We start from the raw sequence: 72,089 nt of genomic DNA on the forward strand, positions 1-72,089 counted from the left end.
CCCACTTAAACGTAGACAGAAATTAAGTTTCAAGTGCTGAAAATATCCAATTAATAGAGATTGCTGAGCAACTCTTTTGCAAGACTCCTAATCTGCAAACACTTTTCTAATCAATAGCTACTTCTGTTCAATATAACCCCAAGGTGACTGTATTCTGTCAGCAGAGAGTGCGACATGGAGCTCTTGAAAATCTGGAAAGATTCAAGTCTTTGGGAAAAAATTAATTTTTTTTGGTTTTACAATACATCCTACAGAGTAGCATGAAATTCAGCATTCCTCATCCCCTTCACTTATTGGTATAATCATCTCTTAGTTGCACAAGGTTTCCAAAGCACTCTTTTTCTAATGTTTATGCTATGATTCAAGGGTCACTCCCTGATGGGACATCTGTTGGTGGGTAAATCAAAAAATCCTTACTAATCCTTTGTGTCCTCTCCTTCAGTCATTAACTAAGTCCAAGCCAAGAAGTGACATGTCTTGAGGAATTCTAGTGGCGCTGTGAGTGGATTGGCAAAATTCAGCAATGTGCACTACAATGTATTTTTGCTGTAGTAAGTTTTAACCTGCATTTCATGATGAGGAAAGCCTCTATGAACTCACCTGCAGTGTATAGTGGTCTGATTAATGAATATTCATGCAGAGAAAATGGTGTCTGCTCTGACGGACAGAAGAACAGTAATTGTTTCAGGACTGATGAACATTTATGCTGCAGTCTACCCCAGATAGTGCATGCTGGAAACATTAGCACCCTGCTTCCCTTGTCAAAGCTCAAAATGAGTGGAAACAATTTTTTTTTTCTATGCAAATTGTTAATTGCTAATTTTACACTGTTTTTCTGCCAAGTCTCTCTCTAGGTGGCAGAAGATTATTGTATGTAGTGAATTTCTTAGTGTTGCCTGGGAAAAAGTGTCACTGGTCCAGACGATGCTCCTGACTAGCATGGAATTGCTTTTATTTCAGGGTGCATCAGAAGTATCTGGTTTTCCTCTCTGACCATGATCAGAAAGACATCTGTGCTCAGTACCTGTCACTCAGGCAGCAAGAGCAATAAAACTTGTTCAGCACATTGCTCCAAAAGGAGCCACAATCACACCAAGTCCCCTGAAATCTCTATGCCCATAAGATAAAGATAATCAAACAGAAAAGGAGCATCAAGGAAACAGCCAAATTCACAGATCCTTGAGAGGGAAAAAAGAGATGGATAAATTTCATGCATCCAAATAGCTTCTCTATTACATCATTCATTTATTGAAGGGAGGTATCTGTTCAAAAGGTATTGTAGAGAAAGGAGTATATATTCAGGAGACAACAATATGCTACAACCTGAAAGACAGACATATCTGTCACAGGAATGCAGTGGAATTCCAGATTGAAAGGATTAATTCTTGCATTCAAAACTGAAATGCTCTATATGAAACTTGTTTATTTGCAACACATTTTTCCCCAAATATATTAGTATTTCAAAGGCACTTACTAAGAAAACCAGATGGATTTACAGATGGAACAGGGTTGTTATGGATTTGATATTATATTCCTGTTGTTTGAGAGAAAGTAGGAAAAATTGCCCTGATATGTAAAATTGCTGATTAATATCTAAGCACTTACACATGACAATCATTGGGCAAATCTCTTTATTTTATTGCAGGGATTACAGAGAAAATGTAACACACAGAAAAATTTCTGGTAATTTAGCCACATAACAGTGGAGATATAAAATCTTTAAAAGGGTGAAGGTAGACTGCATAAGACTGTCCTTAGTCAGCTTATTTTAAAATAATCACATTTAAAACCAATTTTAGCCCATTGATCAGGTGGAGGTTGAGAGATGAATAGATTTTTTTTTAATCATTAGAGTAGCAGTCCTTTGTACCTGGCACATATCCAATGGCCTGCCGTGTGCCTTGTGAACATGATTTCATCAGTTCTTGCAGGGCAGCAAAGCTGTATTATAAGATGCTGTTTCTGATGGGCCATAAAAAAAACCAAACCTTCAACAAAATCATGTTTTGCAAGTTTACATGCAACACAGCCTTTCTGAACATGCTTACTTGGCCCAAGTCTAGAATTGAAATATTTTTCTGAAACTTGGGGATATACATGCAAGAATACATAGCTTAGGAGTAGACTGTACTGTGTATGTAGGTCTGCCTGGGTCTCTTATTGTAGGAAAAACCCTTTTTCTTTTTCATGGCTCCTGAGATTTATGCAGTTGGCAAACATTTCAAGTTGTAATTGTGAGTCGCTGGATGTTATCCCAAACACTCTCTTTCTTTGCAGGCATGGAATAAACAGTTGGGGGGGGGGGTGAAAACAAAGGCACAAAACAGCTTGTTCGGTTATATAAACAAATCAAGTGACTAATGCTGCCCATCAAGTTTTTCACTGCAATAGGGACTCACTTCTCCTGGTGAGTTGCTGGTGCCAAGACTAATACATGTTGTACTTATTATCAAATCAGCTTTCTATACTAATTAAATCTCTTTGAGTTCTCTCTTGGCATCTCTTGTGCAGACTGGCTGTAGCTTTGGACATAGGAATAAATATGTGGTTGTGTCTGTGTAAATTCTCAGTACCATTTATTTTGATTCCTGGAATGTGAAAGAATAGAGCTTAATATATTCAGCTTCTTTCTGCTACTTTAATTAAAATCAATATGTGTCACTGTGAAAATGGATGGTCTTCCTGGACAAGAGCTATTGGCCTGTTCAGGGAGAATGGAGTGAAGGGAAAGGTGTTGTAAGACTGTGAATTCTTACCCATTAGATATAATGTTGAGATCTTTCAAAAACTAGTTTTTTGCATCTCCTATTGAGAGAAAAGGCTATATGGGAGTGACTAGTATTTAAAAATATAAAACTGATCAGGAGCTTTTTAATACAGTCTCAGAGCTGAATATGGAGATTTTAAGCATTGACCCTTGACTTTTGCTGACACTGTATTTTCAATCTGAAGGGGTTTTCAGAATAAATGGGAATCATACAGAGAACTCTATCACTGCTTAGGCTCCATTTTGATAAAAAGTCTTCATTCTTGATACTGACCAGTGTATCTCCACAACTCAGTTAAAGATTAAATTTTAAAAACTGTGTTTGAACTACAGGTCTCATTTGGGAATAAATGGCATTTATATTTTAACGTATCGTTTATATTGTTTTTTTCTACACCAGGTAAATGCAGAGAGTCTTCCTGCATGTGGAATTGTTTAACGTGCAGAAGACATCCCCAGTACAATGTACGTAAGAAATGAATATATAAAATACATCCTGTAAATAAAGCAATATACTCTATTTGGCTGTGTCTTTCAGAAAGATAAAAAACAGTTTGACAGTGTCAGAAAAAAAATTCATTTCTTCTCTTATACTATTCCTTTTTAGTTAGGCCAATCTTTTTTCTATTTAATTTTCCCCACAAAACTCAGCTTATCAGAGTAACTTTTATGGCCACTTTCTTTAAGGTAGCAGAACTTCCACAAGTGAAGATTATTTGCTCTAGGATTTGTGGCTGTAATGCAGGAATGGTCTAAAACTGTAAAGTAATATAAATGGGTCTTGGAAGGGTACTAGTTTGCACTCATGGAAAAGCAGAACAGTGAAGTTCCCAGTAAGGCTGCCACAAAGCAACACAGCTTTTAACTTAGAAAAGGATGCAGAAGACAGGGAGCATAATTTGGATGCCAATTAAGAAAAGTCTACTTAGCTTTGTCTGAAGTTCATTTAAACTTTATATTAGCCACAAAAAGGAAGTTACTGATTAAAAATTGAGTTGTTATCAAGCAGTTCTTAAGCAGGACACTTGATTTCTCTTTCTGGCTTTCCTGTCATCATCTGTCTTCTCTGTATTCCACAAAACTGTTTTTGGTTTTTTTTCTGCTAAGCCAGTTGGACCATTTAGTAAGTAAAAGCTAAGATTCAGGGTGTTCACACCACCATGTCTATCTTAATATTTGCTTGACAAGTAGGGCAGCTTCTGAGGATAGTGCTATTGACAGAACAATAAATACAACGAGCATGGAAATAAGGAAAAAACAAAGTGGGAGTGATGGAATTAGAGATGTCTGGAAACCCTGGTAGCATAATCATTGGTTTTCCTTCTTTGTTTCTTAAAACCCTGCTTGACACCTTTGTCTTTGCACATATGCAAAGCTGCAGGCAGGTTGCTGTACCCAAATGGCTGGAAACGCTGTTTTTTTCTGTTCAGACTGGCCTCTCTAATGAAACAGAAATGAAACAGCATGAGTGAGTTCCTTTTTGTTACTAAGACAGCGAGGCTTGAAATAACATTACTGATTCTCACTGGGCATGTGTTGGTGGACGAGACAGAAAATTCAGACTTATTTCAGAAACAATGTGAATGTGTAAAGAAACTTAAATTGAATATGACAGATCTATGCCCCCATTTGTAAAAATACAATGGTTTTTGCAATCAAATGTTATATCCGGTAGCATTTAGTTCATTAGGACATAGGCTAGTGAAATCTAGACTAGCAATGAGTAGATTGGTGTTAACATGCAGAAATTGCATGTGGCAGCTACCAAAAGCTGAATCAAAACTGTTCCATTCTATATATGTTTTTATAGTTTTAAAAATTTTAGCTTCTGCTTGACTATGTCTTGTGTCAGAATATCAATATTTCTTGGACTGGTATTTAGTTAGATATAGTCTCAGAATTAACTGTTACCTCAAGAAGGAGGTAAGAGAAGTGTTTATTATTAATTATCATCCCCTAAAACATTGGAGATAAGTGAGCAGAAAATGGAGTCTGAGATTCATTCTGGGGTTTTTTTTGCTTAAAAATATGCAACTGCATTTCAAAAATTATCCATAATTTTGAATAAAACCAATTTTCTCTTTTAACTGAACACAACATGGTGCAGCTAAATCATGTATTACTGGATCATGACATGTGGACAAAGCATCTTGCCATTGTGTTTTGGATCTTGATTTTGTATTCATGCTGAACTCCTGTGCCTGTGATTTTAGCTAGGTTCTGGTTGCAAGCTAGGAACCTGTTTGATTTTTGTGCTTTGTGTGACTGTGATTGAGGTCACGCGGATTTCAGCTGTGATTTCAGTTTAGAGCTCCACGGTTTGCTTGAGCCCCGACTCTCTGGTCACTCAAACAGCAGAATTGTCTTTCTCCAATCAGAAGTTGTCCAACAGTCTCATCTTGTCCTGTAGAAACTGAGTGCTTGAACTTTTATAGTTACCTTTAGCACAAGAATCTGGGACCTCTCTGCATGTTTTTTTACAACGTACATGTGAGGCCAAATGACGGGAAACTGGGATTAAGAGAATTGTTCACATTTTTGCTATTAGAAATGGAGAAACTGCAAAGGGTCTTGGCACTTCCCTGACTCTATTCAGACTTGTCCAGCACAGATTTCTTATGTTATGTTGTATCTACAGTGTTATTCAAGTGCTGCTTTAAGAAGCTGCCCTGAAACTGGTAGGGATTGAGGTGGGCGCAATCATTGGGTAGGATTAGCATTGCAGGCCATGTTAAATGTTATTTTTCTGTCTAGTATGGTGATTTGCATTTTATCCATACAATATGTTAGTTATTTATAAACATTCTGTATTCTTGCTAGAGAATATGAAGAACAATGGAGATGATTTCATGCATCAGAGTGTCTGTGCACACAATAAATTCTCAGGAGAGGGATTAAATTTGGGGAGTATGGGAAGACTGCAGCAGAATCAGATGTGTAACTAGGGCTTACTTTATGAAAAAAGTCCCCAACAAATCAAACAAATATCTGAAGACGAAAGAATGAAATACCCTTTTGATTACACAGAAAGAAGGAATTTTCACTGAGACTGGATGCTTGCTGGCTTGGCCAAATACATATAGAACATAATTTTAAAAATTATTACAAGTGTTTTGTTTTCCATGTATTATTTTTCTGCCCTGAATGCCATTTTGTCTACTGTTAAGGAGATGCGGGGCAAAAACTGAGTTATTGCAGCCATGCAAATGGGATGGCTCATACTTCTTAGCTGGTCTAAAAGGAGTAAATGATAATTGCTTGACAGATTGAGCAATAGGTGTTTTATTTCTTAGTCTCTCTAATTTCATTATTACAGAACATTCTCTTATAATGCAATGAACAATGGCATTCATTGGTTTTTGTTAGAAATGTAGAAAAAAAGCCTGAAGAATTTAGCAAAACCTATGTTTTGTGCCTTTATGTGCTCTGGATGCTGGAATTTTTCAAGGGTTTTCTGATAGGGCTTCTTTTCACTTTGTTATTTTGCACAGTTTTTCCTGAATGAATCTTTGTGTTATATAGACCTTCACTGACTGCATTGTGACCTTCTCTGTTTGGAACTGCTGTAAAAAAAGGCACACGGTCTATGCTGGAAGGATTGGACCAAATGTCCACTCTGCCTGGAAGTGAGAACCTAAATAGTTTTAGGGCTGTTTTACAAGCACATAGTAATTATTATTTGTCAGCTCCCCATGAATTGGATTAGAATTCTGGTTGCATATAAGTTTGCAAGGTCTCTTTTTGTTGACCCTAAAAGCAACATGTTGCACCTTTCACAAGAAAGAGTAAACAGAATGCAAGGCTCTTACGAATTTCAACAAATCCACGTGCAATGTACTGCACCTGCATCAGGGAAATCCCAGACATAAGACAAGACTAAGAGATGAAATCATTTGAGAGCAGCCCTGCAGAGGAGAACCTGGGGGCTCTCATGGATGAAAAGCTGGACCTGCGCCAGCACTGTGCGCTTGAAGCCCAGAAGACCAAACACTCCTGGGCTTCATCCAAAGCACTGTGGACAGCAGGGCAAGGGAAAGGATTCTACCCCTCTGCTCTGTCCTTGTGAGACCACCTGGAGAATTGCATCCAACTATGAGGTCACCAGCACAGGAAGGACATGGACCTGCTGGAGAAAGTCCAGAGGAGGGCCATGAAGATGATGAAAAGGCTGGAACATCTCTCCTATTCAGACAGGCTGAGAAAGTTGTGACTGTTCAGTCGTGGAGAAGAGAAGATTCTGGGGAGAGCTTAGAGCAGCCTTTGGGTACATTAAGAGCTTTTACAAAAAAGAGTGACAGCAATATTTTAATGGGCAGACAATAATAGGACATAAGGGAATGGTTTTAAATGTAAAGACAAGATTTAGGTTAGATATTAGAAAGAAGGTCTTAACTGTGAGGGAGGTGAGAAAGTAGAACCTGTTGCCCAGAGAAGTTGTGGATGTCCTGTTCCTGGAAACATTCAAGAACAGACTGGATGAGGCCCTGAGCAACCTGGTCTAGTAGGTGGCATCCCTTCCTATGACAGAGAAATGGGAACTAGATGAATTTAAGGTCCCTTCAAACCCAAACCTTTCTATGAAATGACTCTATGACTTCCTAAATTCACAATTCTAGCTGAAAAATGTTTAGCCTCAAACTAATAGTTTTTATGGGTCTAATCAGCAATAGCTATAATGTTTTCACAGGATGTTCCTGAGTGCATCTAGTTATGGAGGTTTGACAAAACTTCTTTGGATACAGCAATTTCTGAAGCATTGTGATTCCACCTTCTAAATGAATAGCTTTAATGTGTCATAGCTGTCTTTCCCAGGCATCAGCTGCTTTGTAAATCATTGCAGTTGATAGCATATCGGGTTCCCGGAAAGCAATTAGACAAGACTTTTTTGTATTTTCCCCCTCATCTCTTATTCTATCTGAACATTTCTCTTTTTCTTGTTAATTTTAATGTAAACCCTTTTTGTTTGGGTTGTTTTAAGGCTACGTAGTGTCTGCAGCTCGATGCATTAGTGGTGCCCTGCAATCTAGGGCAGACAAGTTCCATATCAGTAATTTAATAAGTCATACATTAAAAAAAAAATCATAGATTTATTTTAAAATTTAATAGGGTCAGCTGTGTGAGCAATGTATCTGCCAACTACAGACATTGTCCTGCCTAGGCAAGCTCATTTATCTTTGTTAGTAAACAACTTAAAAGGCAAAGAAGTTGGATGACTTAAGGGAATGTTGTTAGGACACAAAATCTCTGATGTCTTGCTTAAATCCAGGCTGAATAACTTATTAGACATCTACCACCAGTATGCAGTTAGGAGATGCAGCTAAATATATGACTGTTATTAGCAGATGACAGTAGAACAGGCAGTTGTCACAGCTGGAAGGTCAGCACAGTTAAATCAATCACAGTCAGGGTGTCTGCAGAGAAAACAATAAAGGTGCAAGCTTGTAAATTCTGACAATCACCAGCATTTAAGGTCCATGCATTCAGTTGCAAAGTCTTAAAAATTAAGGGCCACTGACTGGAAATCTTAGGCATAGCTGATGAATCTAATTTTTTTTTGTTCCTTTTTAAACCAAAATTCTTTGTCATTTGGAATGCTTTATGTTCTCTGGTGGGAAACTATTATTTGTGATATATAAAGCAGTTCAAATAAGCAGTTTATAGCAGTAAAAATTAGTGAACAAGTTGTTTAGTTTTCCAGTCACTTAATTTCCCATACCATCAATTCAGTAGTCCTATGGCAACTAATATCACACCAATTTGAAAATGTAGTTTAAGCATGGGTACACAAACATGCTGGATGGTGGGTGTCATGGTTTGACACTGGCACGATGCCAGCGCCCCCATGAAAATATACTTTTTTAAATAATTGCTGTGAGATGTGATCAGGAACAGAGCAGAGCAGGCCCATCTTAGTAACAAAAAAAGAACTTTATTAAACTACTACTACTAGAAAAAAACTACAAACACTAAATCCTGGATGAAGACTTTCCAAAACACCCCTCCTCCTCCCACCTAATTTCTAAACAAACCTAACAGTGAGACACCACCCAGGATCCTGATCAAGTTGCTCCCCTTCAGATATTCAAATACTCAGTCTTTCAAGGGAGACAGGAGTCTCTCCTGTGCCACAGACCCCCCCCCAGGAAACACAATTGCCACCCTTGTGTTTCCATGTCACACATGGCAACTGCCCGGAGGAAATTTGCCATGGTGACACTCTCCTTTCCATGTCACAGTGCTCTCACCACCGTGCATGGACAGACTGCTCACAGGGCTCTTTTAAGGATGCTTTGCCATGGACCAAAAGAGACAACAGTTCAGTTTCTCATTTTGGGACTACAGTCCCCCCCATTTTCCCCTGGGGCTGAGGGTCCAAGAGCAGAGATCTTCTTCTCCTCTTCTTCTTCCTTGAAGATAGAGGGCTTCTCCACACCTTCTCTCTACTCCTCTGCTGGTAATCACTGAAACAGGTCTCCTGGCACACCAACGCACCACCCTAATTGCAGCTTCTGTTAGGAGAATTTGGTTCAGTCTATGGCTAACAAGAGAAGTCCAGCCACAAGCCACTCCATCATCTCCTTCCAACTCGAGAATTTCTTCTTCCATCATTTCGGATCCCAGACTGTCTCTCTTCTACTTCAAATCAAGGAGGAGTAATATTTTACAAAGCCTTCGTTTCTCAGGAAAGGGTTAAAAGCTCAGACTCCTTGGACGGCTGATATCTCTGCCCAGCAGCCGATCCCCAAGGCCAAGGCTGGGCGCCTTCCCCCCCCTCCTTCTCCTCCGCGCCGGCAAAGTTACAGGTGCCGTCCGGACTCTCTGTCTCTTCCCTCTGGGGGGGGGGAATGACAAAGACATCTCCGCTTCTCTCCACCCTTCCGTCCACAGGAGCTGGCTCGGTTCCAGTCCTTCTACCCCTCGGCTCACCTCGACCAGGCCTCATGGCTTCCCCTCCCCCACCCAGCCCCATGGCTGGGCAGGGGAGGTCCGCACAGCACCTTGACCGGAACCAAAAAAAAGCGAGCTCTTGGGAGTTCTTGCTTTTAACCCCCTGTGTTCTCAGAGGCGTATCCCTATCTTCAGTGGTCACTTCAGGTGCCAATATCCAAACTTGACCACTGATTGGTTTGACCCAACTTCCTGAAAAAAAAAAAATCACTTCCATGTCAAACCACGACAGTGGGGAAGGGCATTCTCTGCTGAAGAACCACAGTAAAACCATTATAAATTAAAAACATATAATCTGCCTTCATAAAAGCCAGCATGAACTTGCAAAGCTTTCTGGGACCATTAAAATGTCTGTATTTCCCAGCAGAACTCATTACCCTAAGTGCATCCCTGTGGACTCAAAGAACTCCAGATACATTTGAGAAGTATCTCAAGGGCAACTGCTTCCTCTGTGTCTGAAAACAGCATTGTTTTGCTCTTTTTGTGAAGACAGCACATACTTGAAAGGATGTGTTAAGAGGAGAAAAAGAAGTTATAGAATATACCAGGTGTAATGTCAACACCCGCAAAGCTACTTGTCGAGTCAACTGTAGAACTGGGACAATTCTATTGTAAAGAAGTTTGAAACACTTGAATGATAAAAATTGTTAATAGAAAACTACTGGAGTGATGTAGGCTTCTCAGTATTCAGACTGCAATAAATCTTTCTAGTGCTATTGTCCTTTTTTTCACTGAAGTAGAATGTTTCCAACATTCTTCTCTCTTTTGCTCCAGAAGACTGTTTCACAGTACACTATACCTTACTCTTTTCCTAACTTCTGAAACTTTTTACTTTGTTGCATAGAGGACCAGAGATTAATTTGTTTGGTTTTATTTTTTTTTTCTTCTGTGAAATTGGCAATGATGGGAATATGCATTTCTTAGATGAATTTAAGTACCTGAAGTTGCTGAATCAGGCCTCAAGTCTGTTCTGTAGAAATGTCCTTCAGCTTTGCACATAAAAAAATGCAGCAAGTTATAATGCTTCTGCTTTCTTCTTACTTACTCTTTGCAACATGGACCACAACGTATGGTAAAAAGTTGATGAAATAGAGGTCAGCAAAGAAGTCTGGGAAGGCAGTGAGAGGTTTTCCTAAAAAGCTGTCAAAGCAAGGAGTACAAAGTGTAGTAAGGGCAGATGATACTTGTTTGCTGTCTTGCTAAAGCTGCAGATATTTCATAAGCAGAATTTTTTTCTCAGTGTTCAAGGCGTCAGAGTGCAGCCCCTTTGCTGGAATTTGGCACATATGAATGTATAAAGGCTACTTGCAGAAAACACTAGGAAACTGTTGAAGATGCACTTATTGGGCATTTGGAAAATCAGAAGTAGCTGAATAGTTGTTTTGACTCTGTGAAGTTGACAACACAGTACTGCTTTGACCCTTTCTTAAACTTCCCAAGATTCTCTCTCTCACACACCTCAAAAAAGGATAAGAAACAGTGCTGGCCTGAGGTTGTTCTGTTCACATTAAAGCATTGGGGTTTTTTGAAAGATAAGTGTGGTGACAATTTTAAGAACTGTGCTCTTGGCCTACCAAAGGAGCAGAGTAATGCAACCAAGTCTCTGCATGAAGAGACTGGGAACAAATTAATATCAAAATTCTGGGGTTTATATTACACAAGACTTAAGCAACTAGGTAAAAACAATTTGACAAGAATTTCCCTTATTAGAGAAAACAAGGATAAGTGCACTTGCACAAACAGGAAGAAAATAAAAGTAAAAATATAGTTTGATAAATTTTTTCCATGAGTTTCACCTTGTTTAACATTACATTTTACTTAGTTACTTAAGAAGACTATTTCTATTGAAGCAATGAAGATTAAAGACCAAAGATCAAATGTGGTGTAATATTTTTTAAACAAAATTTTAAAAATACAAAAATATTTATGAAAGATTGAAATTATTCAAAGATTGTAAGTATTGCTTCAGTACATATTTCTGAGATTACTATTAGCAATACTAGTTTTGACTTTATTATTGGATGAAGAACTATATTAACAATATCATCATTATTCTAAGACGAAAAAGTAGAGACCTCAGTTCTTTTAGCAGTTCTGCTGCTGTTTCAGTATTTCTCATTTTGCTGCTCTGACTTCTTTGTATGAAAACCAAAGGAATATGAAAGAACTGAAACAACAGGATGTTTCTGTTTCAGTGGCTGATGGCATATGTTAGTAACTACTGTATCAGTGATAACACTGCCAATTTATGAAAGAAGAAGCAAACAACAGAGAAAAGTGAAAGTCTTTCTTAGGTAAGGGTTTATCTGCCAAATTAATAGGCAACTGTTGATGTTGCTGTAGATTTAAAATAAATGTATCAAATATTGAAGCCATTGGTTGATGAAGTAGGAAGCTGCGTGAATGAAGAAAAAAAATACAGGCTTTTTTTATGTTACCTGTTATCTCAAAACAAACAGTAAGTGCAATCAAATTTATGAAGGATTGATTAATACTGTTCTCTAAATTCTTTCCTTTAGTGTTTTCCTGATAAGCAGTCACTCAAGGAGATCAAATTGTTTAGCCTGGAGAAAAGGAGACTCAGATGTGATCTTATCACTCTCTGCAACTTCCTGAAAGGTGGTTGTAGTGAGGCACGGGTTGATTGCTCTCTCCAGGCAGCAACCAACAGAACCAGAGGACACAGTCTCAAGCTATGTCAGGGGAAATACAGGTTGGCTATTAGGAGAAAGTTTTTTACAAAAAGAGTGATAAAGTACTGGAATGGTCTGCCGGGGGAGGTGGTGGAGTCACCATCCCTGATGTGTTTAAAAAAGACTGGCTATGGCATTTGGTGCCATGGTTTAGTTGAGATGTTAGGGCATGGGTTGGACTCGATGATTTTGAAGGTCTCTTCCAACCTTGTGATTCTGTGAATGTATCCACGGTCTGACTTTGTTACCAGGTGGAAATATGTAAGAAAAAGGGACCAAAATTTCCTAGCTATACATTATTTTCCTCAGCGATTTTTTGTTTTCTTGTTTGTTTGTTTGTTTGTTTAGGTTTTGGGTTTTGTTTGGTTTTGTTAGTTGGTTAGGTGTTTGGCTGTTTTATTGTTTTGGTTTTTTTTTTCTGGTGGTGTGTGGTAGGCTTTTTAATTGTGAAAACCAGTTGATGGGAAAAGCTGGCTAGAGTTAATAAATTGTCTGACTATTGTGCTCTTTGAGAACTTAAGGTATTCACTGAGAAAATTGTGCCTTGGCATTTTATTAGCATAGTTCTTAAGAAAGCACTTAAAAAAGAAGAAAAATCTAGGCCTATCCAAGATAATTTTGTTATCTGTGAATACCTCACTGGAGTGAGCCATGCAGTCAGAGCAATTCATAGTTCTTAATACCAATATAATTCTGTAATGCTTGTACATTCAGAGTGCAAGTAGCAAGGTACCATCCACTTTGAAACATTCTGCAGGTGCGACTAATAACCTGAGCTAATTAGTTAATTAATTACAGTTAATTTAGTGTTAGAAGTTTGATGATAACCTCAGAGCCAGCTCTGAATCTTATCTGTTTTAGTTCTTGTGGGGTGTGGAAAAGACAGGAGACAAGCACATCCAATGATGATCGACAAGTCTCGTTTATTCAAAGTATGCGAATACATTTATAACCATAATAATGAAGCTCATGCATATTGCAAAAGCTAAGCTCCTTATTGGTTTATGCTGCAAAGGCCATCTCCACCCCCTCGGGACTTTCCACTCTGCATGCTCCTCATTCCTGTGGTTAATGTAGCTTTGTTTTTCTACCCTTACATTCTGGTTGCACATCTTATTATTGCCTAAAAGCTGCATAATGTCAGCACAGCAACCTTCAAGGGCACAATAGCCTTGAGGCCTCAGCCCCTCTTAACTAACTGAACTGCATCGTGTCCTTTATCCCTTAGCCAGTCGTCTACAAAACTCTCCACACTTCCCCCGTTTTCTTTTTGAACCAACAAATTGGTTTGCCACATACTATTCATAGCACGCTCCGCTACTCGTTGAAAGCAAGTGAATAAACATGGCAATATCAGCAAAAGCAGCAAAATTACGGCAAAAACCCCTATTGCATACAAAATCACAGTTCTCAACCAGGGCCCAATTCCTAATCCGGATTTCCCACGATAGGCCTTGTCAAATACCGCCCTATTGGCACCTTCACTTGACCTTGGCATCTGGTTGACAAAATCTTTGATTTCGCTTGTCCTAATAACCTACAGTAAGCAAAGGCTATTTTCCACCTATAATAGGCTATTATCTTCTGTTCCAGTGCTTCAAAAACCTGTAAAGCTAAGGTAAGTGTTAATCCAGTATCTCTCTGCAAGTCTCTTTGCCAACTCTCTCTCTGTGATTTAAAAGCACATCCTCTGCACCAAAAGTGGCATTTTAAATATGCCTGTTCTTCCCAGTACTTCTTACCACAACCCCCACAAGCAAAAGCAATCCAAGCAGTACAATTAGAATTCCCACAGCCCAAACATTCGCGATTTTGTGGCCCCTTTATATGAACAGTCTGTAATGCTTCTATAGTAGTTACAAGTGCTGGAAAGGTCACTTCCGCAGGCAAAAGGCGGTCAGTGTCCAGAGAGAGACCACTGATCTTCTGAAGAAAGGGCTCCAAAGTGAGTACCAGCTTTTCCTCAATCCTCCTCTGATCCTGTTCCGTCAATCGTGCTGGTCCGCGCATCATTCAGCACTGCCTTTGTCCACCGGGCTGGCACCCAGAGCGATCCTGTGAGCCCTCCGAACCCTGTTACTGCAGTGGTGGCTGGTTACAGGGGCCATTGGTGTGGCCAGCATTGCGGCGTTATGATACTAGAGTCCGCTCCAGTGTCAAAGAGGCCTATGAGCTCATCACACTGCTGACCCTTGTATTCTATCACAACTTTCCTTCTGGGCCTATCACTCAAACCTAGGGTCAATAGCACGAGGCCTCCAGTGGATCCAAATCCACTGTCTCCTCGGGTTTGCTCTTTTGCAGGGGAGATTCCTTTAGTATTTGGTTCTAAAGGAACTAATTGAGCAATTCTCTGTCCTTTATTAATCTTGATGGGGGGGAAAAGGGTATAAGCCATAATCATAATTTCTCTAGTAAAACTGGCATCAATTACTCCAGGTATGACAAATAGTCCAAGCATGGAAGCTGATGACCTTCCCAATAGCAGGGCTCCCATTACTCGACCTTGAACAACAATAGGTCCCTTGATTCCTGTGGGGATCTTCTGAGGACGTGATGTCATCAACAGTTTCTACTGCGGCTGCCAAGTCCATCCCGAGGCTCCCTCATGTGGCTGGTTAGACGCCCGTCACGGTACACTCCCGCCGAAAATGTCCCATTCCTCCGCATCGGAAGCATCTTGCTCGGCCACCTGGGGGGAGCTTTTGGCTTGCTGCTGCAGAGGCTTGGATGGGGGCAAGGGCAGCTAACACCTGAGTCTGTGATGCTTGTGCCTGTTCTTTCAGTCCCACCCCAAGCTCTCTGATAGCTTCCACTAAAAGTGCTTGTGTCCCTGATGGCATAGAAGCCATTCTCTCTAGAGCCTCCACTATAGACCAATTAGCTCCCAATGTGTTAAGCACACTTCTTGTGGATGGATTACAATTCTGCAGGGCACACTGCTTCAATAAAGCACCTTGCATATATTCAGGTACCCCTGCCCTATCAATTGCTGCTGCAGCCTTGTCGATAAAAGCTCCAAAGGTTTCATCTCTGCCTTGCTTAATGCCCATATAGGCTGGCAAACCTCCTGGCTCTTTAACCTTCTCTATAGCCTGACGGGCTACCCTCATCCCTTTTCAAATCTTATCAGGTCTTATTAAAGCCTGTGCCTCCGTACGAAAGTATGGTCCTAATCCAAATAATTCCTCCAATGTAACCCCATGCAATGGGTCCCCTGGCTGTCTTTGCATAGCTACAGATTCATTAGCTTCTGCCTGCCAATGTGCATTAAACAAGAGCCGCTGATGTGGAGAAAAAATAAGCTTAGAAATCCCTCTACAATCTCCTGGTAGTAACATACTAGCACTCCAAATATAATCCAGCATTTGTCTAGCTGGCTCACTAGTCACGCCAAATTGACTCACTGTAGCCCGCAATTGCACCAACAACTTCCAATCTAATGGAGTAATCTGAGCCACTAACCCTCCCCTGCCACTTGCTGAAAGGTCACGGGGCAAGCCAGTTCTGCTGCTAGCTGTAAATCTTGCCCATCCCCTCTGGCCATTTCTTCCTTTACCAGAGCCGCCCAAGCCTCCCGCCGTTCCTTAGCCAGGGCCTCCGCTAGGTCAGATTCTGCCCCAGGGATCGGCTCGCTGACAAATGGATTACTGGAAGTCTGCAGCCTCTGGTCATAAGGGGCCAGAGGAGCCATGGGCTCACAGCGAGGCTCTGCTTCCGTACCCATTTGAGTCGGAGGCTCACCGCCAAGCTCTGCCTCCGTACCCACTGAAGTGGGACGTAATGGAGGTAGCATCACTGTAGTCACAGCAGGCGGCATGGAAACATCAGGCAACCGTTCCCCATTATAGGTCTTATTCTTTTCCTGCGCAGCAGTTGCTTGCGCAGCAGCTTTCTTTTCTAATTGACACTGTAACAACTCATTTTGCACTATCTTCCACAGTTTGCCCATCTTTTTAGCTGTCTTATCCTCTAAAACTGCCTCCCACAACTTGTCCCCAAACTTTCGCCATTCTGACAACTCATGAACTGTATGGGGATTCACAAAGATTCCTATAGCATACCCATAAGCTAACAACCCAGGTAATTCCTTTTGCAGGTCTATTCCCTTAACCTGCCTTCTCTGCAAAAATGCAGTAAATAAATCATATGCTGCTTGCCTTTCCATACCTATTTCGTCAGCGCTGTTGCAGCCCTCCAAGGTCTCGGCAGCACGTATCGGCCAGGCCAGGCGGTCACCCAGGGCATGGTGCTCTCAATTGTAGCACTTATTTGCCGTCCTTGCTGCGACAGGACCCGAACCCCTTTTCCATCCTCCACCATGGTGTACCAAGGATCACGTCGGGGTCACCATTTGTGGAAAAGACAGGAGACAAGCACATCCAATGATGATCGACAAGTCTCGTTTATTCAAAGTATGCGAATACATTTATAACCATAATAATGAAGCTCATGCATATTGCAAAAGCTAAGCTCCTTATTGGTTTATGCTGCAAAGGCCATCTCCACCCCCTCGGGACTTTCCACTCTGCATGCTCCTCATTCCTGTGGTTAATGTAGCTTTGTTTTTCTACCCTTACATTCTGGTTGCACATCTTATTATTGCCTAAAAGCTGCATAATGTCAGCACAGCAACCTTCAAGGGCACAATAGCCTTGAGGCCTCAGCCCCTCTTAACTAACTGAACTGCATCGTGTCCTTTATCCCTTAGCCAGTCGTCTACAAAACTCTCCACAGTGGGGGGCTGTTCTGAGCCCACCAGAATCTTGTTAATGCATACCCTGCCACTGGGTTTCTGATGAGCAGAAACCAGGTAATTTTTTTACTAGGAAAGTTCAGAGTTTTTCCAGGATTTCTACACACAAAGTATGTTTTAATGAAAAGTACTATGGCAAAAGCTATGGCTTTTTAAATGAGAGGCTTTTCTTCTGCTTTAGCTTTATGATTTAGTAAACTTCAAGAATGCAGGAAAGCAAAAGGGTTCTCCGGTGTCTGGGATAGCAACTGGGCTTGCTTGTTTGAAAAAACAAAAAGCAAGAAATGAGTAGTGCTGCCTTCTCACTAAAGGACTTGCAGAGGGGTCCAGCTGAGAAAAGCTAAGGATGGCAGCATGCTGGAGATAGACAGAAGACATGGGATTTCTGAGAGCTTTCTTTACCTAGCCAGGGGATGTGAAGAAGCAGTAAATTTGGTCCGAAGAAGGACTTACAGTTTCTTTGCTTAATTATATGGGACTCTCCCTGCTCTCTTGGCATACCTAAAATAAACCAGCTTGAGACAGCAGTTAACCACAGCAATTGCAGTGCTTGTTTGCCTGACCTAGAAAACAGGGAAACGATAGCACTCTTTTACTCCCATTCCTGACCAAAACCAAAACAATCTTCCCCAGTCCCAATTGCAAGACCTAGAAGATCTGATCACCCTCAGATTAAAGATGAGAATTGTTTAAACAAAATAGTGGACAATTTTCTTGTGTTGAGTTGTCAAATGACACTGTATTTTTTCTCAAATATTTGTAGATGTGTGTGTGGGAGCAAAAGGAATCACAAGGATGCCACTGGGGAGTCAAGAAAGTCATTCCAGGGCTGTTAGGAGATCATGACTGTCTTCCTGGGATACTAAGACCTGAACAGAAGAGCAACATCTGTCTTCCTTTAGGTATTTTACCGCAAGGGGAGAAAGGTACAACTGATCCCAAACCTTGAATTCTTAGGGCTTGTGAGCTTTTGTTTTTCTGCCTTATTGGAAGGTGTCCAGATCTGCAGATATTTGTTAGTTAATTTATAGTTTAATTTCATTTTCACTTGTAAGGGTGACGTAGAAAAGACCCTGCTGCAAATGACAACTTTGTGAATACATAACATTTTTCAAACCATATATGTTAGCTTACCTGACCTTTTTTTTTTTCTCAGAAATAGCAACTTTGGATACAGAATCCAACTGTGGAGCAAGTCAGCAAGACCTTAAGAGGTAAAAAGATATTCTCCATACCATGTTTATGGGGAAATTTTTTAGAAGTTGTCTAAAGGTTGATCATTGCTAGCTTTTCTCCCTCAGCTTCTACTCATTCAATATCCAATCATCAGGAAAACTAGAAGTTTTGAGCTATTGATGCTTCTTGATTCTACGGACTATATGATTCACTAAGGTTTATAGTTTTGTTACTCAGTAATCATGTTTTTTCATTTATAATAACCAGCTTATTTTTTGGAGGGGCGTGTGAGGAGGAGTAAGGAGGAGGCTCATTACAATTTTTGATAATAATAAACCAAGTCGTGTTGCATAAGCATTAGCTGGAGTAAAACTAGTTGCTAAATGTACATGTACTTGTATGCAAATGTCCTTGGCACCAGGCTCAATACCACCTTTCACACACTTGGATCACCATCATGATGCTATTTGTACAAAGCACCTAAAATCAAGAGTAGGATACAAAAGAGACTGCTAATGCAGCTGTTGAAGATAAAAACTCATTTAATTTCCTAACTATAGCACAGCTTCCTACTCCATTTGCTGCAACACTCAGCTCCTGGGGTCGCTCCTGTGAAGGCATTTTCTGTTGTGCCAAGACAAAATCACACATAAAGCACGTGGAGGATACAACAATTATCTCTTATAAATATGTACAGCAACAAGCTGGGACTATCTTTTTGGGTAGAGATTTTATGTTCACTGTTCTGGTGTTTTCTCCCAATGAATCTGTACTGGCCAAACATCTTCCAGTCAGATGTGAAAGAGTAAAACTCAGTAGCATCTTGGGATGGAATGAGCCGTCTTTGTTTCTCACAGGTTTTTTTATTTTGTCACAATGCTGTCACAGTCTTACTTGAAAACTGCTAGTAAAGTTTCACCTCACTCCTTTTTTATGTTCTTTCTTTATTTTTACTTTTTCTCTTCCAGGACTTCATAACTTCAATTAAAGTCTTGCTAACCTCTTGCTTTCTGACTGAGGTTAGAGTATAGCTATGGTTTCATCATTAAGTTTTTTCATTAAAACCCGCCCAAGTCATTCATTTCCCCTCCTCCACTACATATTTAAGAAAAATCCATTAGAAGCACTACTTATACTCATTATGTACATACAAATTGTGTTTGATACTAAGCAGAAACTTCTGATTTCTGAAATTTTAATTGGCAGCTGTGATAGCAACAGGGTTTTGCTTACATTTTTGCATTGCAACTGAGATTTCAGTCAAAATTTAGCAATAATGGGCTGTATAGAGCTAGGAAATTCCTTCATCTTTTTTCATCAGACTGAATTAATTTCTTCTTTAAAAACTATCTGGATTCAACAGCGTTGGCTAATTTAGCAAATGCAGTTTGTCAGTGCCCTGTAAAAATGGTGATTCTGCTCCCCAGCTGTGATTTTTGCTAGGTTGTGGAACCATGTGCATTTCAGTTGTGACATGCAAAACTTAATACCTTTTCATTTAATATCTATTGAGCTTGTGGAGATTTTTTTCTTTTTTGGCTTGGGTTTATTATTGTTGTAAATAACAAAATGAAAGAATATAATATCACACTAGGGCAACAAAAAAGAGGTTTGCAGAAAAAGGGAAAAAAATCTTCCACTTGTGCTCACTGTTGGTTTTACAAAGGACTAATCCTTATAAATGAAGGAAGAAAAAAAATCTTAAAACTTCTGCTCTTGTGATGTCTTCATCTATGGTTTCCAATTGCCTGTATTTTAATATTAAAAAGCATAAAGTTGTTACATGGGCCCTAGAACCCTGAGCTCAATTTAAAGAAGGTATGGCTAATTTCAATGCTGTCTTCTCAGGCCATAAATTTCACAGACTATGAGTGTGAATAGTTGGAAGCAATGTTCTCTTTCTCTTTAGATTTAAATCCCACTGCTGTTCTTTTCATGGTGACATTCTTGCACTTCTAAAAGGGAAAAAAGGAATATTGGCTGTCGCAGGAAAATTCTCTAATGCTTCACAAAGGAAACATACCTATTTATCTTGTTCTTAGGATAACTACTTTGAGGGCTTTAAACCATCTTTTGCATGCTGTTCTCATCTATTTATAATTTTATGAGCATCTTTGTGGTTGCCTTCCTTAAAATATTATTTTCTTCTGATGATAGCATAAAACCTTTTCAAAACAGAGCACAGTACATTTGATTGCTGGTTATCTATCAGCTGTCTAATGTAAAGTTCAAAGCACAAAAAACAGAACCATGGTGTGCAGTGTGGTGTTATATTTTAATTGAATGGTATGCTCTGTCTCACCCCTGGAAAATGTATGGTTTATTCCAAGCCTGTGATCCTCCCCTGCAGTATCCTGTGTCTGTAATCCCACTGGCCCAATCTGTTCCACACCCACTTTGAATCTCCCTGTTAAATGTGCCGGGGGGATGTTTTGCTCTCTTTGCTCTCTTTGCCAGCTCTCCTGGCCGGTGCCCGCTCAGCCCCTCTCTCCCCCTCCCCTTTGCCCCCTCACTCCCCTTTCCCCCCTCTCCCTCAGAAGCCATGCTGCCTACTGGGGGTGGGACCCCCAATAAACCCTCATCTAATTAGCACCCTCAGGCCGTGTGGAGTCTCCTTGCCTGCCTGCTGCTACCAGCAAACTCACAGCCTTGGGGGGCTTCCCCGGGGATACCCCCGGGGGGTTCCCCCCTCCCCCCCGAAACGGGCTGCTACAGTGCAGCACCTTACTTAGTAGTGTGGTGGAAGTCTTATTTTCCCTGTATGCTTTGCACAAGGAAGTAGTGGAAAAATCATCTGTTAATTTGAGCAACTTTTTGGAACCATTTTGTTTTTCAGTCTCTACATTCTGAATGCTACTTAAGAACATGGCAAAAAAAAAAAATCTCTTTCCTTAAAAAGGGGATGGTTTCAGATTTGTCCATTATGCTCATATTCTTCCTCAGTCTGAAAGTCTTATCAGTGATAGTGCTAAAGGGAGTAGCTTGGCAGCATGATGTTGTTTTGTAGGGTGTTCATGAACAGGGAAATATTCCTTTAGTTTTTGTTAAGGATAAAATAATGTGATTTGCTATGAAAAGGGCAGGAGGTCGTTCTCCTTAAAAATGCCTTTATTAGAATGATCAGCTCAGGTGGGGGCCCGACGGGTCCCGCACACGCCGCCGCTGCTTCCCGGAGTGGCACGGAGGAGAAGGAGGAGGAGCACAGCTTTGTCCGCTTGACACACAGTCAGAGCTGGGGATTCTGTCCTCACGGGAGCGGCAGGATTCCGAAGTTGGAGTTCTGGTCAGGAGTCCTCATACTAGCATGTATCTCTGTTGGTTAGAGCGAGACATTAGAAGGGTTCCCGCGGACACTAAGACTGATTGCTCACCCTTTGTTGTAGTTTGAATCCTTCCATCCCATTGCGGCTCACTGTTTTAGGGGTTTTTAGTGCTGTATTCGGTGTATTTCTGCATTTGCATGTTGCTCCTGATGTCACTTCCTCCTCACGGTCCGGGCGCCATTTTCTAGGAAGCAGCAGGGGTGAGACCCGACCCGACCAGAAAAAAAAAGGATTTCTAACAAGAGATGAACCATAGGTAGTTAACAGGGAATGAACGTGGGGTAATTACCAAGGGCTGACCATGAGGCAGTTAACTGGGGTGAACGATGGGTGATTAAAAGCCACTTAACACTGGCCGATAAATATACACTTTGTAACTTCTGAGTAGTTTCTTATTCATAACATGATTCATTAACAAATTCTCTGAAATTACTCTTTGCTGTGTTGATCACATCTGTACAAAACAGTAGTCATGAAGAGCTGATCCCACAGACACACCTGTGCCAGCCCTGAGGTCTCTGGTCACTTAACTCTGTCTCCCAGCTCACTTCAACATCTGTGTCACCTTCATCTACAGCATGATCTCCAAATTGTAAGCATTTAATTATTCCAAGTTGTTATAACATGCTGGTTTGACTCCTCAGGAAGCCTGAACCAAAAGTATGACAATGTGACCATATCAAACCCTGTGTTTGTGCCATACCCTAAAACATCTATCAGGCTTTGTGGTAAAGCTTTCATATTCTTACTAAGTTATTCTGGACTTCATGATAAGAAATGAATGTTATGTTGCAGGCTTTACATAGTCAGAAATGTCTGTGGTTTGGTGCTTTGTCTTCACTTCATTTTCTGTTTCATGCCTTTTTTTCATTCAGACCAGACACGTGAATAAATACTTTTCTAATTTAGCAGTTTAGTATGCTTGAGTTTCTCAGCTTGTTTTTTGTCTTCTTCCTGCAGAAGGATGAATCTTTGTGAATCCTTGGCTCCCTCCTAGGAGTTGTTTGCAACTAATATCTTCTCTAGTTGTCTTTTCCTTGATGTGCATTGAAAGGGGACTTTATTTTTAAGACTACTGTCATTTCTTCCTGTGTTCCTCAGTGGATTATGTCTCTTTCCCTCTCCCCTGAATATGGTGGTTTGAAATATTTATTTTCTGGCAGTTCTTTACCCAAGTTTTTTTCCAAAATATGAAAGTATTCCTTTTAAATACTCCCCAAATTACTATTCAAAATGTACAAAATGTAGTATGTCTCCCTTTTGATAATTTTCTGATTGCTTTTCCTAATTTTATTTCCTTCTAGGGAGAAGTTGTGTAAAGAGTGTATTTCCTGAGCAGCTGCCTTTGTTTCCCTCATGCCTTGGAAAAACTTGCTAATTATCTGTGCAAATAAAGAAGTCTTGGTCCAGATGGAATCAGATATCTGATACCTGGCATTTGAACCATCATGTGGACTACCATCAGGTGTGGACTTGCAGAAAAATGTACCAGGGATATAGCTCAGGGTAAAGTTTGTATCTGCTATTTAGGTATTAATCTTTATCCCTGGTGACTTTCATACCACGACTATAGAAATGCATGTCCTATTTAATTTGTATACTTATCTTTCTATTCTGCTGGGTATATTTTGTAGTTTAAATAGTAGGGAATACTAAATTGTTATTCTTATTCTTGCTATCTTTGTACTTTTATAAAATACACACACCTAATTTCTCTCTCTCCTTGTAAATCTGAATGATAGATCTGTAGCAACTCAACTAATCGGGGCAAAAATAAACAGCTTTGGTTCATGAATTGAAATGGAAAACTTGTAAAACTGCTTGTAATAGACTCTTCTGGTCTCCATCCCCTTGCCAGACCTCTGAAAATTCCTTTAATAATCATGTTACCTTCATCTGATATTTTCAGTTGTTTGGGGAAAAAGAAGAAAAAATTTTTTTTTGGGGATTCAGTGTCCCCTTCTCCAGCAATGGAAAGCAGAGTTATGGGATGCCATAACAAACCTCTTTGTTTAAATATCCTTAATAGCCACCAGTAACACATTTAGTGATCTGAAACTGTCATTGTTAGTGATGGTTCTTGTAAGTCTTAGGTAATCATTTGTGCTTTTCACATTTAAGAGTTAGATGAAGCTGCCAGACCAGATGGGATTCTGAAGAGAGCACAGATCAGACTCCTCCAGAAAACAGAAGGTGGTAGGACTAATTCCTCTTTTCCTGATAATAAAGGATGTCATGGGAAATTATCCTTATAATTTGAGTATCAAAATTAGATATCTAAAGCCAGAGGAACATTCCCAATTTTGTATTCATATCCTCATTTTTTTCCTTTCCCCATCATTGTGTACTTAATTCCTAGTATGTCAGATTTGGGGATGTATATATTGGCTTCTTAATTCAAGCATAGCTGGAAGATTTTAATGGTTATTTTTGGGCCATCTGGAACATGAACCTTAATCTTCCTAAGCTGTATTTTAAAAGGGCTGATGGACTCATTTGCCAGAGTTTAATTTAACAGAAGAGTAGTTTTATCTGTTCTATCAATTAAAGCATAGTCTGTTTGTTATCAGTCAACAATATCATTTAGGATAAGTACTGTAACTATTAAATGCATTATGTAGCCCATACGGTGGCTGTCCTGTTGTTGTCTCTCTTTTCAAACAGACTTTTTTTTTTTTTAATTGGACAACCTATTGCTTCTGCTTAAAGCATGTTAATCAGGAATATAACACTGAAATATAACCAGGAACTCAGCCCACAGAACTCTGATGAGTGTGGAGGCTTAATGCAGCAGAACAGAAAGCAAAATGGAATTACTGTCAGAATCACTAAAAATTTATTCTTTTCAAATTTAACTAAAGAGAAAGAGTTCTTACTGCTATTTTTAATCAATAAAAACATTGTCACCAGTACATGGTCACTTATCCTGAAAAAATCATTTCCAGAGACCAAGATCCTACTTTGTATAACTGTATACCTCAAAAAAAATTTTGAAAGAAATGTATGTACTCTTTTGCATCTTTCATGGTAGGGGGAATATTGTTTTAAGGTATATTTTATAGCTGAAAGCTTTACACAAACATATTGTGGAAGTTTATTTTGGTGCCAGTCCTACAGAAATGCTTTGAAGTGAGCTTCCCAGCATTACATATAAGTAAAAAGTAGTGCTGGGAACAGTAACATACTTTTTTCTCTCATTCTTCTGAGTTTTTCCTGAGCCTTAACAATGACTATTGATGACAGTAGCTATGCAGTCTCTGCAGGTACTGTATTTTTCCTTTTCTACTGGGCTATCAGTACCTGCTCTGTACTGATCATTCCTAACTACCAGGAGATTCAGCCAAGAGTGACTGAGACTTCGCCACTGAAGAACATGTCCGCATTACAGGTCTCACAATTTCTTTCTGTGAAGGTAGTGCTGATGAAGATTTATCAAAAGGGAGAAGAGTGCAATTAGATGACTCCTCCCCTCTTTGAATGACTCTGGTTTTTAATAGGTTTTATGAGCTGTGCAGCACACTTACTCTGTGTTCAGGAAAATATGTGAATATTCAGAGGAAAATAGAATATGCAGTACTGAGCCTTGCAAAGGGATATGGGTAACTTGGAGGCTCTCAGGAATATTTTAGCCTTTTAATTTAACTCCTATGTTTTCTGAAATTTGATCAGTATCAGGGAAATCGCATTGGGCTTTCGTGTGCCAAGCCCTGTGATTTGTAGTCACAATGTCTCACAGAAAACTGTTAGTTGAGTGTACTCAGAAGTCCTAAATATTTGAAGGAGTAAGCTGCAGACAAGTTAAAATGAAACAGTAATTGTGATGTTACCTTGATAGCAATTTCTGTACTTTTTTTGCTCATGATATTGTTCCAAGGCATTTTGAGAAAAGGAAGGCTATGTCAAGTTAACGTTCGTTTCAGGCCATGTGCCTGATTCTCCATCTGGAATCCTATTTTCAGGCAGTCTGTCTGGACTTTCTAAGTTATTCAAGGAATGAGGTACAAAGATTTGCATGCACAGCTCCTGTAGAAGTGGAAAGCTGATAGTCCTGTCTGAGGTCAGACATGCTGTAAGTGGGCAAAGACCTCCAGAGAGTTCTGTCACTGTACCTTATATTTGAGCTGTGTTCTGCCTTGGCAGTCGTTCAGAGTCATATACTGGATTTTGCATATACCAGGCCATTTGCACCATCTGCAGCATGAGACTCTGTTGAGCAGAAGGAGGATGGGCACTTGGATAATTGATGTCAGTCTATTTGGAGCAGGAACTATTACTGAGGCAGAAAACTTAGGAAACTAAGATTTTGGCATGTCAACAAGAACAGTCACAAGTGGTGCTGTGTCCTGATCTTTAGTAACTAGCATTTAAATGCATGTACAAGGTGTAGAGTTTATAGGTAATTCCTCTAGAATAGTGATGATGTCTGTATGGGCACTGCAAGGGGACCTCCCACCCTGAGATAAGAAAAAACTATATGAAATAAAGTATGTGCTGTATTGTCTCAGCTGCTTGGTGCTGGAATGAGTGGCTTATCTTTGCAGACTGAGTACTTTATATAAGCATTTGTCAAAATTAATCTTGTGGCTACCACACATCTTAGGGTGTTGCTTTTTGGAACCTGATAGAGGCAGTCCCCATGGCTGACTGTGGTTGTGCTGCAATGACCAACTGCAGTGCTTATCATCATGACACAATAGCAAATATTTCAGTCTGGCAGCTGTCATTTCCTTTAACTCTTTTGCCAGCAAGTGTAAAATTCAGTCAAAAATAAAAAAAATAAAATAAAATGAAAAGAATAAAACAGAAAATGAAACAGCTCTGTGACAGTTGTTTTGTTATTGCTTGACTCTAGACCCTAAACCTCTATCTCATAGTGCAAAGCATTCCCTTACAGATCCAGGTGTAGTCCAGGCAACAAAGCAAAGTCTCAGACAAATAGACAATGTTCAAAATATTCTAGTGTTGACACAGAGGATCTGATTGGACACTGCAAAGCAAATTAAGGCAAAAAATTGTGGGTTTGGTACCAATCAGAAGCAGCAGGGCTGTAGAGTGCTAGTCCACAGCTCATTTCACAGTGAGCCTAACATTGTAAAATTTGAGAATTGCCATGTACCATGTTCTTCATGGATTAGGTCCAAGCATAAGCTGAATTAGACCACAACCAACAGTGGTTGTGATACTCACTGTGAAGATTTTGTTTTACTTTTGGGTTTTGTGTCGGCCATAAGCTGTTTGCAGAAACTTGCCAATTTAGGCTCACATAGAAAGTTGTCTTTCAATTACAGTATCGCGGCCTGGCGGCAGCTGCCGCCGTAGGTGTCCTGGATAGCACTATGCTGATGAGGCACAACCTCTCTGGGTCCCTCGGGCTAGCTCGCAGCTGCAGGCAACCTAAGCGAGCGCTCTTGAGTGATTTCAGCTCTGTGAGTTCAGCTCTAAAGTGATTTCAGCTCTGAGCTCGCAAAGGTGCCTCGGCAGACGGAGGGATTGAGACAGGAGAAGCCTGTGTAGAGTTCCGCAGTGGTGTCTTTATTATCAGGGTCCTGCGAAGGGTTCCAGTGACAGCTCTTCCACCGAACTGGGCAGAGATGGGGGTTTAAGTAGGCTACTGGGGTGTTGGAAATTGTCCAATGGCCAGGGCTGAGGAGAATACAACCTATAGCCCTACAGAGAGATTACAAGGGTCCGAGGACGGAAGAGGGGCTACTTTGGTCCACTCATCATGACACGCGGAGCCAGACTTTAAAACTCAGAGACAGAGTGAGTTTTAAAGTAGGTATGTTTATTCGGCCGGACGCATGTGGGACATTTCCCCAAATACATGCGTGCCCCTTGCTTAACACACGTGTTCTTTTTATCCCCTGGAATGTTACATATGCATTAAGTTTCCTCATGGGTCATTTCCTGGCTCCCCTCCCTCTTTGCTCTGTATGCTAATCAGCTTGTCGGTCCTCTGTGCCTGCGCAGCTGTCTCTGGTGGTCGTCCCAGGCTTCGGGGGTCATAAAAGGGATGAAGTAAGAATGGTCTTCTTCAGGCTGACTTTTCGACCCCACTGCTTTGCACATGCCCATTGATTCCTTGGCCACGGTCCAAGCCAGGGGCCAGGATCCATCTGTTTCTAGAACATAAGGGGCCCCATTTTCAGTTGTCTTTACACCCTGTATCCTGTTTTCCATATACATTCCTTCTCCTTATCAGGTCTCTCCTTGCTGCTCTGCACGTAGTCTCTTCCTTTCCCATAGGCCAGGATACGGTATATTCTCACGTAACATAAGGATGTGGCCCTAAGCAATATCCATTATTTTATATGCCTATTACTATTCAATACCTTCTAATTTCTATGATTAATATCTTCTAGTTCTAACCCCATGTTTCAATCATGACTCTGCATTTCTTGTCTTAGGCGGGTAACCGCCAGGGAGGCCTTGCAGGGCCTCTGACTGCTACATTACAGTTTGGGAGGAGGGTGATGGTGGTATACCATCCAAAAATTTTAGAAATACCTAATACTTTTTTGGATTATGCCATTAAAATGTTACTAACTCTACACTGCTTGCAGAGTTAAATTACCTCTTTTGAAGTATAAAAAAAAAGTATGTGGTTACTGAAGAGCCAGATTAATAAAATCTCTCATCTTACTGTGATTTTTTTGTAGTTTCTTTCATAGATGAGCAAACCAGAAGCCTTTGCATAACACCTGCCACCACCCAGCAGGCCAAAAGGCAGAGGGTGAGCAGATGGGTCTGGAGCCCCGACTGAGGGCATGGATGTGAGTTCTCAAGCCTCAGTCATGCATCACACAGGCCTCTTAAGTGGTGGGTCCCAAACAGAAACAGGCTCCAGCTGTGGCTGTGTTGTCCTAACATCAGCAAGAAAACTGTATGTGATTCTGTAGTGCTTTGACTTACCAACTTCTCCAGTTTGCACTTCACCTAAACTGAAAAGCACAGATATATGTACACAAACACAGAGATGCAGTTGTACATTTGTCTGTATGTATATGCACATCTATTCATGTATATGTATGTACAAACACATTGCACACATAAATCTGCATCATCAGAAAGCATAGATACTTTATATTGTGATGAGAATACACTACTTAAAATTTTCATCCACACTGTTTTGGAGGAAAGAAAATTAAACTCAGAAAGAGGTGAAGAGTTTGTGTTCAAATGAAGGAGCCTGGTATGATGGCAATTTTCTGCATCATACTGCTAGTCTAAGAACCTCTGTAAAATATCTTTCTATAGAATACCCAAAGATTACGTTAGCGTGTTTAAAATATCCCTTAATGACTCCTGATTCTTTCTGTATGAAACCCAAGAGCATTTACAGATAGTTCTATCATATTGCATCCTATGTTTTGGAAAGAAAAAGCTGAAATTCAGCTGGCTGCCTTCTCGTGAGCTTGCTAAATTATCAATAATTTTGAGCATTTAGTTTGTTGGTGAGTTTGGATAATTAAAGCATATTCCATTAGCTGAAATGTATAAGCATTGCTACCTGCACAGTTTTGTTCCAGGAGAAATGGTTTTTCACTTTTGTGGGGAGCTTTTCCTTTCATAGAGAGAGTTTTGTAGAAACAACATCACTAGAAGAATATGAATATTTGAGTATCCCTATAAATTGTTCTTTACCAATTGCAACATTTTTTTTCAAATACTTCATAACTTTTCTGTGTTTTTAGTTACACTTGCTTTCTGCCTTTATATGACTTTTTTTTTTCCAGGAGTCCCTGTTTGAGGAGATAAGAACTTGAGAAGATGAGAAGAGGCACTCTGGCTTTGTGTTATAAACTGTTAATATTTTACCTCTTTTCCATTATTCTAATCAATATTGGAAAGCTGTCTTGTACCACTTATAACATGAAAACTTCAATAGTTCCTTTAGCAGGTGTTTCTCAAAAGACCAAGCTGGAAACCCTGTCCCTGTTATCTCCTAATGTGGATCAATCTATGGCCCCAACAAGAGCTGGTAATGTGCTATGTATCATTGCTTCCACCCTGAATTAGCAAGCTGTGGAGCTATACAGGAGGAGGTGAAAGAAATTTGCCCTGGAACATTTCTCATTTCAGAAGGTAAGAATGATTATCCTTGGAGCTGGTTAACACCTTGTGGAAGTGTAAACGAAGTAGGGTTCACCAATCTGAGAAAGTGCAAAATGTTTGAACTATATTGGCTCTTTTTCCCAAGCTACTCCTACATTTTTCCTGCTTTGTTTAGACACAGCGTTTTAACAGCAGAGATAGAAAGACTTTCTTTGCTCCTCAGTGTTTTACTCTCATTTCTTGTGCTGCTGCTTCAGTCCTTTAAAAGACTATAAAGTGCAGTCATGTTCTTTCAATACTGTCCTGTGAGAATTAAAAAAAAAAAAAAAAAACCAAAAAAAACCAACAAACTCAAACAAAAAGCCAGGAAATTTGATAATCAGTGGCTCCTTCTATGGCTTTTTAATGATCCCTGGGCATTCAACAACAGGTGAATGGTAACACTGATGGTCTCAGAAAACTTCCCCAGTCCAAGCAGATGAAACTAGGGTATTTTAAAGGTTTCTGCTGGGAGATGGAAGCTATACCAGAAGACTTAACAGTTTAGTGGCTGGGTTACTCACCTGGGATGTGGGGGCTGAATTGCTATTAGACACTGGGCTTACCTCCTCCCAGGCAGCTACCCTAATGTGATTATCAGGGTCTTCTTATCCATGTTCAGGCCTTTGAGGCCTGAACAATTTTCTAAAGAAAACTTTGTTCTGGAAAGCTGTTGTGTTCCCATATGTGTTTAGGTTTGACGGAATGTTATCAAAAATAAAATCTTTCCCTCCCCTGATTTTTCACTTAAAAAAAAGAATATAAGGGTTGAATATTTCCACTAAGCATACCAAATACTTGGAGGATCACACAGTTTAGCTCAACCTTCAGGAGAACTAAAATCGTTGGAGTAGCTCAGGCCAGTGGGCAGCACTGAGTGTATCTTTTCCCTGCACAGGGCAAGAAGGAGAAGCAACACAGCCAGTGCAACTGGCCAGTTCAATGTCACTGCATTTGGGCTGCTTGGTACAGCTCAGTCAATGCACCCCGGGGCTCTGCTCTGGGGGAACTCCTGCATCATCTGCACCCTCTTGGGGCATCTCTAACATCTCACCATATTGGTCATAAAAGAGAGGCCCACAACTGTTAGTTGAGTCAGTAAAACACTTGAGCCTGGACATTACTTGGGCATCAGGGCAGAACTGAGCAAAGTATACTGAGGTGCTTACAGATCTCCCAGTTGTCATAAACTTTCCCTTGGCCAAAATAACTTGTTCTACCCTTTTGTGATATTCAAAGCAGGTTAAAAAGTGAGTATTTATAACACCATGGACTGGCCGCTAACTCTTCTTTCCCTGCCTCAAAATTTATGGTAACATATTTTCTAACTGCAGGAATTTGCCACCAACCTCTACAAGGGTGTAGAATATAAAGCACATATTAAAAAGTGAGGCTATATCAATCTCAGATGATTAAAAATTATTATTATAACTGTGTAAAAGTGGACATTAATTTGAGAAATTTAAACTGGAAATGTGTAGCAAATTATGCAGGTAGGAGAAATGTCTGAACTCAAGTGGCAGTGCAAGTAAAGGGAGCTTCCTCCCTGCGCAGACTTGGTTTTGAAAAGGACTTGTATTTTTGAGGGTAGTTGCTATTTACTAGCCCATGGTAAACATAATTACCCCTGCTGTTTGCCAAGAGGCAAATTCTGAAGCAAATCCTAACCAGTGTGTTGGGACAAAGAAGTACTTTCCATTTGCCCTGGTGCAGCTGCAGCAGGATCTCTTCTGACAGCTGCCCTGTTGCGTTCTCAAATGTAGCCTGGCCACTGTCTGTGTCTCCCCAGTAGCTGCTGGGCTAGAGACATGACTTTTTTTGTGCATGATGAGCGTGTTTAGCTTGGTGCTGCTCTGAACAGGGATTTGCTGCCTCAGTGACCAGTATTTTGGGACCTGTCTGAGCTCCTGCTGCCACCACAGAAAAATTTGCTGCCATGTATTACTTACTGTCACTGTGACTGTTTGTCCAGTGGCTTGAAGGAGTCCATAACCTCTTCTGCTTTCCTGTGTTTGTCAACAGTGCTCTGACTTCTTTCCTTTACTGTAGGACACAAGGATGTTTTGATGTTATACTTTCAAATAGTTGAAATTCTGATGCAAATGCCTTGGTCATTTGCACTTCTCACACGAGTTTAATTCTCATGAAAAGGAATCAAAGAAAATGCTGTGTGAAAAATACATCATAAAGAATAGGCAAGGGACACAGTTAATATATATTTGGTTATATTTGTTAATATAATATTTGGTTAATAACAGCAAATAAAATAAATACTATCTTCCTGACACTACAAGGTGAAATTTTCTCCCCCCCTTCTCCAGTTTCCTTTCTAGAGATGTATTGTGCTTTGACATTTAAAATTTTGTTTTATCCTACTTTTGGTCAAGGCTATTAGTGAGACATAGTGATGTCCTGCACCCAAAAACCAAAATTAGGCTTAGGAAAGGTAGGTGAGGAATGCATATGTGCTCACATGCACCCAAAGACATTCCAACTCTGCTGTTACCTTAACAGTAAAATACAAATCTCTCAGCTGTGTTTATTTATTTATTTTCTTCCTCTTTAAGTTAATAAATAATTATTTTTTTTAGATTAGCTCAGGAATCAAGGCACTCTAATATTGTAGACAGCAATTATTTAATGGTGAGCAGTGCTTGGTGTGAGAATCTTAGTTTCTTATGAAAATATCCACATTTATAGATATCTACCATTAATAAGAGGTGGTTTAGGAAGGTATTTATTTTAAGTTCATAGGATTTAGTGTGGACTTGGCGAGCCAGTATCTACTTTGGATTTATTTGAAGCAGATGTTAAGCAGATAAAAGAGACTGATGTGTCTGTAGTGGTTCCATAGCTGTCTGAATTATTGTTAGAATCCCAGCACTGGCATATCTCTAATTTAATACACATTTCAGCAGTGACTCTGGTAATAAAATCTGAAATGCCTCATTCTCCTTTCATTAAATACAGGAGAAAAAAATAGATCTATATCAATATGAACAGAGGTGCTCCTGACCAACATGAAAGCATCCTTTTATGTAACAAAAAAAGACTAAATCTTGTTGTTCTATCTATTGTTCTATCTTGTTATTCTACAAGCTATCTATTGCAGGCCTGTGTATCTTTTCAATCACATGTTATGCTGTGACATGATTCTTCATGCCCTCAAATAGTTAATTGCAAAGTTGAGTTTCCAAAGGACCACTCCTCACTTCTGAACTGAACAGGTGAACTCACTAGAGAGAGACATAAGATGAAAATGGCTTGTAATTGGAATTTAGGAAATAAATAAAAACAGGATCAAAATCAGGAGTTACAGACTGCAAAACCTATCTGGGTTTCAAGGACATAGAGGCCTGCCCTGCACTTCAGTGAACCACGATAGGCATCCTGTCTGGTTGGGGCAGGTAGCATCAAGGGGTGGGGCACAGAAAGCCTCCAGCATGGATTCTGTCTCAAGCAGGGGCTAGGTCTGCTCAGCATCTTGGTCTCTGAGATGGCGTTTCCTTCCCAAAGTTGACTTGCAGTAATAAAAGGGGCTAATGCCACTTCCCTGTGCTACCTTCTTTTAACAGGTATCTCAGATTGTTTCAGCTGCTTGCCAGACAAGCATTCTCATTTAGTTTAAAGGTACCTCCAAAAGAGTGGGGTTGAGCTGACTTCCACAGAAGACAGATTTGAAATCAGTGGGAGATAGAGGTCGTTTGTAAATCTGCAGAAGCTAAAAGTTAATTTTCTTCCCAGTATCTGAACAGGGATTATACCATTGTGTTTTATAGTAGAACCTTCTGCAGGGGGTCAAACATCTGCTCAATAGAGCAGCCCACCACCAAGAGTGTGTCTGATTAATCCTGCTGTTCTGTGAAGGGGCATCAATCCTATCAACCCTTTTGGACAGACTTGCACTTGTTTCAACATTTATCTTTGCAGCCTAAGTTAATGTAGTAAGAGTTGATAAAAAAATAGGGTTGAAAATAAACAGGGGGGTTTAGGACATATATATTTGTGAATTTGCTACCTTAGCATCTAGGTAGCAAAGATGAGCTTTAATTACACTGGTAATGTTGGTACAGTTATCCATTTATGAATGCTTTGATCACTTGACACACAATAATTCTCTCATTTAATGCTTTATGCAGTACAATATAACTCCCTCTCTTGATTTAAGAATATACACCTCAGGAAGGAAGTTAATTGCTTTCAGTAACAAAAGAAAATTTAAACTTTGGGGCTAATTAAATTCTCATCTGCAGTTGTAAATTATTTTAACTACACTATACAGAATGTAAGTAGGGTTTATCTCCTTTTCATTAGAAAATAGTATCATATAAGCACAGTAAAATCTTCCAATGAGACACTTTTCTATTACAATAAAAATAATCCATTGAACCTTGTTATTTTTAAAATTATTTACTATAGTGGAGCATGTGAAAAAGTCAGAATTATAAATAACCACAACTATCCAACCAAAGAATGATAAAATAGAGAAGCATTCACTGTTATTTTGTTCTCTTAAACACATATCTGAAAAAAGTGCTTCATCAGAAATTTAGCGAATTTATTATTGCCTTGACACTGATAAGATTGAAAAAATGATTAATTGTGTGCCATGGTCATCTGTGAGAGTGAGGAAACATTTTGCCTTAATAACACTTGTCTATAATGCCTTTTAAAAGTTCTAAGTAATCCTGCCAATTTAGAGACTCAAATAAAAAGCTGTCTTCTTTTCCTAAGGAAGATAAAAAGAAGGAAACATCTATGATGACTCACATACACTAAACCTAATTTGAAAAAAATAAACCAGGCAGAAAGAAATGCACAGCACACTCTGTGACATCCTGCTCTATTGCAGCAGATTAAGTCTCCAAATTGCTTTGAGCTTTTCTAGAGGGAGAACACAAACATATGTCTATGTTTTGGTGAGTCACTTCCTAGAGACAGGATATATTCTCATCACATGGTCTGTCATTAGCTGGCAGAGTTGGAAAACACTAACACTTTTGAGATATGACTGTCCAGTTTGGCTGCTTGCAGGAATTTTAGGTCTGACGTTTCCCTTTAGGTTGAACCAAATTTGTACAGCTGTGTAACTTACAAAAGGGGTGTTTTCATTCTAGAAGGATAATGGCTCGTGTAAATGGGTAGTTTATGGAAGGGCTTTGTCAGAAAGCACTTTAATAGATGACTATAACTAGGTCTTTAGATACAGAGAAGAATTACTCATTACTAGTACTAGGAAATATTTGATGTGAAGATTTTTTTGGCTCTTCCTTGTTGTTTACATTCTTTCCCTAAGCATTTTTTGGGTTTAACTTTTTTGTGTGATTTTTTTGGTCAAAAGTCGAAGAAGTTTCAGTGCTCAAAAAAAAAAATGGAAAGTATGTAGTTCTGAAGCTTTTTCACAAGCATCCCATTGAGTTGTCTTTTTTAATTTGTCCTCTCCAGAAACTATTTAAATTTATTAAATTTTTAGTAGAACTCGCAAAGAAAAGAAATATTCTAGTCATCACTGTTGCAAAAGGAAACTATAAAATATAAGCAAAGAATATGACTAAAGTTAAAATTCAGAATAAGATAAAAATCTAATTTAAGGCAGTTTTGTAATGTGGAGATTCTGAAGCATAACATTTTGAAGTTCTGCCTTGTCAAAGTATCTTTTTTCAAGTTATACTTAGCAAGAAACAAAGCAAAACAAAAATGTTGGTAAAACATACTTGCTGGAACTCCAAGTAAGTGTGCTCCTTCTGTTACTGAAATTTTTGTTGAAGGGTATTGTAAATGGAAGGGTTTTGATTTTTTTTTTTAATTCCACAAGAAAATGGGTATAAAATAAATTTTCAACATTAGAAAGACAATTCTTGACAGTCCTGGTGTCCAGTAGAGAACTCTCTCACCTACAGGGACCTGTGGCTATAGTGGAAAGGTCTTCTTCCTGAATTCTTGAAGTTTAAATTGTGCATATAGAATTTTAAGGGTTTTTATGGGAAGGAAAGTTAACTAATATATTTTTTTTTCATTCTACACTCCATTATGTTGTACAGAAACTGTCAGAATTTTAAATGTGTGTGGGCTTTGCCTTTTTCTACACATGGCTTTTCAGAAGTCTGGCTTTTTCATATTTTCAGTTCTAAAAAGCAAAGCTGCCACAAATGACAAACACAAGGTGGGACAGAAATAGTAAAAAAACTGCCAAAGAAACACACATTTTTCATGGCAAAACATTAACATTTTAGTATACAATAGTAACATTTGTGATTATGTACATGTTGTGAGATGAACTTAGTTACCTTTGTAGAGAGGAGCCGAATTGTGAGCACAGAAATAGGCAGTGATATTTGACTTGAATCTAGAAAGGAAAGGCTGTTAAGTTAGATTTACATTTCAATAGAAATTTCTGTGCTTGTCTTTTCCTCTAATATACGAGAATATTCAAACATATATGTATAAATCCTCATTATAGCCTTCTGATATAGGAAAACAGTGTCATTTTGCCTGAAGAAGGGCAACTGGCAAATGGAAAGATTTAAGTGTTTGAATTAAGGGCCTCATCAACAGCATCAATGCTGCTTTTACCTATGAGGCATTGTTGGTGCAGACACAAGTATGTATTAGATTGAGTAAAACTGTATACTTGACAGATCTTCTTGGGTGAAACTTTTCACAAGGGGCTATCTGTGTAAATTAAATACTGGTAAGGAATTGCAAGGAGCTGTGGACAGCCATTCATTAGATAGGTATTTCAGGCTACAGTTGCTAGGAATAATTCAGCTTTATTAGTTTTTTAATAAATTTTAAATTACTTGTGTTGATATAGCAATGTGCTGATGCATTGAAATAGCGTGTGGCCTGGACCTTGGTGTCATATCAATGGCAAAAGGAAATTACCTCCTTGTTGATGTATAGACTAAGCTAATGGTTTTGTCTAGCATCTTCCTTACTGAACTGCTTGTTGGCTGTGAACAAGTTACATATCAGGAAAACATGATGTCCCTCACATTTTCTCCTTTGAGTTTAGAATGCCTATCTAGTTAGCTGTCAAAATTTAGATCCCATGTTCCACCTGCAAGTGGACCAGTAAATTCACTTGAGTAACTAGAATAAAAAAAATGAAGGACAAGACTCTTCTCTGTTTGACACAGCCTGTAAGCTGAGTTTTCACCCTGAGTTGACTCTAAGAAGTTAGACATTCTCATTTTCTGTTTCCCCTCTGTTTCACAGTGAAATGTGTTGGCTAGGAAACCACAGTGAAAGGGTTGCTAACCTGAAGAAAAGCTTTCAGAAATGTCCCTATGCTAAATCAGGAGGAAATCAAGACCTTTCAGCTTGTTGTGAGAAATTGGAAGTAACAGCCTAGTGGAAGAACTATCACCTGAGACTGGAAAGAAGAAGAGTTAAATTACTTTAGAGTCTGGACTTGGCTAATGTCACTTGAATGACAATAAAGTAAAAAAGAGTGATAAAGTAATGCCATTCACACAGGGTCAATGGCTCTCTGAGGAAAATAAGCAGTGCTTGATTCATTCCTATCTATGCTTAAGATTTTTTTCCAATGCAAATTTCCATCTAGAAACATCATAAAATGATGTTTCGCATAAAATTTTCTCTAAATATTCCAGTAAAAATTTTGAATGCATTATTGTTTACTTCCTGTAAAAAGACTATCCTAGTACAAGACTTTCCACCAAACAAATTGGTTTTATTTTAATTTCAAAGGACTAGAATCCAGTGTGTGGCTTTTTGTTTTCCCTGGTTAGCTTGATGCATGGTTTTTAATGTATCCATTATTTGACTGATCTTGAAGTGGCTACAGAATGATTTGCTCATCACTCAGATGTCCAGGGAAGCTCAGAAGTCTGACTGTGATCACATACTGTAATGTGTTACCTCAGCAGTAGACTGGGGACCATGGAGTTTCCCTTCTATACTGAAAAATTAATTAAGCAAGAGGATGGAGGCAGCCTAATCTTTTAATAATAGTCCTCTTAGGCTCTGTTACAAACTCTGTTTTGTAAGTAATGCTTGTGATGAGCATGAGGCATAATCAGATCAGAGCCCAAAGTCTGCTCTCTGTGCTGAGCCCTGGGTGTCCCAAGGCAGAGCAAAACTTCATGTCTGCAGGAGGTGCTAGGGCCTCCTGCTCTCTGTGCTGAGCCCTGGGTGTCCCAAGGCAGAGCAAAACTTCATGTCTGCAGGAGGTGCTAGGGCCTCCTCCTGATAGTATTATGTCAACATAGTGACTGCACTTCTGAATAGCATGTTTCCTTATGATTAAAGTCTGCTGAGTTCTCTCTCTTCCCTTAATGTGTTTCTCTTGCTTATTTCTTACCTCCCAGATCAGATTCCCTGCTCAACAGGACCAGGTAAAACTTCACTTTAAAGGTAGAATATGCTAATAGATACTTCATAAAGATAATGCATAGCATGTTATAGTCAAATACCAATATCAGAATAAAAAATAAATTAATAATCTCATTTTCACTTAAATCATAGCTTGATTAGTGTTACTAGCAGTTCCAATATTTTACTCAGGTTTATTTGAGCTTCTAAGGAACAAGATGTGAGGCAGAAATAATATTTTTTTTTCAGAGTAACAAATAAAGGAGTTTAGAACTTACAGAAATCCCCTTTTTATTTTCATCCATGCTTTTAAAAATTATTTTAAGTTTTCTTCCCTTGAGTGTGGCACAGGAAAATCATCTCCACAATTACTGTGTGTTTATCAGTGCTTGCACCTCTGCATGCTACCAGGCACTGTTTAAAGCACATTTAAAGTATTCCTACCCACTAATGTCAGACTCCTACATAGAGTTGACATGATGCTGTAAATCCTGGCCCCCTTATCCCTCTGAGGGGGACTTATGTCTCCAAGAGCACAGTCAGAGCAGAGGAAGTGTTCCAGCCTGTGCACTGGCAAGGTGAGTGGGAGCAGCAGAGGACACAGGGAAGCCGCAGCTCAGCCCCGGAGAGGGAGTGCAGAGTGAGAAGCAGCAGGAGAACTGCCAGCAGCACACTTGAAAGCAGAATACAGATATGTTTTTACATGCCTTCCTGACTGCTGTCTCCTGACCTTCCTTTCCCCATCCGCCCATGCTGGAATTACCATAACCCACTTTCAGGGCAGACACTTCCTCTCTCCAACTGCCTAGTCATTTCAGGAGAACTTCGTTGTCTGAATACAAAGTTAGTAAAACTCTTCCTTATTTCCACTTCCCCCTCCTGCTGCCTCCCAGTTCCTGTTCTAAAACTTGGCAACCCTAAAATTGTGACGCCTTTTCCCTAGCCATGTTGTGCTCCCTTTCTTACAGCTCTCATTTCCTCTATGGTGCAGCACTCAGCAAGCAAATAAGCTTTTCAAGAGCATTCTTTTTTGAAACCTAAAATTGTCACCACCAGTTTAGCAGTTCATGCCTTCAATTGCACAAGCCTTCATGATTCCCAGAGGTTCAGTGCTAAGAAGGAGATATATTGGTAGTATAGAGCAATTATTATGTTTTTCAAATATTTATTTATGGCAAGCATTTTAAGATCTTATGTGCTCCATGCCTCTGTCTGTTTCTGGATGTAAATCTCTTCTCTTCCCCAGTTATTTTTATTTCATTAGCATCTAGAAGCCTCAGCAATGGCCCCGGATCCTTTAGTTATATATACTGGGGGAAAAAAGGTACCCTTTGAGGAAATCAACATGAGCATAGCAGAATTCTGAAAACCTTTTATTTGTTACCATCTGGTTTTCTGGATATGTACTAAAGGGAGTATGAATGTCAGCTGTTGGAAGTACATATGGGAATTTTTCATCTCATAAGACTTCTGTTCTAATTTTTATTATTAACCTTAATTCTGAGGGAATGTAGATGTTTAGGTGATGCAGACTGGAGTCCTTTTTCCCTTAACTAGAAATATTAGTGAGGTAGCAGCTGCTGTACAATTTTCTGCAGCAAAATGCATGCAGAAATGTACAACATATTAACTAGATTATTTCAGAGGAAGTACATAGGCTTTTTGCTGAAGACAGATTATTCTGAAAATAAAATTATGCACACACACATGTACATATGTACAAATGCTCACACAAAAATAGTCTAAAAGCAAGAACAGCCATGGCAATTTCCATTTCCAAAGTAGAATTACAATTTATTAGTAAATCAGTTTGGCATGTTAGATTATAGTAGGCCAGCAACATAATAAATAGGGGGAGCATGAGTGTAGAAAATGTAAAGAAATGAGACATAACTGCCCAAAATTAAAAAACAAAACCACTTTTTCTTTGGGGGGAAAGCACTGACCCTAGGAGTAACATCAAGAATTTTATATCATGCTTAGAACCAGCATCCCAGCAGCAGAGCATCACAAGTAACTGTGCACAATATGTTTACCCTCCAGTAAATAAATCAATGAGAGAATAAATAGCATGGCAGGAAAAAACAGAGTGAGGCACATTTCCTCCTGTGAGGCAAGCTCATCCTTTTCATAAATTAAGAGGGTAGAAGAAATAAGTGGAACATCCTACTGCTGAACAAATGCCTTAAATGCTTATTACAAGCAATACTAAAACAGTCACAGGAAATGGGTTCAGATTGAGGTATTCATCTCTTCAGATGTATATCTAAGAGGACTTTTTATGAATTATACTGTTTTGTTGGGTTTTTAAGTCTAATGTAAAGAACCTAAGCTGGCTTGTCAAAAGCAGACTGCAGTTTGCCCTTAAAACAAACAACATAAAAAATAAAATGAAAACTCTCATAAACTGCAGTTAACTTGAGAACTTTATCTGCTATTTGCTAAAGTATAAGGTGAGGGAAACAGCAGGTACTCAGTGTTTAATCAAAACTTAAGTGTAGCATGTTAGGTTGGCACATCTGTTTTGAAATCAAACTAGACAAATATTCATGTGTCTTTTTGTTTATCCTTTGTTATTTCTAGACATTTCTATCTGTATTTCTAATCAGACTCACTTTGATGATAAATATGTAAAAGTTGGTTGTCTTGTATCTGTGACAACAGCCTGAAGATGCAACAGCATCTCAACAAACAGTTAATATCTCTTATTTAGACTATCTAAGGGGAAAAGAAAAACCCACACCAGTTTTTGGCCTCAACAGAAAAGCTGTATAACTAAACCTTAAAACCGGTAAAACCTTGTTTTACCTGTGTTTTGCAGGAGATTTTGAATAGTTAGATCTGCTGGTGAGTAGACCTGCTCAAGCCTGAGAATGTGCCTGTTTTTGCAGCTGGTCCCATTGATGCAGACTATCTCTGGCTCACCAAGTTAGTCTCCTTAGATATAAATATTTAAAGGGCAAAGATGTTTTTCTTTGACATTTTATTAATAATCACATATCACATATCACTTGTATTGTTCTCAAGATACTAGAAAAACATTAATCCCCTCAGTGGCTGCATTTAAGGTCAGAAAATGCAAACAGAAGGGAAAAATGTGCTACCACAGGCTCAATGAATTGAATATCACCGATTCTTGTTCCAGTCTGTCCTTAGTTTCTTTCACACAGCCCAAGCCAGCAACAGTGAAGAACCAGTTTCCTAAAAATAATCACACAGCCAAAAATACCAATGCACAAAATACAGTTGGACTACATACTTGAAGAGGGTAAAAAAGTCTGTGCTACATCTATAGAATGCAGCCTTGATTATCTTCCAGAGTACATATAGGAGATTTAGGTTCCTAATTAAGGCAGTTCTCCACAAGTTTCCTTTATATAGTAAGCATCCTTCAAATCAGTAATGATAAACTTAAATCAGAAAAAGAAAAGCAAAAATCTGGTATCTGTGTCCAGCTACTAAAGTCTCTATTCTGCACACATGTCAAATTATTTAATGTATTTCTTATTTTAATGAAATATGGATTATAAATTGTGTTAGCATTTGTCTACTTTAATTTATGCATTTACTAGGTTCTGAATTCTATCACAAGGATTCCCTTAGTGTCTCAGCTTACCATTAAATGCTTTTAAAAATTCTCAAGTGACCTGGCTGGGAAGCTGTTCAAGATGGTCTCTTGAGGAAGCAAGTAGGTTCTCTAATCTTCCAGCTGAAAGTGGGGACAAGTCATCAAGACAAGCTAGATGCTGGACGGTTCTTTCTATTCTTTCTGTTTGACTATCATCACAAGATGCTTAATATCTGGGTATTTGCTAGTTATTGTTTAAAAGTATTGTTTAACTGCAAATGTTACTGGGTTTGGTGCAGAACTTTCTACTTCCCCTGAGCCATGAGGATTCTGGTGAGAGTGCTTTGAAATTGCCAGGCAGCGTTCAGTGAATGTGGTAAAGCAATGAATCCAGGGAAGGATTCTCCTTTGAGAGACGAGTGTGGGGTGAGACATTTCTCTCTTCCGATATTGGGCTGCAAAGAAGCATAATTGAATAGAGTATTCCTGGCTAGCCCTGTTCATCAGGCTGATACCATCTCTTTCTTTAGACATTGCAGTACTACTTTGGTCAGATAGTATATTCAACATGAATACAGGAAAGGAAACATTCCTGGAAGTCAGGAACTAGTCTTCAGATCTACTTCCATCATCAGAAATAAATGACAATAAAGAAGTGAACAATCTCAGTAACACAGGAAGGCTTTTTCGAGCCTATAACCAGGTCACAACACAAATGTTAGCCCGGTATTCTCTAATTTGTAACTACAGACTCAGAAAACATTCCCTAGACTTTGAGACAGCTATGCATTAATCTCAACTTTGAACTATCTTCAAGTGAATTATACATATGTCTGGGGGTATTTGCTCTTTATCACAAAGTGTGTGTTCTCAAGTCATGTGACCATTTTTTCATCCTTTTCCTCTTAAAAAAAATATGCTGGATCAGAGTAGGTGGATAACAGCAGATAAACAGTCTTTTCTCTCAACAAGTTTGATGAACTAGGAAAGAATTCAGCATGGAGATGAAGGAGACCATGCTTACCACTGTGAGTTTGACAAAAGGACAAAAACCCTCTCAAAAATAAAATTATCAGTTCCTTAAAACATACTGTGTGTCTTTCATCATATAGAAGCATTTACTTTACTTAGATATGTAAATAATTAAAAAACACTTCTTGCCTATTATCAAAAAACCCAACACAAGAACAACAACAACAAAAAAAAAAAAAAAACAAAACAAAAAAAAAAAACACCCAAAAACCCTCACAAACCTTATCCATGAAGGATAAGGTCATGTGCCTCAAACAGCTGTCTTTATATTGGAATTGCCATGCCATGGCAATTCTAACATTTTGGAGAGCAAAGCAGCTTTTATATGTTATGCTTCTATTTATACATCAGATTTTCATCAAATTCTCTTCCTTCCCTAATTCCTCACATACAGCTTTCCATTGCCACTAGAAAACCTGATCATCTTCATCTGCTCAAACCCTCTTCTCTCCCTTCTTTCCTTAAAGAAAAACCCTCAAAGTCTATTATTTTTGCTGGGACCTTACTTGCCAAAAGAGAAAGTCATAAGAAATAGCAGAAGTACTTTCTAGGAGTAAAAGAAAAGTGGTTGCTGATCCCTCTTAACTGTTTCAGAATATAATCAATTCCTTGCTGTGAAACAGGTTAAAAAGGTTTTACTAGTAAAATCGTTTCATGTGTGCATATTTAAATGTCTGAAGCCTTCTACTTTTACCACTTCTCTTTGCCTTGAATTAGTGTTTCTTTCTTAATTACGATTTTACATATTAGATAGCACTGATGATCCATCAGCTCTAAAATCTTGTCTATAACAAACATCTGGGCTTAGTGCTTCAGAGAAAAGTGAAAAGTCTATGTTGGCTTTGAGAGGCTGAGATGTACTCAGAGGGAACAGGCATTTGACTCTGGTGTCTACAGTCCTCAGCCAGCTTTGTGAAATATCAGTTGGGATTTCTCCTGCCTTAGTAAAACGAATATGCATTAAGGATACTGCCAGTAATCTGTCACCTTGTAAATTCATAAAAATTGGATGAAAGAAACAAAATGTAAGATGACTTTCAGGGGATGAAATTGTAAAATGCCTTTGTGCTTCAAATTTAAATTCAACAGAAGCTGGGGTTTATGGAGTTTATGAACTTATAGTTGATTTTTGTACTTTATAATAATTTGTAAGTGCTCTCAAGTGCTGCAAATCTGTAATCTGTTTTCCTTAGTTTATAAAGAATTTGAAATGCAACCTTTGCTTTGTGAAGGATTTTCTAAGAACTACATTTCACCTGTATTGTATTCCGAATTTCACTACCACAGATGAGGGAATTACTGCTTGCAGAGTTAGAAGTATTAACTCTCTCTTTTGGAAAGCACAAATTCATAAAGAGTATCTCATATAGAGACAGTTTTGCAGGTATTTGAATATCAGAGTTTGATGTAGCATGATGTTCAGAAACATAGCATTATTATCTGGATTTTTTTTCATAGTAGATTATAAATAACATTTATTCTCAAATTATTTGGTAAAGTGCAGCCTGGCTACAGCAAAATCCATGGTTAGTACAAAGATTTGCTTATTTTAGCTCTTGCTGGCCAGTGAACTTTTTCATACATAAATGTCTTAAATAAATTTGCTAAAAGCTTGATCTTGTGGATTTCAGGTCAAGAAAGAAATACTACCAGCACTATTTTTTGTGTGCTCAAAAATTAGACAGATGGTTTCAACTCCAGTAATGGTCACCCAGTATGCTGTTCAAAGAAAGTTGAAGTTATATGAATCTCTTTATTTTAGATGAACTCTCTTTCAATATGACACTCTTACATCAGACTAATGATAGGTCAGTGATAATGCTAAAACTCTGCGCTGCAAACCAGCATGTGCTTTAGTATTGATTTTTAGCTGGGTGGTCAGTCAGCAGTGTGCTTTTGGAGAACCCTCTAGTGCTCTAACCATATCAACCGCTACACAAACCCTCAGAGTTATTTGACCTCAGCTAAAACTTTACTGTGTATATTTATAGCTAGCACCAGAGTTAAATGGGGTTTTTTATGGATTCATGTAGTCATGCTAGGCTGCTTCTGAGGTTATCAGTTTAGCAGCTGAGCTTGTTGCTTGCTATTATTGTGACCAAGAGCTATGAGCTTCAGTTAAAGATAGAGCCAATCCACTCCTGGTCATAAACCAGCGTGGATAGGCTCAGGCTTTCAGCAGATCTCCTACCCTCTTCCTCCATGCATTAATACTGGTTTCTTTGTGTCAAGCAGGCATGTTATTTCTTAAGACATATATCATAAAACAAGGATCAGAAAATAAGAGCTTCTCAAAGCAAGAAATTTCCTTCTTTTTGGCACAGACTGCCTTTTTAAAATACAGCAAAGTTGTTGCATGTGTGGTGTCACTTTTAAAGCATTGTTATATATTTTCTTCTTTAAGATGGCATTTACACTGAGGAAAAAATCATTCTGTAATTGAAATTGCCTTTTTGCCACCCTCAAATTCAGACACAGAGCAAAAACCTGTTTTATCTCAGTGGCAAAAGCAAAGGTGTGTTTTGCTTTCCTACATTTCCGGCTGGTTAGCCTGAGTCAGGTAACAGACATGCTGGCATCCTGGTGCCTGATTCTTCTACATCAATTCAGCTACATAATTTTCTACATCACCTAGACACTCAATCACTCTTCTTTCATGGTTGCAGAGATCTGAAAAAGGTGCAGAGCATGTCCAGCATACAGACTGAATCTAAAACTATCACAAGGTCTCTATGGCATATGCAAGTATCTTGAATCAATTGATCTTAGTGCAGATGTTCTGCTAGGTTACTCCAGAGATGATGCTGTTTGGCCAAAGCAAGAAGGAGTGCCATGCCAGTGTGCTTGACCTACATTTACCTCTAAGTACACAGAAAAATCAAGTCCTAGATTTCTTTCATGATCCTTCTATTTAATTTCTTGACTGATTTTTCTTCCCCAAAATTTATTTGACCAAAATCTACAATACCTGCATCATATCTATTGGTTATTTATTTTCCTTTTAGTATGTATCACTGAAAATCTCCATTGTGGAGTTTGTGATGCAAGCACTTGCACAAGGCCAATAACATTTGGGTTGAGAACATCCTGGGAAGAAGAATATTGATGAGAGATGGCTGCAGTGAAATGCTGATGCATGAAAGATTAATATTACAAGCTCTGGCAAGCGCATTGTGCTTGGCAAACTGTGATATGCTGACCCAAGGGTCATGCAGAGAAAAAAGTTAAACTGCTCTTTTCAATCAAAGTAATGGGAATAGGCATGTCACAAAAGGATGCCATCATGCTGCCTTTCTAGCACAATCTACATGTCAATAGAACAGGTTTACATGAGAGTAACCTTCAAAACATTATTCCTTTCCATTGATATCTTAAGAATAGTTCAATCAAAGGAATTATTTGGGCTGGTCACAAGATAATTAAATTTATATATGTGGAGATTTCTTTATCAGGCTACTCTTTGTAATAGGATAGAATAGTTAACTTTTGATATTTCTTTGCCTTCAAAAAAGTGTGAATCATAGCCTAGAATCAGGAATTCCTGCATGGCTAAGACTTGCTCATTGGAGGTATGAGAGAAAGATTTATAGTCTAGAACTACTCAAATACATGGAGGTGGGAAAACTGGTTCAAATAACTATTCTAACCATTGGCTGTTTATTTGAGCCTCTCTCCTCTGCACCTCTGAGTTTACCTGGGGTCTCTGAAATCATGATAAGTTTTACTGGAGCTGATACGTCACTACTAAAAGAGAAGAGGCTTATTTTTCCACTTTCGGTATGAAAAATGTTATGACCACGTCTATGACTTATGCATATAAACCTGATCTTTAATGCAACACAGTGCTTATACTAAGATTGTGTTCATTTACATTGTTAAAAAGTGACAGAACAACTTACATAAAAACAGAATAAAATATGTTAAGTCAACCACAGTGCAAACTCATGGTCATCATGTTACATGGTGACAGCCCAATATGTTTTGTTTTGTCTAGTGACTTTCAGTACATGTGGAAAATGTTAGAAATAAAAATCTGCAAAATTAATTGGTTACAAAGCATCCTTGCTACATGTTGGAAATATTTTGTGACATGGATATGCTAGTGCTCTTCAAAATGCTATAAGGTATTCAATACAAATTGAGATGTTTGTACAGAGGATGTTCAATATCTTTAAGGAAAAGTCCAGGGTCTTTTAGTCAGCAATTGCAATTAAAATATGTTCTTTGCTAACACCTTTGTGTAATGATATAAAGTAATTCATCCATTGAGAACCAAAGTTAAGGGGTTTGATATATAGCTACTTATTTAACTTTATGGAACTGTGTATAAGACAGGACAGATGTGAAAGAGATTATGTTTAACAAGTAAACACCTATTTGTGGAGTGTGGCAGAAGAATTTGGTTGCTTAAACAAGTGAATTGAAACACAATTTAGCCATCACTTATCTAGAAATGGCACCTCTTCTTTTTCAGTCTTCTCTTCAAATCTTAGAATCATAGAATAATGTGGGTTGTAAGGGACATTTAAAGGCCATCTAGTCCAATCCCTGCCATGAGAAGGGACACCTTCTACCAGACTAATTTCCTCAGAGCCCCCTCCAACCTGGCCTTGAATGTTCTAGAGGATGGAGTAGCTACCAGTTCTCTGGACAATGTGTTATTTAACACAAACTTTTTGGAAATGGGACAATCCAGTGCCCATGTACAATGTTGCTTGTCATGGCTTGCCTTTGATATATTCTTATTGAAGCTTCTATATATTAATTGCATGCACATCTAAGTGGAGGATAAAAAATACTTTGTTATCTATGCTGTGAAAGAAGGAATCTATGCAGGGATCTGGTAATGGGATTAATTTAAGAAATGAAATTGCTGCCAAAATTTTCAAACTAGATAGATATATATGACGTCATTATAATATTGCTAGAGGGAGGGGTTTCTGTGATAGCCAATAGGAAATTCTGCATAAGGTTGTCCTCTCATTTATGTACCTTACCATAAACAAATGTAAATTGCAAATAATTATGCATGAATGGAAACAATATCATTAAGGAGTATGTAATGATTGTTATCAACTTCTTCCTCCTCTTCAGTGTTTCTTCTCATCTCCCAGCACACCCTAACTGACATTTCTAGTTTGGGAGCCACAGTTTTTCAATGTCTTCCTGCTAAATTGTGTGAGACATTTCTATGCATAAAGACTTTTGGGGCAAAGACTTCCCTAAATGGGTCTGACTGGGCTGATCAGTTACTTCTGATCCATATTGAGGGCCATAAAAGACTTCCAGCTGTTATTAATTCAAACTCAGCAGCCCTCAGAATCAGCCACGATGTTTAATGTATGTTTTACAGAAGTACTTGTATAAAGCTATTAATTGAAACTATTTGTAGGACCTATTCAGTCTGAGACTAGGTACTGATGATAAATGGCTTCATTGTGCTAGGTCATTATGGTCCTAAGTAATTTTGTTGGTTAGTACTTTTCCTTTTATACCTAAAAGTCAAATAATAATGATGAATAGCAGAGAAATGAAAAAAGGTATAATTGGCAAAATAGATTATTACACCCTGTGACTGGAGGTAATGAATTGCAACAGGAATTAAAGAAAAGGCTTTACCAGTTAAACTGAATTTAATCTAAGTAGTGAAATAGATATTTCTGTAAAGCCATGATCTTCTTGGGTTATCTAAAGGTAATACGAAGTCCACAGTCCATACATCTTTAAACTAGTCGTGTTCAAGGAGCTTAACCCAAGAGGTTTGATCAGTAACAAGTACTAGGTCATGACCAAAGTGGTTAAGCGCAAAATCAAACTAGAACCAAAATCAGGCCCCGCCCAAGCATGCTAAAGAGGCTTTTGTCAATCCTTGTTTGTGCACAGCCTGCCTCCAAAGATTCATCTGGCAAAAAAAAAAGTCCTGTTCAGAACAGAGAAATTGCCAGATGATCAGTGCTCAGAATCCCTTAGTGGTATGATCAGAACTGCACAAGTTGGAGTTAGTAATCTGGCAGGTATTTGATGTGGCCATGGTTCAGACCAAACTGAATAGGCAAGGAATGTGTATACTCTTCCTGCCTTTCAATATCCCCCCCCACTTTTTCAGTAAATGCATTGAGGTTTAAGCCTTTAATTAGGTGCTCTGTAAAATCCTAATACATACAGCTGGAGAAGGAGAGGGATCCATTTGGTAACTTATGTCTTTGTGAATTGTTGAATCATTCAGCGATACAACTGTCTCTGAAATGGCTGGTTTGCATCTTTTTAATGTTTTATCACATTCTTGTACCCATGTGTTAATAAGGAAAAGGGCTAAAGAATTCCAGAAATAGATAAGGTAATTAAATTCTTTTAAAAATTAGTCACAAAAAAAATTGATTTTTTGTTTGTTGCCAAGGGAGGTAAACTGTGCTTCTTTCATTAATAGTTGGGAGGACTTGCTACACAGGAGATTTTTTAAGTATGGATGCTTTGTTCATTTTGACTTTTCCCTTGCAAATATATTCATCTGCAGTCTAACAAAGATTTAAGACTGATTTGTAGCTTGAAAATTTTAGTCTTTTAGCTCTCTAAACAGGCTTTAAAATAATTCCATACAGTTCTATGCAAGGAGCCTGTTAGATAGCTTTCATTTAGATTGTGTGTCCCTTGCTTTTCAATTTCTTTTGTCCATTAAAAAAATAAAAATACCCCAGCAATAGTGCTCTCTGAATAAAATCATTCTAGGAGGTGTAAATTTTGAATTCAGAGTACAAAAGGGAATGTTTCCCATGTAGAGATTGTGGAATGCTAATAAACCTGGCACATCTACTTGCTGCAGCTCATTACAAGTCTGTAATTCAAAATGTTCACCTTGAAGTTTGCATATAATTTTGCAATTCATTGTACATGTAACTTTCATTGTTAATATTGGCATTCTTTTTCATACTAAGAATGAGACAACCAGGTTTCAGTAGCAGCCTTGTCAGCACATTAATTTCTTTTGGTAATTTTTTTGTCCCCATGTCTCTTTCTCTCCCTCTAACCTCAGTTGCTGTGATATAACCATGTTTTATTTTCTTTCTCCTATAACTCCTGCTATTGTCAACATACATTGATTTTCCAGTTAAACATGCTGTTTTCTGAGTTTTTTGTATTTCAGTCCAATTGGACCAATCTTCTTTCTTTTACAGCACTTAAAATACTATAAATTTAATGGTTTGGCTTTGGTTATTGGGTTGGTTTTTTTTGTTTTTCTGGGGGGCGGGGGGGAGGTGGTGGTTAATTTGATTTGGTTTAGTTTGATTTGTTTGTTGGTTGGCCTTTTTTGTGGACAGCAGGTAAAGGCAGGGGATTCCAGCCCTCTACACTGCTCCCATGAGAGCCCAGCTGGAGACCCACATCCAGCTGTGGGGTGCCCAGCACAGGAAGGACATCAGTCTGTTGGAGCAAGTCCAGAGCAAGTCCATGATCAGAGGGAAGGAGCACTCTTCCTATGAGAAGACTTTGAGAGAGTTAGGGTTGGTCAGCCTGGAGGAAGAGAAGGATCCAGGGACACCAAATAGCACCTTCCAGTAGCTAAAGGAAGCCTCCAAGGAAGATGGAGAGAGAGTTTTGACAAGGGCAGGTAGTGAAAGGACAAGGTGGAATAGCTTCAAATTGAAAAGGGGCAGGTTTAGATTAGGTATATGGAAGAAATTCTGTCCTGTGAGGGGTGGTAAGGCACTAGAATACATTGCCCAGAGAAGCTGTGGATGCCCCATCCCTGGAAATATTCAAGACCAGGTTGGATGTGGCTTTGAGTAATCTGATCTCATGGAAGGTGTCCCTGGCCATGACCAGGGGGTTATTAGCTGGGTGGTCTTTAAGTTCCCTTCCAACCCAAATCATTCTATGATTCACTATTTCTATCTACCCACTGTCTCCTCATCTCCTGTGCTAGGATCCTGAATGTTTCAGATCAATTACTATGACGCTGAAGGTTTATTAAATCTTTGGGATATTCTGTGTAGGCACTTGCCATTGAAAATAAGAATGGAAAGAAAATACACAGATAATGCAGCAAACAGTTATAATTAAGCATTAAAATATTTTTGTGCCTCTTTTATTTTATTGTTCTAGTGGATGAGGAATATATATTTTATTTAAGAAAATAAACCAGGAAATTTGGAAAACTGTTTCCTTGTGAATTTAAACTGAATGTGTGTAATATTTCCAGGGATCCCCAAGGAATAACCTTTACATTTCTCTTGTCCTTTCTTGAGCATTTTAACTGTGTGTGTGAGGAGATATAAAATGCAAAATCATAGAATCATATAATATCCTGAGTTGGAAGGGACTCACAAGGATCACTGAGTTCAACTCCTGGCCTTCACAGGACATCCCAAGAGTCACACCCTGTGCCTGAGAGCATTGCCCAAACACTTCTTGAGCTCTATCAGGCTTGGTGCTGTGACCACTTCCCAGGTGAGCCTGTTTCAGTGCTCAACCACCCTCTGAGTGAAAAAACAGATATCCAAAATTTTTGATATCCAATCTGAACCTCCCCTGGCTCAGTTTTGTGCCAATTCCTTGAGTCCTGTCACTGGTCACAAGGCTAAAGTCATCACGTCTGCCCATCCTCTTCCCCTTGTAAGGATGTTGAAGACCACATTTAGGGTTTGCCTCAGTCTCCCCTTCTCTAGGCATGCTGAGCAAATGATCAGCAAAAAAATAAATCAAATGTTTAGACAACAAAATATTTATTTAATTGGTATTTAAAACACTTTGTGAGGGAGGCTAAGATATCTTAATCTGCCTTGGAATTGAGTATGCATCCCAGTAAGGTGTAATGGCATGCACAAAATAATGTTTCAAGCATGTTAAAACACTGGAAAGTAAATAATTGGGGTCTAGCTTCTCTGGAAAGGTAAATGAGATTTCTGAAATTTTAGTTTCCTTCCTTCTTCTCCTGCTTGCCCCTGTCTGTTAGGCTGTCTTGAATGTAAATGGTTAAATTTTCACATGACACCTTCAATAACAGTCTTACATTTTGAAAAATCGGTATATCTCCCTGGAAACATAGTGTGAGATATAAGTATATAAAAAGAATTTGAAGAAAAATTAATTCACCTAACTTCTATCTGAAAAGCATTTAATCTCTATTTGCTCCTCCCCAGAAGACAGCTGGATACAGGGAGGGAAGATAAACACCCCTGTCTTTACTTCTCAGCAAAATATCTCAACCATGACCAAGAGGGATTGCCTAGAGGCACGAAAGAAATGGCACAAAACATCTATTCAATCTTTGTCTCTTCTAGCATCACCACTTAGTGCAAATCTATAGTATGAAGCATTTCATGAAGATGACTTTTCAGGTGAGGATTGGGCTGAGACAGATTTGCCTTTCTCAGCCCACAGGACAGGCATCTGTCAGAAGGTAACCATATCTGCAGTTGTTGCTGCAGTGTTGAACTGCACAATCTAATGCTTTGTAACTCTACACCCTCTGTCATGAGACGTATTAACCTTAACATGTAGAAGCCATATTGCATTACTAATTACTCTCCTGCTTCATCAGTGTGGTTTTTCTCAACCAGCATCAACCTAGGTGCTAACAAAAATCTCCTCAGCCCCACTAGCTGCAGCAGTTCCTCAGCTTTGGACACTTCTGAGCACAGACTACTTTCTCTCACCAGAGTTGGGCTTTATATTCTGGCTGCAGTTACAACACACAAAGGAGACAGTTACAGTCAAGCTATGTCCACAGAAAGGCTTTACATTTCAGGCAAAATACTTCCAAAAGACTGAGGGAGTCATTAATTACTTCAAAAATTACCTTTACTTCAAATTGCTTCAAATACCTTTCTGCCTGGCCATGGAGAACACTACATTTGGGACATAGTCTGAAGTCCCAATCCTCTGCAATTGTGGGAGGTGAACTGTTAAACAAAAGAGGTGCAGATGTGATTTGGGAGGAGTGCCTCTCTTTAAAAGGATGTTGAAAGTCCTCCATTTATATCACTTGAGGAAAGGGAATGAAAGGAGTGAGAAGAACTAAACCAAAGGCCTAAGTGAAAGGATTATGTACAAGAAACAGTAGATTTTTCAATGTCTCTGAGTACAGCTGGGCTGGAGAGAAGAACACAATGTAAGCTTCAGGTATACCTTTCCATGGTAATGAGGGATTTAAAAAAAATAAAACCTATGTAAAATGAAATAGCATATATTTATGAGCAAGTTTATGTCAATCTTGTTTATAATAGCAGGAGACCAGATTTAGTATACCTGAAAATCTCATATTAATCCTGTGCTTTTAAGCTGCCATGAATATAGCCATCAAAAGTAAAAATTATATTTGGACAAATCCTCAAAAGTGTATTTAACTACAACTGTTGAAATCACTGTGAATATAAAAAGCTAGTTTGCTTGTCTGCTCAGAAATTGGTATAGTAGAAAAGTGTGTTGGATTATAGAGTATTACACCACTGTAGATGGGTTAGCATTGAGCAACTCACTTGCTAGAGTGCTGTGTCTGACACAGTCCAGGTATGAACACCTTGATTGCCCCTGGAAAGAAAGCTTGCAGGAATGCAAATTTGTGTTCTTGTCTGCAGAAGATAAAGAAGAATAACATACATGTGTTTGATATAATGGGAACAGCAAAACTGTCTAAAATATTCTCAGCAAGGCTGCACACCGGGAGCTTATTAAAAAGGAGGTAAAATACACAAATCTGTTTTTACAATAGCTGCACATTGACACAGCTAGAGTTGTTGGAAGGAAACTAGTGGGAAATAATGATAAAGCATCAAAAAAGTGAGGTAATTGTGTTGTGCTGATATGATTGTGTTAAGGGAATGATAAATAACCATGTTCAAAGTGGATAATCCAGTGAAGGATAGTGATACAGAAACTAAGAAAGGGAGAGAGGCACTTGTACTTTATGATTGAAGGCAATCACAAATGCTCTTTAATCACATATAAATTCTCTTTAATCAAATTCTCTTTAATCAAATATACTGTCTTCTCATTTGTTCTTCTTAAATAGGAAGAAGCAACTCAGTTGCCACGTCAGATGATGAAATTAAGTTTTTGATTCCCTGACTAAATCTTCCATCTGGCAGCAATATAAGTACATCATGATAATAAATATATTCTTTCTAAAAGGTCTCTGACATCTCTCTACAGGAACTCTCTGTCAGATAAAGTTCAAATTTTGATAATTTAGCTAAGTAAATCTTTTGGGTAGGACTAAAAAGCACAAGTTGTCATTCTTTCTTGCATAAATGCTACCTAACAATTTCTGCAGTTATTTTTAGTCTTTGAACAGTTCAAAATATGTCTTGGCAAAACCACCAAGTTGTAACCAGGACCACAAAGCCCAGCTGAAGACTGCTCTCCACTGGAGTAGTGCTGAGGGTAGCAATCCTTCCCCATTCTTTGGCACTGGAGAGGCTGCACCTGGAGCGCCGTGCCCAGTTTGGGGCTCCTCAGAAGAGAGAGAGGCTACTGGACACAGTGGAACACAGGCTGGTCAGGGCAGGAGCACAGCACAGACAAGGAAAGGCTGTGAGAGCTGGGATTGTTCAGCCTGGAGAAAGGGAGGCTGATGGGAAGGAGCCCTGACTGCTGCCTGATGGGAGTGTGTAGGGGAGACAGAGACAGATGTCAGGATAAGGGAATGGATGTAAGCTGCAATGCAAGAAATTCACACTTGTAATTGGAGAAAATAAATGTTCATAAACAATTAGGGCAGGTTCAAGTATCACCACTGGAGATACTTGAAGGGTGACTAGGTGAGGTCCAGAGCAAACTAGTTTAATTCTCAAGCTGGATCTAAAATCTTCAAAGTCAGTCCTGCTCTGAGCAGAGAGAGTAAACTGAATAAACACCAAAAGTCCCTTCTGTCATAAGCTGTTCTACCTTCCCAGGAAAATTCAGTTATCATTCAGATAAGGAGACATTTTCACATACTTCAAATGGGTAAGCTGAGGCAGAAGTTAAATAGGCTGCCTAAGTTAACAAAGCTATTTAGTAGCATTAGATTTCAGTAAATATTTGCTTTAAACCTTTCTTATTTCTCGTTTGAAATATGCCTTCATATATTTTCTTAGAATCTGTGTTTATCCCAACTTAGTGGGCCAATTCTTTTTTTCACAGACTACTGATCCATACAGTATCAGCAACACTGAATATACAAATACCTATGTACTCTTTCGGGTTGTTTTTTAATTTACCCTTGCACATTTTCATTTGTTGCAATGTCAGGAGGGCATAACAGTTTCATTGCATGTGTGAATGAATATACAAAGGTTAACCATTGCCTTTAAGCAGACAAAAGAAAGCCATGTGAGTATGTATTCATTGATTCCAGGTGACATCTAATTTCTAAAAATTATTATTGTTCAAATAAATGTGAGGAGAAAAGTAAGCTGATCTCATAGACACACATTCATATGTATATACAGATACACATACCAGAATGATTTGTTAAAAAAAAAAAAAAAAACACCAGTATATAGGAAATGAAAAATGTTGGCTTTCAGGCGCTCCTGGGGGAATTTTCATTCACTGCTCCTCAGCCAGGCTGCATGCTGACACTGATTTCCTGACATATCAGTCAGCTCCTGAGAAACAGGTGCCACACACAGCCTGATTTGTAGGTGCTATTTAGTGCCTTCTACTGCCTTATAAGTGTGTTAGGATCACCTATGCCAATTCAGCAAAATGGTAGGTTAGAGCCTTCATGTTTATATTTAAAGGCTATGTAAAGCCCCTAGTAAAGTAACAGCTTCTAGCAACATGACAGGCATGTTGCCTGAATATAAATTAATGATCATGTTCCTGTGAGTCTTGAAGATTTGCTTTGCTTTATGTAGCAGTGCTAAATATTTCCAAATTTAAAGATGTTGAAAGTGTATTTGCAAGTCCTACACTCCCTCAAGTCTGTTAAACTGCAGGCCAGGGTCTCTCCATAAAAGTCAATCAGAATTTGTCCCATGGCACTTCTATTTTAATTGAAAAATTGCGGCTCAAAGCAGAAATGAAAGAGTCAAATTGTAGTCCATTTACTAGAAAGAAGCCCATGCTAGTTATGACAATAAATTTTTATTTAAAATACAAGAAAAAACTTCAGCTATGTGATTGCACATAGCACAGCTGTAAATTCATGTTTATCTGTCTTGCTGCAGTTTGTGTGTCTGTGTTTCTTGTCTTGTTGTGATTATTGAAGAATGTTTTTTCTTTATTTTTTGGAGCTCTACAGTGCTGGCATTTATCAAGAGAAGACACACAGCGCAGCCTTGCTTAAATAATGGCACTGGGCCAAGTACAGCCAAGGTGGTTGCCAGCACAACTCCATTGAAGTCAAAGGAATCGCACCATGGGTGAGTTTGGCCCTTGGCTCAGGTCATGGAGGACTTTAATATGACAATTTTCAGTAATGTTTCAGCTGCTTGAGGTAGTTGAGTCTGGGTTTGCTTTTTGGTTGAGTACTGTATTTTGTTTCAAACAAAGGAGCTGAGCTTCTGCTCAATGGCATGAATGGGGCTTTTGTAAGTGGACTTCTGCTGTTTCTGTCCTCACTTAATCTGCTGTGAGTGCTAAATAAATCAGTTTCGTAAGATGTCATGACAATAGTACTGGCGTCTAGTGAATTCCTGGGAAGATGCACTGTGCTGAATATTTAGTGGGGTTTGCTCTAATCTTGTGCTTAATATATTGTATTTTAAGTGACAAGATGCTGCCTGTTGCTTGAATGCCAGCTCTCTTTTACACTGGTTAGAAACCTGCACACAGCACTGACTTTTAATGGTGCCTGGTTTGGTGTGTCTTGTTGGCCATCATATGCATACACTTGTAGTAATCAACTTCACAAATAAGGAACAAATTAATAAATAACTTCTAGTGTGCAAGGATGGAATAAACTGTGTTAAACATGTAGTAGTAGGGCAGGTCAGTAAGTTTATAACATTGTCATAAACACACTAAAAAGCCAGAGACTTATCAGAGGAAGCCAAAACAGACTTGGATGTTAAATTTGGCGATGTATGAAAGAATGGCAAACCAATCCTGATATCAGATTCATATTGCTAAGCACTACTGAGTCAGTATCTCAGCATTAAACAGAGGTGCCTGTCACTTGAAATTCTTTAGAATTTGGGCCTGGGTTTAATTGATCATTGTTAGATCATGATAGCATCACATCTTTTTTAAGAGTAGGTGTTTTTCTTAGAGTCAGATGTCAGGGTCATGTAGTGAAGTGAGAAATTGTGGCATATGTTTGAATCAAGTGGCCCCAGAGATATGTCTTTGGACTTGAAGAAGTTAAGTGCCCACAAAAAAAAAGTAGTGAGCAAATGTGAAGGATGTCAATGACATTTCAGGGGATTTGGGTTTTAAATATCAGATTTCATGCCAATATTTTCAAGCTTTGTGGGGGAGTAGAGAAGACAGAACTAAGAGCATGACAGTAAAAACAAATTGTAGAAAACATTGCATGAAGAGGAATTTAAAATGCAATCAAATGAACAGTTCAAGCTTGTGCAGCTTTGTGTCATATATTATATTTCATAAAATATTTTTTTCCTCCTCAACTGGGGAAAAAACCCAACCCCTCTGGAAATAAAGTGTCATTTAAAATAATAAATCTATTTACAAGTTTATTACAGTACACCCAAAATTTGTATTTCAATTATTTTAAATTTTAAATATAAAATTCTTGGTTGTCAGTAGACAAATGTTATATATTATCCTGGAGAAGCATATCTACCTCTAAAGTACAGATGTAACTAGTTCTTGTAGCCTAGTTAAAAATTCAGAATCAATAGATAACTCTAGAAATGCATCTAATCATAACATTGGAGAAAGTGAGATGAAATTTTGTAGAAAAATATTTGTCTCTTTTACAGAAACAAAAAAATTCCTATAGAACTACGTTTTTTTTTAAACATGCTGTTAAATAAGAAAGACTTGTTTTATTTATTATTAGTCTAATTTTCTCAAACTTTTGCTATGATTATTCTCAATAGAGATGTTTTTGAGGCAGGGGAAACCTGACAACAACAAAACATAAACTGCATCTCCTTTTATGTAAGGAGGAATAAAAACATTATTAAATCAATGTGTTATTCTATTAATGGATAAGAAAAACATTAAGGATTAGTCCTGGGGAAAAGACACACCCACACCTGTTTATTTCCCTGACTCGAATAGCCTTCATGCTGTGTACTGTCATGCTAAGAGAGGGCCCAAGCAGCAGCCCCAGGGCTGCTCTGCCATACAGGCTGTGTCTTGTGCGGGCTCAGAGGCTCTCACAGGCACATCTGGCTCCATTCAGCTTTCCTGTCAGCCATAACCTGGCACTACTGTTTGCTCCCACCTACACTTTGTTCCACTGGCTGCTGTTAGCCAAACAGAGCAGATCAGGAAAAAGCGAACAGGGGCTCTGACTGTCCTCTGAACCTTAGAGGCAAGGTTCTCTGCAAGCACTTGGGGTGTAAAGCCTTCTTTCTACTTGGCTCCCAGATCCTCAGCAGTGCTAGGGGCAGCAGGGGCACCTTTTAACCTCCATGACCATGGCCTTGACTCTGTCAGGGGTAAAAACCAATGCTAGTCAGATGACAAAGCTGAAATGTAGCATGTTCTGCAGTTACAATTTGTAATGAGGTTTACCAAGTTATTTAATTTCTGACTAATATAAATGTTCCTCTGGAAAATCAACCCTGCCAATATTAATGGACAGATTACAGGAAAAAAAAAAACAACTACATGAACAGTATATAATCTGTCTGTGACGAACTGTAGTAGGTAAGACCTCCAAACAGGAGAAGCTAGGTGGTCATTTCTTTGACTGAAGCCACTGTTGCCAATCCACTAAGCTAAACACACATTTCACAGCTTGTTGCTTCTTGAATACATTCAACTGAGTTCACTTTGTGTGCCAAGTACTTGTTCAGAATACACTGAACATAACATCTAGTTTTTCTGCCAAAACGGCCTCTGACAAGCTTCCCTCCTGCTTTTAGCCAGCTACAAAAGCTGTTCCTTGCTAGTGAATTCCAGTACCATAAGTGTTTTCCCTGAATAATTATAATAAGTGCCCTTCTTTCTTTGATTTATAATGTAAATGTTCAACTCCCCAGTTTTCCAGAGGAGACAACAAGGCTATTCCTACCTTGGCTAGCAGAAGGCTTGGAAAAAATGTACAGGCTAATACTGTACATTAAGGCTTGGAAAAAATGTACAGGCTAACAGAAAGCCTGTACATTTTTTCTTTCTGTTACCTCTCTTCTTTAATTTACTCGGATTTGTGTCAAACAATTCATTAAATAGTGTCCTTAAAATCTTTCCAAGGAAATGGGGAGATTCCTTCTGTTTGTGTTACGTGTGCAGCCTTAAAACAGCTTCCTTTTCAGGCAAGTCTGCACCTGCTTGTCTGTCATCTCCCTGGACAGTCTGGAATTATATTTGCAAATATAATTGTCAACTTTTGCAGGGATTTGAGCACAGTGACATGCATGCTAATTCTCCTGTTGCTTGTCAGCCTCAGGATAAATAACATTAATTTCCCTCGAATCGTTCAGAGGAACACTCAGTACAGGGCATAAAGTTGGGTTTGGCCACTCAGGGTTGAAACAATAAACACTTTTATTAATAACTTTCCAGTGTGTGTCCAGGAGACACTTTTAGGGGTTCTAATATAAATGAGAAAATGATGCAGCTTGGTTAGGCCCTGTTAAAAAAAAAGCCTTAGACTAGATAATGACAATAATTATATTAACCCTTTCATTGCAAATGTGAGGCCAGTGTACATTTTGGCAGTAAGGAGCAATCTGAAATCATGAGCTCATCCTTGCCAAAGCTGTATTTCTTAGCTCCCTTTGCATTTAGGTGCCTAGCTGCAAAACCATACCAGCAATGCACTAACCTTCAAGTCACAAGTAGTTCCCATTAGTATTTTTTTTTTTTTTTAATTTTGAGTCTTGGTTTGCATTCCAAGTATATTCAGTTCCCTGACTTACAGAGAGGCAGTAGAGGTCTGGCTCCACAAAACAGCATTGCCACCTTAAAGATAACTTCAGCTCCTCTGGATCCACAGCTATTTTGTGAGGGTGGGTGTCATCTGTATTGGGTCTGGTGAGCCCATGAGGGGTGTGATGGTGCCCTTGAACTGACCCTTGAACTGAGGGCCACTGAGTTCTGAAGAAACAAACATTCCCAGCTCCACCAGACTCTCACATTCCTTCCCTTGTGCTGGCACCAGTGATGGGCTAGCCCTTGGAAAGGTAGTTCAAGGAGTTAAACCAGCAGAAAATTAACCCTACCAAAAAAGAAATTAAATACTATTCTGCTTAATAAGTGTTTGAGTCTGCAAGAAGAATGTTGTCACATCTCAAGGACAGCTTGCAGTTAAATCTCCTCAAAAAAGCATTGTTAAGTAATTTGTGATGAAATTATAAGAGCTGTGGTTAGCAGGTTCAAATTTACTGGGTTCCAAGTCTATAATCATCATAAAGAAAACATTAAGAAACAGACAATGGGTCCTGCTTTGGCTTCTAGTATTTATCTTATCTGAGTTTTTGAGTCTGGGTGAGGCAAACAAGACAGCATTTGTTTATCAGCAGTGTATAGATGTCTGGCCATGCTTTAACTGGTTGTCATTCTTCTGCTTCTTTCTTCTGCTTTCTGAGGATGTTTAATTTTCAAATTATTTATCTTAACCTTTGCTCCCCTGTCAGGGAGGCACACTTGAATTATGACTTCTAGAGTATCTTTTCAGTAATGAGTTTTAGTTAGAACAGCTCTGAAAACTCTCAGACACTTCTGAGCAAGATTACCACATCTTGTCACCTTTGTACTTCTGTTATGGCTTATACAGGGTTTAGTGGTGAAGATGTAATAAGTCAGATACAAGTTCTGGAGGAATGGTACATTCCTAATTAGTTTCTGATGTATGAAAGCATTGTTATAGAAGAATATAAGGCTCCAAGTTTGTCTGGTTTTCCCCAGCTGCCTCAGTTGTATTAACAGGATTTTACCTTGCCAATGGGACTACTCACAGATTTTGCAAACAGTGGCTTCATAACCTAGCTGATGAAGTAATAAACAGAGACCTTGGTTATGGTGAATCAGTAAAATTTACTGATTAACAGATTTAGAAAACAGTTCTGCTTCAAGGAACTTCTTTTATCTTCATGTTTCAAAACCTTATTACGAATAAAAAATGTCAACATCTCATTTCACTGTAACTAGTTTAGCCTATTATGTGAAAATATTATCAGAGGCATTAAATTAAAAGGAAGAAGGAGAGGATATTGCTTGCTTAGGCATCCAGGTTTGCATATCCAGAAGGTGGGAGTCATCTCCTTGCTGGGTGAATGGGCTTGAAGGTTGCAGCCTTCTCTGAGCATCAGAGTTATTTATGACCCTGAAATAAAAGAGAGGTTAATCAGATTTTTTTGAAATGCATTTCAAAAGGAGTTTTTATCTCACTCAGAAGTTCAATAAATTTATTGGAGAACACCAGGAACGAAAACAGCACAAGAAATTCTGCTGTTTTCCTACCACAATGAATTCAGCAAAGCAATTATCAAAGAGTTACAAAGATTTGAGGGCCTTTGCCACTCTGGGAATACTGTTGAATTGGCTCGGCCTACAACACAATGAGGCTGTTGCTGGCTCAGCTCCTCTGCCCCAGCCACCATGTGCAGAGATTTTGTCTGACCTGTTTGACACACACATTTTGAAACACTAATATGAGTCCCAGCCACAGACAGGTAGGCCTGGTATCACACAAGTGGTATGCACAGCATACTGGTTTCCTCATCTGTATCTCCTTTTTTCCCCTCTGGATTTTACCCTGTGGGCTGCAAGAAGCTTATGCTTTTGGTTTTGGAAGAGAGCTTTTGTCTACCTCAATTTTATGTTATTTGGGGTATTCATATGTTAATGCATGCATTTAATGCTTACACTCATATTTATATAGCTACATGTAAACAGAAGACACATGCAAAAGTTGCTAGCATGGATAAAAGCTTAAACTCTTTTTTTTTCTTTTCCTTTTCAATATAAGCAGGTTATTTACGTTGGAAATCATATCACAGTAGTGTTCATTGCCAGATCACCTGAGTTTTTGGTTGCCTCATATTATTTTCCTTTTTATATTGCATTTCCACCTCTCACATTAATCGTTCCAAGAGACTCTGATTGCCACCATCTTTCTGCAGTGCAGCTCTGTTTGAGAGCAGGTATTGAGTGTTTGTTCATAAGCACTGCCAGCTCTGCCTTCAAATTCAGGGCTCACTGCTGGCTCTTAAGAATGCATGTACATCCACACCGGTATGCTCATGTTATCATGTCTTGTGTCTCTTATCTGGTTTGTTTCTCCAGGTGTTGCCTTCTGCCCCATGTCGCCCTTTCCCTTCAAAACTACAGAGGCATGTGTGCTAAAGAAGAGGGAGTACATAATGGCTCCTTCTCTGTCACAGAGAAGCAAAGAAGGCCACTGTTCTTGCAGTGTACACTTTTTCTTTGACAAGTTACCAGATTTTCTTGATGTCATTACTTGTTCCCTGCAATGGAGATGTCTACTGGCTGCTTAATGAGGTTTTGAATTACAGTCTCTGCATCCTAAACAAAGGGCGTAAGTATTTACAGTATTTGAATAAACATTCAGCAGATCAGGAAGCAACATGGGCTGGGGAAAGGTGTTCTCTCTCACACACACATACGCAGTAAATCTTATCTTGTCTGGGACCTAGAAATATGTTTATGCTTAAATCTTCATGTTTTACATTTCAAAGTACTTGTTTTACCAATCTTAAGAAGAGGTAACAGAGTCTGGCTTGCTGTAACAACTGTGTAACTCAGCCAGTGGTGACATTTAAACATAGGAAATGTTCTGGTGAATTTTGCTTTGAAAGGCAGACACAGGTAATGGAAATATGGAGATTTTGGTGTTTGTTACAGCAAGAGTAAGCCTGTGATAAAATTAAGCCTTTTGTGTCTTCATTTTCTCTCCCTTTCTTTTGCTTCTTTCCCTCACCCTCCACCCCAGTGAATTTGTACATGTCAAGAAACAGTAATCTGAACTGCAGATTTCACACCAGTTATTGAATATAGGCCAATATTGGTGTCATGATTTGTGTCTTGCTTGAGTCAAAGTTCTGCTGGCTGAAAACAGCTTTCCCCTAACCATATTAGCTCTGTCATCTCCCAGCAGCAACAACAAATGGCAGCTAAAAAGAAAGTTCAGACTTCTTTTTCACCCACAGATTCCCATTTCCAGGCAGTCAGGTACTGTGAACTTGACTGAAAGCAGTACATTTTTTCATGGTTTTTAGTCTTTCAGCCCCCGACTAATAAGCCTTATTCATTGTCAAAGGGGAGGGAACTGCTAAGTTTGTTGTACATTGACCACTTCTCTTATTTCTAGCCCAAGAAGGTAGGTTTTTCAGCATGGCTATACCAGTGCTTTAGGATGGAACAGAGAAGAGTCAACCAGGTCATCGTCATCTTGGGGCAACCTAGTATTTGCAGAAAGCTTGGATAATTTGATTGCTGTGGTGCTGAAAAGGCCTTATTTCCCCAGGCCATACAGAAATCAGCTGCCATGTGGTCAGCTTAATGACTGATTATTCATAACTAATAACTCTAATAACTAATAACTCTGCTGGGCTTTCAGAAAATTTTAAGAATTATGCTTATTCAGTATTTAAATTGTGGGGGGTTTTGATATTGTATGGAGAACAGAGATTTTGATTTCAAGAAAATTGAACCAGAGCTAAACTGAAACTACATTATTCAACTTTTTTGAGCATGGGATTTTTAAAGAGTAAACAAGTAAATTTTAAATAGAAAAAGTTGTATTAATTGCCTCCTGAAGCAGTGGCAGCTGCCCTAGAAAACAGGTTCTAGAGACAGAGGAGAATGAAAACTCCCTTACACTCACAAGGCAAATGATTTATCAGTGACATAGATTATAGCATGGGCAGGCTATCCTTCTAAGTAAAATCCTCTTTTTTTCCAGGAAACGGGGGCTAATATGGAAGCAAATGAAATGAACCCATTATGTCTGAGATAGCTTCCCAGGATCAAATGTCCCCCTGCATGAACCTTTGCATGTATTTATGAAATGCCATTTTTCTTTGACACGGCACAAATGAACTCTGCAGCTCAGTTATTACTATGCCAGAGCTTTATAACATGCTTTATGTGCTTCTCAATATGACTGTGTATTTCCTGTCTCTATACATACCTCTCTATGTGTAAGTGTCAAAACATTATTCTGCTGCTATTGTGGCCAATATCAGCTGGAATTTTGTAATTTACTTTGAGGAAGAGGGGTCAAATTCATATTTGTTACTGAGAAATGCTTCTTCACATAATGTGAGACCCTGTGCATCACTCAGTGTTCCTGTGAAAGAAAAAGCATCCCCAAAATCACACATAGTCAAAGGCAATAGTAAGACTCATTTTGTAAGGTTATGGTTTTTTCTACATCCCACAGTGGATCTTGATGTCTTTTCTGCTCTAAAATCATGTTACTAAAGGACACGTGTGAGACAGCAGGTCTAACAATGGGGTCAATACTTCAGAATACAAAAAGAAACATTTTTGTAATAACATTCAATAGAATTCATCATTTCTTTGTAGTTCAAACCAGAACAAGCCCACAAGTAAGGGGTGGAAGGGAAGGTGGCGTAATAAATGTGAGAGGAAAAGAGACAGCAGGAAAGCTACAGAGGACACAAGCTGAAATAGTGCTGCACAGAAAAAAACCAAATTGGCTTCTCTGCAACAAATACAGTAGGAAGCCTAACAAAAAAAAAAGCCCACAAAAGCTTAAATAAATGAGCACTGCTGCAGTACAGTGACTGTCCATGATAAAGTGTGATGGGACAAGCAGAGAAGATACAAAGACTCAAAAGAGAAATACATATTCTTAAACTTTCTAGTATTTTTCTTGTTGACATGGTATTGTCAGAATTTTGATCTGAAAAGGCTTATTTTTCCCTTTATTTATCTGTTTCAGCTTGAGAGAGTTCTGTTTCACCAATTTTAAGAGGTGTTAGTAGTGGTGATCTTTTAGTACCAGCCCAATTTTGTTACAGTGGTAATGCCATTAAGAGCATCTCCAGTTTTTGGGGACATCATTTGGCTCTTTCCAAGGAACAGAGCAGTGGAGGCTGAAGGAGGTTATATACTGAATCACTCAATACATGGGTGTGGAGGAAATAGTCCCATGTGTCTTATTCCCTTTCTGCCCAACTACCAGAGCCAGGCAAGCCAGCTGGAGGGATTTTTTCACCTTTTGTATGTCTTATTCTATCCATCAGCTAAATACTTCCCTTAAAGCTAAAATTATTTTAAAATCCTCAGGTAGTAAATGTAACATATTCACATGCTAAATGTAATTGAAGGCGCAATTGTAAAAGCCACACCACTTGAAGACCCTTTTTCCCAAATGCATAGCCATTCCTACTGGATTCACCCCAGCAAGGTGCTCTTAGAGTGGTGTTTTCCAGCAATCTTTCCAATTGGTTTGCAACTGCCTGGGATGCTAAGTGCTCCCTGCAGCCACTTAATACTGATGTTCGGGGCAAGATGCTTAAAAATGCATGGCAGATGGCTCACAGCAATGATGTGAGAGGATTTATCCTCCAGGAGACAACAGTTTATTCCTGTTCTTTTGCTGGTGACTTTTGTCATATTGAGCAAGACAGCAAAAGCTAGGGCAGAATGAAATATTATGTCTTTCCCACGAACATTTCAAAACACACTTGAAAAGGTTTTTGTTTTGAAAATGAATTATTCAGTTTTGCAATGTAAGATGGAGGTATTTTATTCATTTGGATTGAAAATGGGAAGCATTAATTTTATTCTTTTGCTTCCCAAGACTGGTTTTTGAGTTACTTGAAAAAAATAACTGGGGAGTTGCTGTAGTCTTCCTAGAACCTACTGAACTAAAATGTGCATATATGTATATATGGTATTTAAAAATATATATATGCATAAGTTTATATAAATATGTACAATGTATATAAATATACATATATAAAAATATAGGAGTATGAATGCATGTAGCTATATGAATTTACTTGAAAATGGGAATTACCCCAAGTTCAGCTTCTCACTTCTGAGAGATTCTGAAATGTTAGAGAGAGCCTGGATTTATCAGATGTGATAACCTTACCTTGCCATATATAAAGTTTGCCTGCATATCAGTGTCTCCTGTGGCCTTTGATTAAGAATGTTACAAGATTTCAGATGGGAAGAAAAGGTGTGAGAAGTCAAGTGGATAAATTGGAGAGGGCTCCTGTACACTATGTCATATTATTAGTCTCTCACCCAAGTATCAAGACAGTACCTATTAAAGCAGAACTGTGCAAACAGTCTTTCTGGTGGCATGATTCCAGATCAGCTTAAGTTTTTGGCTGAGAGTAATAAATTTTCCTTCTGAGCTCTCTGGTGACAGAGGACAATTGTCATCTGTGGAGGCTGAACTTTCCACCTCACCTTAAAAGCTGTCAGTGCTTTAATAGATCATACCTCAAAGTCCTTTCTTTCTGCAGACCTAGTGTAGAGACCCAGAGTGCAAATAACTTCTCTTCTGTTTGCACCATTTGGCCGACTTTTATGAAGATTAAGAAAACACGTAGTCTCTCTGCAGTATGGCTTTCCATGCAAATGCCTGAGTGGTCCCTTCGTGCCTCCTCCTGAAGCAGCAGTCCCATGCCATGCCTGCAACCACTCCTCTTTCAGACACCTGTAACTAAGGAACTCTGTGATAGAGGCACCAGATTACACATTTTCCAGACACCAAATGTGAGATGCTTAGAAAGTGAGTTCTAAGCATGTCTTACTGTTGCTAAGGCTCAGAGACAATTCATGTCAGCATGACTTTGTCAGCTGGTCTTTGAAGTTCTAATGAGTTTTAAATATCAAACCTAAGGTATGCAGACAAGGGATTATTTGAAATTTAGTAAGTGTCACTGAAATGTTGTGCTTTAGGCAAATAATGTGTCATTATTAAACTCATATTATCAGAGCCAGGGTATTGCAATATGACAGGGTAAGCCATGATGCTGGTCCTTCTGTTGCTTTGTAGTGCACCCAAGCCAACATGTCATTCAGGGAAAACATCTCCTGCTCCTGATGTAATGCTGTATGGAGCCACCTGAGACAGAGTCACCCGTTTGTTGACATCTGCATCTTCCTGCTTCAGTTACAGGCTGAAGAAAGTTTAGCTATCTCGGCAATTCCACACAGAATTACAAAAGGCAAATGTCAGTTTAAAATTACTCCTTCAGCTGTGATACATGATCTCCCAGTGAAATAGAAAGTCTGAGTGTGGCTGAAACAAGAAGACAAATTCATTAAGTTTAGAACTGAAAGGTGTAAAACGAGTAAATTCATGTGGAATTAACATAGTTCTTTTATATTAAAATACAAATGATCAGACAAATGGAAATTTTGCCACTAAAAAGAATTGAAAAACTGATGTCGGTGAGAAACAACAAAACCCCAACTGCCTAGTGTTTTAGTACAAATGGCATATGAATAAAAGCATCAAAAAGAACTGCACCCTTTATACTTCAACTACACAGTAAGCATTATAAAAGTAAATGTGTTAAGGGTTGCAACTGGATTGAAAATGTGAAAAAGGCATGTATTTCGCACTTTTTTTTTGTTGTTTTTTAATTGTGGTCTCAGGTTGCTTTACTTCCCATTGATATAGTCTAAGTGAAATACAGTTGTTCTTAGGTCAAGAACAGGACTCTCCAAATTTAAGAGAACACCTTGTGTTTATTGGCATCTTTAGCATGAGTTCAGTAGGAAAGGAAATCCCTAGGCAGGATATTTGCCACTGGGTGATTACACTGGGAATGGATTGCGCACTTATAGCTAACAACTAATTAAAACTCTGAAGATAATGTGCAAGGGTCTCTGAAAGTCAGCTGGCAAAACAGGGCAGTGTTTGGATCTTTGCCTACAGCCAAGGGGAGCTGTGTACAGCCAAAGCATCTGCAGTAGTGGGAAAGATGGGTGTCTGCAGGTGTGTGGCACCAGCCTGTGCCAGAGGCTGATGTACCACCACCAGGGTCTGTGAATAGAGCTTGACATGTCAGTGTCAAAGGCCTGGTGACAGAGGAGGAGATGAACTCAGCACCTGGGGGGCTGAGGAATGCTCTGGGGTTTTCTCAGTTCAGTTTTGGTGATGGAATGGTAAAAAGCAGCATGAAGTAGGAACAGTAACACCTTAAAACAGCAGAGCTCTTGTGGAGAGGAGCCAATGAAGATCTCATGGTTTGGCCCACCAGCATCAGGAGGGTGAAAAGAAGGAAGAGTACAGGACAAAGGCTTTGGCCCAAGCCTTTTGTGGCTAACTATGTATAATTGTGGAAAAATGTGTTTTTGAAAAAAAAAATTGAGGGGTTAGGGGTTTTTTAAAATTACATTGTTAATGTTTAAATTATTTTCTATTTTGGGCTAGCAGGTTATTAAACTTCCATTTTCTAATTCTGAAGTCAAAGTCCCTTACTGACTATGAAAATATACCCCAGAAGCAGACTGCAAAGCTCAGTCTCCACATATAAGGCAATAATTTAAGATGCCAGATTTACATCAATCTGGGACAATTCCCTTAGCATTTGGGAGCATGAGAACCTGCAATAATATAAACTGTTATCAATAGATAAAATTAATCTGTACTCAGTTCTGATACTGCCCAAGTCTGGAAGCCTGTATGTACAATGTGTGTGATATCTCTCCATCAGAACCTAGTGTGAGGAGTTTTGAATGCCACACCTGAATGATCCTGAAGATTCAGAGGAAGCTGAATTGTTTGTAGGTTTCTAATTTGGGAGAAACAGGAAAAAAGAGAAGAGTTGGTAGTTTTTATCAACAGTGACTACATATACAGCTTAATAATTCTCAGCCTCCCATAAAATGCCTTATCACCTCTACATAAATTAGAAGTTAACAATTCCTAAAATTAAGTCTCTTTTTATTTCTTTTTAATTTGCTTTTGATTTCTACTTCACTAGTAAGGACAGCTACGAAACTTTCCTTGGCTACTTCTTCCCCAGCAAAGCAGGAACTGCTTTTGGGGATCTGAAGGAAAGCATTGTGGTTTTGGTTAGCAAAGCCTTTGTCTCCCTTCCCTGCCATGTTTCCCTGGTCCAGTCTGTCTTAAAACTTTCAGAAAGTGAAGCAATTAAGGGACATTATAATAAAGAGATAAAGAAAAGCAAAAACTGAACTGTCTTTTAACTCTATGCCCCATTAAACTTCTGCCAATTGCATGTTCAAGGCCATTGTCCCCTTGTTCCCATTTTTCTTCCCATGCACAGCCACGTGTGGCTGTGGGCTGCTAAGTGCTGTACTCCACAGCTAGTATCATTTTCACACACTGTTATGGTCTGTGGTTCTTCTGACTGCCCAGAGATGCTTTTTAAAATGAAAAAATACTCTGTTGCAGTGAAAAATAATGATATTGTAAAAAAGGAAGTCTGTCCTGTTTGAGTTTAAATTAAATATCAGGAAGGCCAGGATGAAAAGAGTGAAAAGATGAGATTTAATGATGAACCTATTACTGTGCCCTGGGGCCTATTGACCCATTGGGGTTGTGGGTCAGGGCAGGATGGCTCACTTTTGGCTAGTTAGAAATCATGTAAAAAAACTTACTTAAAAGCAATGCCTTCCATAAGCCTGGAGACTGTGAGCTATGCTGAGAACAAGGGAGTCCAGAGAATGAGAAGGGTTTTGGACATCTAATTGAGAGGAAGAGATAGATATTTTAAATTAAGCATTGAGCAGACCTGAAATTCAATAGTAAGTTTTAATGGATATTTCTGAAAGAAAAAATCAAGGGGATGAATGGATGAGAGATATAACTGACCATATTGGCTAGGAAGGAGGAAGAGGAGAGCAGAGCAGGAGGATGAGAGAGAGCAGAGGAAGGAGGAGCAGAGCATGAAGAGCAGCCAGCAGGGGGTGAGGGAGAGAGTGGAAACAAGGGATAGGGAGGGAGTGGAAAGGGCAAGGACCAGCTTACCTGCAGGGCTAGCAGCACCTGAACCTGCATTAGCAAATCCTGCCAGCTCTGTCAGAGAGTAGAGCATTACTGTGCCATTCAGTCACTGGGGGAGTAGATGGGCAACCTCCTCCTGCCGCAGCACTTGCTTCCTCAGAAAAACAAAAGTCTTGGAAAATTCTGATGATTATTTATTGCAGCTTGATCATGTGACTTGCTTGAGTATTTCTGCTTTTCATAAAATCCCAGTTCTTGACTGATGCCTCCATGCAATGAAAATGAGCTGGTGAAGCAGCAGAAAGGTCAGTCTAATTTTCATCTGTTTCTGGGTGAGGCTGGGGCAGGTGTTTTATAGTGAACTCTTTCCTATCAAACACAGTCCTTGAAACTGCAGTTAATTCTTGACAGAATATCTTCACTCAAAAATAATTGGAAAGTTTAAGTTTATATTGCAAGCTGACAAGAGTGCTGGACCCTGTGGCTTTGCACTCTCACACTTACTTGCACTGAGGAATTTAACAGGTTACAGTTGAAGTATCTCACTGAGCCTTCACCAAAAGCTTCTGCAACCTTCCTGCTGTGACTCTTGTCAAGTGAGTAAGGATCTAAGCTGGTGTCCTTTCTTAGTTTGAACTGGTTTTAGATTTCTTCTGAATATCATATTTGTCCTACTGGGTAAACTGAGGTATAAGTCTGGGAATGCCTTTGACACAAAAGGTCATTTTCTCCCTGTTAGAAAAGATTACTGGAGATTATGTCATGTTCTCCCAGCAGGTACTGTCAAAGGCTGATGTCGGCCTCTTCACAGGAGGCACAAAACAGTGTTAGATCACAGCTGTCTGAAAGCTTATGCTAAAGGAAAGGGAAAATAATCATCAACTACCTTTTTAAATGCTGCATTGACACTTGCTGGAAAGCAAAAACAACCCTGTCCTGCAGAGCTGACATTTGAGACTATGTTGTGTTATTGGTTTTCAGTGGGTTTTATGGTGAGAAAAATGTCTTCCTCTGCCCTCTGTTTTCTAACTACCTGTCAATTGCCAGGGTACCTGCACCCTGCCTGCCTTCTTCTGCTGAGACTTCACATTTTCAAAAGCATTTGGGTACCTAGCTTGAGGGATATTTTAAAGTGGCCTGCAATTTAAGATGTTCCTGGAAAGGCAGACCTTTTCAATTTGCCAAGACCCATTTGACTACAGGATACCAGTACCACCTGGAATTAATTTTCTCCTCCCACCTCCACCACCTTGTTTTAAACTCTGCCAGACAAGGATCTTTCACCCTTTACCCTTGAGTCTCCCTATTTCAATATGCAGCAGTGCTGTGTAAGCAGTGTATTGGCCTGGTAAAAATTTCATCCCTCTATTGGGAGGTATAACAGTTTCTCTTGGGAGGACCCACTTATTTACTTGTTGCCCAAAACAGAGTAATGACTCTGAAGCACTGTACACCTCAAATGATGCTTCACTTCAAAAGTTAGAGCAACCAGAGTGCAAAAGTGACATTGGAAAGAAAGGAGCAGGGAGGTAGCAGCTGGAGTCAGCAGTCCATGCTGCCGAGGCCTCCACTTCCCTGGGGTACTTTCTGCACATTGTTAATGCAATACCTGCCTGCTCTGCAAATACAACAACTGTGATTTCCTTAAACACAGAGAATGTTTGGGGCTAAGACCTTGCTTTCCTGCTGGCTCCACAACATGTGCAGGCACTGAGTCCATGTCCATTTGTTTGCTTGCACTGAGTGGGTTTGGACATGTGACCAACTTCTGGTACACACCTCCACCGTCTTTGAAATGCCAGAGAGTGAGGCTGCACAACAAAGAGCAAGGAGACTTTAATTAGCTGATGCATCACTACTGCAATGCCAATGCCTGTACATGTAGAGTTGGTATTCTGATTTCAGAAGTTAAAAATATATTTTTGCTTTTTAAATTTCTTTTGTGTTTTAATGTTTAATTTATGTTTACATTCTTTATTTATTTTATTTTGCACTGGGAAATACTGCAATACTTACTGAACTGCATGGCTAATAAATATCATAAAAATTAGGTGAAAAATATTTGTTTCTTCTATGACTTTATTTTGGTTTTTTTTAGTAATGCTAGGTGACGTGCAGTCATTAAGATACATATATATGGATTGAGTATGAACCAGGTGTGGGAGAGAACTTTGGAAAGGACTTGACATTTGTGCAGTTTAATATTAATGGTAAAGTTTTTGACTTTTGTGGGAGCTGAGTTTGGCTGCTGTTAGGTGCTTTTTTAAAAAAATCCTTTAAAAGAAAATGGAACCAATTTCATGCTGACTGTTCTCAAATGCATCAAAATAGGCACTATATAAGGCCTTTTCACTCCTTGACTTTCTTGCTGAGAGAACCAATGTCCACATGTCTATTTGG

General features: G+C 39.0%; 3 long non-coding RNA genes across 4 annotated transcripts; all 3 read left to right on the forward strand.

Moving 5' to 3' along the window:
• Nucleotides 1-17,144: 17,144 nt before the first annotated feature.
• On the forward strand, nt 17,145-18,398 carry LOC137466372 (uncharacterized). Its single transcript, XR_010995139.1, has 3 exons — nt 17,145-17,221; nt 17,476-17,590; nt 18,321-18,398. It is a non-coding gene; the product is annotated as an uncharacterized lncRNA (long non-coding RNA).
• Nucleotides 18,399-22,986: 4,588 nt separating this feature from the next.
• LOC137466380 (uncharacterized) lies at nt 22,987-28,538 on the forward strand. 2 transcript variants are annotated; one of them, XR_010995146.1, is made up of 3 exons: nt 22,987-23,128; nt 23,785-23,859; nt 28,323-28,538. It is a non-coding gene; the product is annotated as an uncharacterized lncRNA (long non-coding RNA). The 2 variants fall into 2 exon arrangements; XR_010995147.1 differs by lacking the exon at nt 28,323-28,538 and adding an exon at nt 24,995-26,398.
• Nucleotides 28,539-55,914: 27,376 nt separating this feature from the next.
• Nucleotides 55,915-64,225, forward strand: LOC137466389 (uncharacterized). The gene is made up of 3 exons (XR_010995151.1): nt 55,915-56,040; nt 63,006-63,098; nt 63,684-64,225. It is a non-coding gene; the product is annotated as an uncharacterized lncRNA (long non-coding RNA).
• The last annotated feature ends 7,864 nt before the right edge of the window (nt 64,226-72,089 follow it).

Source organism: Anomalospiza imberbis, chromosome 2 (genome assembly GCF_031753505.1).
Source record: "Anomalospiza imberbis isolate Cuckoo-Finch-1a 21T00152 chromosome 2, ASM3175350v1, whole genome shotgun sequence".
Taxonomy (NCBI): domain Eukaryota; kingdom Metazoa; phylum Chordata; class Aves; order Passeriformes; family Viduidae; genus Anomalospiza; species Anomalospiza imberbis.